Source organism: Anabrus simplex, chromosome 11 (assembly GCF_040414725.1).
Source record: "Anabrus simplex isolate iqAnaSimp1 chromosome 11, ASM4041472v1, whole genome shotgun sequence".
Classification (NCBI taxonomy): Eukaryota; Metazoa; Arthropoda; class Insecta; order Orthoptera; family Tettigoniidae; genus Anabrus; species Anabrus simplex.
The window spans coordinates 3989963-4062051 of record NC_090275.1 but is presented as its reverse complement, the minus strand read 5'-3'; the positions used below and the strand labels follow the sequence as shown (position 1 = coordinate 4062051).

The following is a 72089-nucleotide window of genomic DNA, read 5'->3' as shown; positions in this document are numbered from 1 at the left end:
GTCAGATTTCTTGTGAGCACCCGTTTCGATCCATCCGCTGTTTTGGTGACAACCACACAGCTTGATTGGCACCTAGGGAACCGCTGAAGTGCGGAAAGCCTACCGGCATCCTAACCCCATCAGAGTTGGCCCGTTTACGGGTCCATGGCGTGGGCAAAGAGGAACGAAGCTCACTGCCGTATGCCCACTACCACCATTAGGCCCCGCCTCGGTGAGTGTGGCCTCTTTTGTGTACGAGCAACCCCATGGAGACCAGGCTGTCACAGGCCTTAGGATTTGTGGCCAACAAATCCCGCGCTATTCACAGCTGTGCCGAGGACTGATCCCCTGAGACAACACAAGAATGGAACATGTACATGACTTGTGGCCCTTACTGGCATAACCTCTGCAACATCCTTGCCTGTATTATATACAAAATGCAAGGTTTCACATGTTCATGTGGCCATTTCTACCTGATTGAAACATCTTATCTAACTCGGGACAGGCCGATACTCACTTCTTCCAAGCCTCTCTCTCTCTTCTTAGAAATAAAAGCACACGTCGGAGGCAGTGTAGCTTGAGTTGATCGCCGCCCCACCCCAGAGGAAGAAAACACCTTCGAAGTTGATTTTAGCTGCCGGGGAAGATTCATTACCTCGGATCGAGAAGGGGTACATCAGTCGCTTTGACAAAGAATACTGCAATGTAACATTGGCAACCGTACATACGGTACATAAAACAACAAGGTCCAACCCGAACTTAGTAGTTATTTATTTACCTTTATATATCTATTTATGTATCCATGTAAGTATGTACCGTACCTTTGTTTGGGGGAATTCATTAGATCAGTGGCTTGCTGCTGGATTCCCACCCGTAAGGCTGAGGTTCGAATCCCGGTCAATCATGGGTTGAGATTTCATCTCAAGAATCCGGTGGCGTCAGGAACAGCATCCTGCCTTAAACCAAAGTGAGCGAGGGAGGCACCATTGGGATAAGCTGAAGAAAATTACATTCCCCTCTTTGTTTGTAAACTTTATCTACGAATGTAAATATTTATTTATGCATTTATTTTAAATGTCTATTTATTTATACATTACTGTAATTACTTATTTCTTTGTTGATAGTTATTTTATCTAACTATTTATTTATCAATCTATTTATTCGTGTAACTATGTGTTTATTGATCTATTTATTCATTTATTTATTGATCTATTTGTCCAAAAAGTACAATACAATATCAGCACGGTTCGTGTAGAACTCAGCAGCGGCTGGTGAAGAGGACTAGCGGAGGGGCACACACTTACGTTCTTACTAAACACACTCAATAAACAACTGCATACCCGGTTACACATCACACAATGTTAAATACTTGATCATTACGCACCTATTTCACTGTCATTTTCTTCATTTTAAGAGAAAATGTGGAATGAAATGTTGGTGTCCATTCAAAGAAGGCGACGATCTAGACTCTTACTTCACCCAAGTATCCTGAACTCTTTAAATGTAGGTACCTAATGTCACTGAAGTCTATCCGAAATACGTTCACAGCGCTATATACATTATCGAGCTACCGTTGGATGGCCCGTAATTCTTAAGTCCATTCAAATTACTGTACCGCCTACTACTGAATCTACAGTAGTCTACTCGCCCTGGCCATACAAATGAAGAATATGGTAGTGCCTTGTTCGACTATGGCAGTGTTATTCCTTTATTTAAACATGAATTCCATTCTTCTATGCCGTAAATCCACAGGAAATGACTTCATCGTCAAAATCAGGCATATCGTAAATGAAGTATTTCGCAAGAGAAATCATTGCCAGAACAGAGACTCGTTCTTCGGTCATTGTGTTGCATAGAAACGTCTTGATATCAGCCAGTGTCGAAAAACAGCGCTCTGCTTCGGCTGTGGGCATGGGTGTTGTCACAATTATCCCGAGAAGCTTTAGCGTTTCTTTGAACGTTGATTTGAGATTATTTCCTAAAATAAAAGCGAGTAGTGGAAGAGCTCCTTTGACTTGTCTGAAGTCTGTCCGTTTATGAATCACTTCTGATTCCGTCTTTAGCCTTTCTTTCTGCAACATTGGATAATGTAACACAGTAGAATTTAATACATTTTCTGGAAAGTTTTTAGAGAATGTGTCAAATGAATCGGAGTACAGTAGTGTTGCAGCTTCAGTATACCCAGTAAAATGCAAACCTGTCATGCATCTGGTTCATTACAACGTCACAGACTTCTTTCGCTGCAATGGTCCTGGTGTCACTTACTCCAAGTCTTTTATCGGAATATTATTGTAGTCCGTGCGATCACATGCAATTGTTTCTATTTCTTCATGTTGTTATGTTACACACTTTGCGAAGTCAGAAATAGCCTTTTCTATTTCGACTGAATCTGATTCGCGTTTTTGTAGCTGATTGTACAGTATGTCGACATGCAGCATCAATTTATGAACAGACAACCAGAACATGAATATGGTATCCTCAAAAGCACGGCGCAATCCACTGGCTTCATTTAGTCTAATATACGTTTTACCTTCTTCTATTCTATGAAAGCACTCAATCAGTTTCTCTCTATTCTCGTAAACTACATTCACCGTACGAATGTTGTACAGTAGTTCCAGAGGGAGTCTAGTCTTTAAACGAGGTTGAAAGTCAGGTCGTGGGTTTCACTAATAGGAAAAGTCTTCTCAGTATTAATTACTTCGTTGATGGGGTGAAAGTTCCTTTGGGGGATCATTGTAAGTATCTAGGTGTTAATATAAGGAAAGGTCTTCATTGGGGTAATCGCATAAATGGGATTGTAAATAAGGGGTACAGATCTCTGCACATGGTTATGAGAGTGTTTAGCGGTTGTAGTAAGGATGTGAAAGAGAGGGCATATAAGTCTCTGGTAAGACACCAACTAGAGTATGGTCCCAGTGTATGGGACCCTCACCAGGATTACTTGATTCAAGAATTGGAAAAAATCCAAAGAAAAACAGCTCAATTTGTTCTGGGTGATTTCCGACAAAAGAGTAGCGTTACAAAAATGTTGCAAAGTTTGGGCTGGGAAGAATTGGTAGAAAGAAGACGAGCTGCTCGACTAAGTGGTATGTTCCGAGCTGTCAGAGATGAGATGGCGTGGATTGACATTAGTAGATAAATAAATTTGAGTGGCGTCTTTGGAAAAGATCACAATATGAAGATAAAGTTGGAATTCAAGAGGACAAATTGGGGCAAATATTCATTTATGGGAAGGGGAGTTAAGGACTGGAATAACTTACCAAGGGAGATGTTCAATAAATTTCCAATTTCTTTGAAATCATTTAAGAAAGGCTAGGCAAACAACAGATAGGGAATCTGCCACCTGGGCGACTGCCCTAAATGCAGATCAATATTGACTGATATTGATATATTTCATTCAAGAGGTCACTTCTGTGAGACGAACTGGAAAAAAAAAGTTGGGATTGCGGACGGGTTGCAGAAAAATAATTTGACTTGGGCATTGTACGAACAAGCCTTCTGCATTGTCAAATTTAGTTGGTCTCCATACCAATTTGCCTGCACACCCCCTGCCCTTCCGCTCATTACGCCGGCTCCGTCATAACTCTGACAAATAAGTTTATGTTGTGTGTCCCTTAATATGGCATTAATTTGCTCTAACAGACACTGGCTCAATCCATCCGCTGTCCTGTCGGTTGGATTCATGAACCCCCGAAACCTTTCATGAACGTGACCCTCTAATGCATATCGAAAAACAAGTACCAATTGGCATTTGTTTGCAACATCCGTTGTTTCATCTGCATCTATTACAACGAATTGGGATTCCCCTATTTCTGAAGAAATTTGTTTGCTACACACATTCAACATACAGTCAAGAAGCTCGTTCTGAATGGTCTTTGACGTAGCTTTAAATACAGAAGCTTTGGCCAGGTGTTCTTTCATAGCAACGTCTATGTCAGCCGTAAAATTAATGAGACCTTTGAAAATTCGGGTATTTAGAGAATTTTCTCTCTCATCATGGCCACGAAGTGCCACTTTAAATATGTCACAGAATGTTATGTACTCTGCATAACATGTGCCTATTACTCCTAACTTGATCATTGTGTTTGTTAATGGATTGGCGATAAGCAGAATCCGGTTGAGTCACTATTTAACTGTCCCGCTAATTCCATGCATGAATTGATATGTTGGGAGGAACTTTCGTGCTTTTTAAATTTTTTCGTTCAAGTGTTTGAGATCTGTTACTCCGGTTTTCGTCCACGTCAGATCATGTCCGAATAACATGGACGGAAAACAGAAAAACGCATTCCTTGAATTACAGCCACACAACCACTCGTATTCTGTATACACCCCTGGCTGGAATCTACGTCGATATACGCGCCCTTTATATTGTCCGACTTGTTCTAGTTGAAAATGAGCTGTTGTTCGACGTCGACCGAGTGTATATCTTCGGTCTTTTCCGTTAGGAACAGTTGAAAAAAAGGTCTACTTAAAATATTACTCACAGAATACATGTGTGGTATACCTTATGCGACTTTTCATAGGGAATCTGTAGGCTATATCCGCACACAATACACGACAGATTTACTTTTAACGACACCACACTAACTATTACGAGATAGAATAATGACTAATTTCATTACCCAGTACAGTACGTTTATCACACCGCAGATGACAGACTCGGAACGCGAATTTGAAACGGATGTTCTGCTCGGCGCGATAAGCCTTCGCGTATTTTCGGAATTGCATGTTAAAAGATAGTTCTACGCAGGCGCGAACGAAAATTACCTAAGAAAGAGTCAACAGCTAGGGGCACCGACCAGTGAAGAGCCCGCTGGAGGAAGCAAAGTACGCCACGTGTCTGATGAAAACATTGACGCTCTAGCTGCATGCGGCGCCTACTATCGAAACTAAATGCATCAACATTCAGTTTGCTAGTGCTTGTAAATCCATGCATTAACAGTTACTTAGCTGGAGGGGCATGTGCCCTTTAGAGCGAGCCGCTACTGAGAACTATATTTATTGTAATCATCACAGATGGATAGATTGAACAATAATCATAGAGATTACAACTAAGCCATGTCACTGAAGAAAATTTAGTGTGACAGGTGGATTCAGCCTAACTCATACACAGTCTCAACACTAATATTATTTTATACAATTACAGTTATTTATCTGTATGTCAGGCACCGACTGGGTTTCCTGATACACTATCGAGCTGCATTTGCTGCAAAGTATTGTAATCTATTGCTTCGATGTTTTCAGCTGCGCTCTTACATCAGATCCCACTTCCATCTCCACTTTGATCTATCCATGTTATATGCTGCTTGCACTGTGTTCTGGTAATACCACCTATATTATAAGGTCCGTGCACTTAACGGTACTCCTACCAAGCGGTCATATAAGTGTTTCTACAAATGGATTACAAGAAATAAATACGATACTTTCTAGTGACCAACATCACTGTTTAAATAAAAAGATAAAAAATCTGTCTTCTATCACTTACTTATCACTGCAGCAATACACTATAATCTGTCTGCTTTTAACACTGAAAATCCAGAAAATTAGGAAGAATAAAAGGACACCTTAAATAATTACGCACATAACTATACCCAAATTAGCATAATAGTAATAATAATGCTTTATTTGTACCATGTTTAAGTTATGGCTTTGACAACATGTAAGGAAAACTGAGAGCAGTAATGAAATGTTATAGGTGTTTATTCCAAAACGCCAACCAAATACATTCAACACACTGTACACAATCATGTAATTTAAATTCAAACTTCACTTAGTTTCATGGAATGTCTGTCTCTTTGGCTGCAGGGTCAGCATACTGCCCTTTAGTTCAGAGGGCCTCGGGTTCAATTCCGAGTGACTGTCCCAACATACTCCCCTACATTCACACAACCACCACAGAAAAACACAATAGCAAATACACCCTTCCACACAGAAAGAGGATTCAGTCATAAAATAAGGCCAAGTACACATCCACAGCCCCACCGAGAACAGTGTAGAAGAAGACACGTTTTGAAGATTTTTTTTTTTAACTAGAAATTTGTTATCACCACACTCTCTTTCCCAGAGTATTTATTAAAACAACTCAAAGCTACATTTGAAGCCAATTCTCTTTGGTTTGGTTCTGTAAGAAACTTCAAACTTATCCCACAATTTCTGAACAATTAGATAAATAACAACACTGATGGCAATAGAGCAAGGAAAGCGAAGTTTATGTGGTGTGTCCCTTAATATGGCATTAATTTGCTCTAACAGACACTGACTCAATCTATCCGCTGTCCTGTCGGTTGGATTCATGAACCCCCAAAACCTTTCATGAACGTGACCCTCTAATGCATATCGAAAAACAAGTACCAATTGGCATTTGTTTGAAACATCCGTTGTTTCATCTGCTTCTATTGCAACGAATTGGGATTCCCCTATTTCTGAAGAATTTTCTATCGAGGAATACATTGCCTAATCATCTAAAACATCATGAAGAGTATCTTTACAAAACTTGCATTGAGTGTGCTTCAAATCTGAGTAGAAAGAATAGCTTACATATGCGATAACTGGCAAATCTATACTTGTACTTTCAATTTCTAAGAAACTTACTTCTATTTTATCATACAGAGAAGAAATCTCAATAACAGTGTTTGGTACTCTTGGAAAAATATCTTTCAAGGACTGAATACTTATTTCAACAAAAACATTTGATTTTAAACTTAGCCTAATTACAGACTGCAAGTGAAGCTTCTTTTCTGCCTCATACACCTGTCCGATACTAATTGTACTGATCTCCACATAACTGCCTACACTTTCCAAATGTCTCTTTTAACATCATCATCATCATCATCATCATCATCATCATCATCATCAATGTCCCACTCCAGTCACCCGGGTGAGGTTAATTAGCCTCCTCCACTCCTTTCTGTCCTTCCACTTTTCCTGCTCCATTACCTCCGCCACATCCAGTCCAGCTTCTCTAATGTCCTTCCAGATCCGATCCATCTACCTTCTTCTCGGGGTTCCAACTGGTCTCTTTCCCTTAACTTCTCTTTCCAATTCCCTTCTTGCTACCCGTTCCTTTCCTATTCTTTTTACATGTCTGAACCATCTCAGTCTTGCTTTCTGTATCTTCTGTGCTAACGGTTCTACATTCAGCTCTTCTCTGATTTTAATATTTTGAATTCTATCTCTTCTATGTTCTTAGAAATTTCATTTCTACTGCTTGGATCTTACTATCTTGTCTCTTATTAGTTACCAGCGTTTCTAGTCTGTATGTTACAACTGGTATGAAATACTGCTTATATAATGTTAATTTCGTTCTCTTGGGTACTTTGTCATCCCAGAAAAGCTCTCTACTTGATGATAAAATGTTATACCTTTACTTAGTCTGTTATTAATTTCTTCTAACATATCATTTCAAAATTTCCCAGCAAAAATTTGGAGAACTGAAATCTTTAATGCAGTGTTCAGAGAATTTATAAAAACGTGTGTTGTTTGCATAAAAGTTTTTGTCAGTGACCCCTTACAATGTCATTCTAGAATTCCCTTCTAAGATATGCAAACATGGTGTCAGCTTCTGTACATTATTTTGAAGAGCACATGAATTCCATCAATTAACCTGTTACCTTGAAGTTGGTGAATGGTGTTTTCATGTTTACTGTTTTCCACCATTATATAAAATAAACTTATGTAATTTGTTGTTTCTACATACCCGGGTAATGAGTGCTTTGATGCTGAAAATTTGCAACGCTAGTGTTGCATTTTGCTTTTCAAAGTTATTTGGTTGCAATGCCTTCAAAGTCACATCATAACAATATTTTGTTAAATCTTCATGTTCAAGATCATACAGTAAGGTGTCAAAACTAACATAATAAATGCAAAAATGACTGTTCTAAAGTGGTGAATAAATCATAAGATTTCTTTTACAAACCAGTTATACCAAGTGCAATTCATAATGAACACTGAGTCAATTACAGACAATGAAGGTCTCACTGAATATTTAGGACAATCATATACGTAGTAAGAGACGGCTGGGGGAATTTAAAATGATGACACAGCCTTTCTATTAATAGAACTACTATCTGAAAAATTACAGATATGCAGGGTCTTTCCTCAAAGTGGGACGCAGCAGGTAAATGTGCGAACTGATGGTCAGACAAGGACATGGTAACTCACTGAGCTTGGGGCCGGGAGAGCGCCCGTATGAATCGCGTGTAAATAACAAGCACACATAATAACACATAATCAAAGTAAAATAATTTCTCACCTTGTCACAGAAGATGTTAAAAATGTCGTCCACCTGCATCTATGCATTTCTGGCTTCATCTAAGGAAATTTTCATTCATACGCATTAGTTCATGTACCGAGATAGCCTCAATTTTTCTTGTGATATTTTGTTTCAGTGTTGGCAGCAGTAACTGCAGACAGGATAGTAGGGCCTGTAGTTTATGAAACCACAATCACTGAGGAATGACATTCTCGTTTAACAATTGACGAAAAATGGATGAAAATCTGAATATTTCCAGCAAGACTCAGCAACCGCGCATATGGCTAACGAGTCATTAAGTTTAATTCAGGAAATTTTTGACAACAGAGTAATTAGTAAACCATTGTGGCCTACTAGATCCCCAGATCTTATGGTTTGAGATTTTTATATACGGGAAAAATTGAAAAATAAGGTTTATGCAACAAACCCTCACACTGTAGATGAACTCAAACAAAATATCACGAGAGTAACTGAGGCTATCTCGGCAGATGAACTAATGCGTATAAATGAAAATTTCCTTAGATGAAGCCAGAAATGTGTAGATGCAGGTGGAGGACATTTTCAACATCTTATGTGACAAGGTTGGAAATTATTTTACTTTGTATGTTATCGTGCGTGCTTGTTATTTACATGCGATTCATACGGGCGCTCTCCCGGCCCCAAGCTCAGCGAGATGCCATGTATTTCACCTATTAAAAGGTTGACAATGCTCATAAGGTTTAAGAGATTTACATGTACCTCTAACGTATGACAATTTTTTTTTTACACTGCTCTTCTTTTTGGGACTTAAGATTAGAACACACTCTTTGAATTGTTGGAGGACAAGGGGTCATGGTCTACTGAACCTGTCAGTCTACGCAGACATATTATGACATAAACATGAAAATATAACAAATGTAGTGTAAGAAAGTTTCTCCGATAAAAGTAATGACAGAGTGGCATTCTCTGGGTTCAAACTCGGCAGATGTAGTGTATTTTCGAAGGGCGAAAAAAAGTCCATTGGACATTCTGTGGGCATGTAAAAGACCTCTGGTGACACTTTTGGTGTCTACCCGACAAAACTGATGAAAACTCAGCCATAGATGGCCAAGAGAGATTCGGTTTACACTGCCATCTAGCAGGTCTAGAGTATAGCAGCCAGGTCACAACGTCACATGGTGGCTGAGGCCACGATCAAGTGTACCTACTGTACATGCTTTTCCTTTGTCATACTTAGATAGTTCAAGTCTGTCTGGCTGGGTCCACCCTGCTATGGTAACACAGGAGACCGTACAGCCAGCAACTCTATGTCGAGAGTTCGCCGATGGAAAATAACCCAACTCATTTCATGGGCCAACAGCTTAGGGCAGATGAGCCCTTGAAGGTAGGTCAGGGCCCCTGGTAGAGGCAATACTACTGAAATCCCATTAGAGGCTGTGTCTGTACTACAGTGGAGTGGTTACCAAAGGCATCTGTTCTTAATTTTAAGAGCTGCATTACTTCCTGCTGGCAGTAGCTCCAAACTGCCTGATGTCCGGCTGTGGTGACAGGCCGGTCACTAAATCCTGTCACAACCAATGGATCTAGATATACCACTGACACTTTTAATGAATGCTAGGGCATCCCGCACCCCAAGCGACTCCCACTGGTACCGCCCGACCAACGTGACAAATGAACAAGGGCTACTGACTGTTCGATCCAGTCACCTACAGCAGTTAGGGAGAAGAAAACAGAAATCACTATGCATTGCCACACTCAACACTGATTCGGCAAAGTCCAAAACTCAGCGAAATTCTCAAATGGCGCAATGGGGACATCGCTTGCATACTGGAGACAAGATGGAAGGGCCAGAATTCCTGTGATATTGGTGAGGGCTATAAGCTCATTTACCATGGCACGATCAAGAACAGAGGTGTCACAATCATAATGAATTCTGAACTACAGTCGAGTCACTGCGGAAACAGAGCACTTGGAAACAAGTCCAGCTGACGGTTCCATCCTAGTTAATGGTGGAGATCTTCGGAAAGCTACCCTGTTCAGATATCCAGGGTCGTACATGCAGGGTGACAGTAGAATCGATCGTGATGTCAGAACGCAAGTCAGTGCAATGTGGTCAAAGTAGAGAGAAGTTACAAATACTTTGTGTGACCGTTGAATGCCAGTCCTCCTCAAGTCAAATATCTACAAAACTGCTGTACGTTCAGTGGCGTTATATGGCACGCAATGCTGCCCTGCAATCATAACTACCAAAAGTCAACTTCAGACAATGGAAAGAGCATGGTTTGCTGCATAACAGGTGTCTCTCTTAAGAATCGCATCCGAAACAATACTCTTAGGCACCAGTTTGGTACTGTCCCCCTTCAAGATTAAATGTGAGCAGGGCGCCTACGATAGTTTGGTCACATCTAATGAACAGCCAACAGGTGCCAATATATCTTATCACTTTGGTGTTGACAGCCAACAACCACGTGCCAAACTCAAGCAATGATGGCAGGACATGAGAATCTATGGTATTTGTCCAACTGATACCCACGACCGAGCGAAGAGATTCCTGCTCTAGCAGTAAATTGTTGATAATCAGATAATTCAAGTGACTAGGTAGAATTTCGAGAACAAAACTCAGAATTTGCTTAATATCCGAGTCAACTTGTTTCACACATTCTAACAAAACAACTAAATGACCCAAAGCCCTTTTAATACCTTATCTCCATTTACCTTGTTAATCCACAGGCTCAAGACAAGTACGTACTGATACTTCAAGAGACTTGCTAACAACAGAATACTTTATCACAGGCGCAAGAACTTTTTGAATGTTGAAAAATACAACGTACATAACTACGTAGAGTTTGTAGTGACATTCCAGAAATCAGATAGTTTTAAGATTAATAATTTTCCTTGTAACTTACTCAGGATGCCACTGATTGAGCTTACATAAACCTTTCCCTCTCCTTCCAAACAGTTGCCTGAAAATTTTCCTCTTCTAACTTCTGCCCTTTTTCCTCAGGGCAACCCTGCAGCTTACAGGTTTGTTTAAATAATGAGGGTAATTTGGAAAAATAGATGGCACTGTTTCTGGAAGCATACGGTACTTGATCTGGTGAGAGTGTGAGGTACCGGTACTCCTTTATTTCTTCTGTTATCCAAATGTAGATGAAAATGATGTTCACTCACCTGTAACAAATAATTGATGACATTATGCAAGATGGATTAACATTATTGGGGGGTGCTACTTAATGCTATTTAGAAATGTTCATATTTGGAAATTTTAACATTTGCCATTTCTATAACTATTTTTCAAATATAGGCCTAGGCCAATATTTAAGATTTATAAGTTGAGTTCTTTAAATTCTGGTTATATCCCACAAGTAATACAGTAAATACTTCTTCTGCATTGATGAAGATCAGCATCATTCCATTTGATAATTGCCAAAAAATATAATCGAAAATAAGTGAATTTTGGAACTGATATGTTAATTTTTATAATAATTATTAAGTTAATTGTGCACCAGTTGCAGTGTCTATATATGACAATTTACAATTATTGGATTATTTCCATGTTAATAGTATAAAGAAATCAACATGACCCCATTATAGCCTAGATTGGAAACTCCCAATTCCCACAAATAAATAATAATAATAATAATAATAATAATAAAAATAATACGCAATACAGTCAAACCAGTAACACAGTCATCATCTTCCGTTTATATATGTGCTGATTTAAAGTTACCGGTGCCAATGCTTTCCGTTCTTAACTTGAAATTACATCATTAATAAACTTCCTTACCGTACGGTACCTAACTTTTTTTCTTCTTTGTTTTGCTGGTTGTTACTATTTCCTTCGGGATAGCTAACTTCCATTGGTAATAATTGTTCATCCTTTGGAAATGAAAACACTCGCAATTTTGGTCCTGATGGATGCCATATTTCCTTAACACCAGGTCACACAAGTAGAGCATTTTGTTGAATAAGCTACAGCAGTAACACAAATTAAAACTTTGCAACAAGATAATAACAACATGAAAACAACTCGGTAATATTGCTTTTTCATTCTCAGTCTTCTACAGCAAGCACACTTTGCAACATTCGCGTTTTCCCAAGGTCAGCACTGCCCAGTGCTGTGAGCGTTGGCTGTGAGAATCTCACATTCATCGTGACGTCAAAGCTGTCAAAAACCGTTGCCTACGCTATAATACAAGGACTTGAAATCCACTCGTGGAAACGGGTAGCACCGCCCGGCGGTGACAGGTAGCATCCTAGTTCACCATTCAACGGCTAGGATCGCGTTCTTGCCCCCCCTTGTATTCGTATGGCCGTATATGTCAAGAAGTAAAGTATATCCTAAATAAAAAGAACTGAATGTTTTCGCGAGTATTGACAGTACTTTATTTATAGAGCGGTGCTGCAATGGCTTGGATATGTAATTGAAGTTTTAAAACTTTCCTTTTGAGGGGCTTCTTATCGAGTTTCAAAACTTTCCCTCTTCTACTTGAGTGGCTCGAAGCAACGTTGGTCTCAGAAATTTGCATTGTAGAAAAACAGCTGGTTTGTCGTGTTTACACTTTCTACACTTAATTTCACTGTTGAAAATGTTTTTCGAAAAAAAAACGCACACTTTTTAGTAACTCTCTTCGGGGCAAGTACTGTGTAGCGGACGTAACAAATTCCGTCGTTCACTGCAGAAGTGCCACAGACGATGATTTTCGGTATGGAGGCTCCTCGATCTTGAAAACGAATAAGACCCAATGATGGATTTTGAATAGCTGGAGAAGAGATATGTTCTAAACAGCCTTTACAGTCGGTTTGTTCTTTCGCCACACGAACCATAATGTCATTGTATTCCGCTTGGTGTCTTAGGTAGCTGAAGAAGAGCTCGATGTCATCGCTTGTTAGGTTCCTCGTCAATGCATAATGCAAATGTATACTTATAAGGTATTTTACGCAGGCCACAGTGGATTGGGTAGTCAAGTTCTATGCCTGGTATATTTCCCTCATGAATCTTTTTTACTATCTCTGAATGCATTTGAATTTTCTTAATATAATGCCAAACCAAAAACCAAACCCCATGGCACTACAGCCCTTGAAGGGCCTTGGCCTACCAAGCGACCGCTGCTCAGCCCGAAGGCCTGCAGATGACGAGGTGTCGCGTGATCAACACGACGAATCCTCTCTGCCGTTAGTCTGGGCTTTCTAGACAGATAGCTCCTCAATTCATACCACGTAGGATGAGTGGACCTCGAACCAGCCCTCAGGTCCAAGTAAAAATCCCTGACCTGGCCGGGAATCGAACCCGGGTCCTCCGGGTAAGAGGCAAGCACGCTACCCCTACACCACGGGGCCGGTTCCTTAATATAAGACAGGAAATCATTAATTAACCAACTGAGGCGTTCATCTTCAGTACTAAAAGATGCTCGTTTGTTCTCATTCCTGGAATACCGGTATGTCCCATGTGAGGTGTTGCAAACGTCGTGCGCATCGAACAATTTCACAAAATGCTCCATAAAACAAATGATTTATTTTAAACTGTATTTAATGCTCTCGGGACAAACCACCTCCATACTTTTCAAACCAGAGATTGTTCCGGGGGGAAATACAATACGGTATTTTTAGCTCTTCCTACATTCATTTTCTCCAAATTTGTTGGGCAAATTATTTTTCTGGTTGGTTTCCTAATTTAAAATTTCTGAGTTTGAAGAGGCCTCTCAAATGATCACCGGTCACGGTAGCAATGTTTACAAAGAAGTCCAGTGACAAATTTTGGGATCGCCCGATTCTTATGACGTAACTCCGATCAAAACTTAGGAACCTAATTTCATCAGGTGGAAGTCGTATCTCATGCGTAATACTTCCTCTGTATAATGTTTCAAACATTGAACATTCACTGGAAACTTGTGAAACGAAATTCCACTACCTTTAATTTCTCGTGAATAAACCATGACTGGAACTGCGAATGCTTTTCATCAGACGAATCCATAATACATTCACAACCAACTCAGTTAATAAACACGTTTAAAAACGCGCATCTGGTAGACAGGGGGCAAGAAAGCGATCCTAGCGGCCCAGCACTGAACTTCAGTGTGACCACTTCAATAGCGTTTTACGGGCTATATTTCCAGGCCTTGTATTATAACCTCTGATCTCTATACATGGATCGCTGATGGCAGGTCTCCGCTGCAGGAGAAAGTACGCCAAGTTGAGCGCGCGGTTCGCCATGTTGGCGTACCCATCCTAGAGCTCTCCTTATGGGGAAGCAATGATAATATAGTCAATTTTAAGTCGCAATTAATGGCGCATTGGAATAATTAAAAATATAGAGACAAAACATAAGGACATTGGGATCACTGACACGTCATTCCGAGGTCAGTAAATCTCCGGGATAGCAATAAACATGAGTGTATAATAACGGCCGACAAATATTAACTTAGGTGCTGAATACATGCAATTAGCGATCGGTAACACAATACGAGTGAAAACCAGTTTCTGGAAACATTGCTGTAAATTGTATACATGTATGCCACGAAATTATGCATTCTTAAAATGATGTATCTATAAACGTAGCTCACTATACAGGCCTATATTCGACATATCGTAATCGGTGCTTGATAATGAATTTCTGTTTCCTGTTTCCATGAAATAACGCGCATATTATCAAATTAAAATATCACTGAAGCAAATGTACACATTTATAAAACCAGCAAATATTCAAAACTTGTCAATATATCACATTACCTGCAGCTTAATTTACTATTACAGACCTCTTTAATTAAATTCAGCTAGCAAAGCGATATTGATAGTCATCATCAGAAATATGTAACACCAGTTAAAAGAGTCCCAAATACCACGAATAGTATAATGGGATAGCCCCAAACACCCACCACACTTTCCCTTCTCCCACCACTCCAGTGTCTGAAACCCATAATTATTACTGATGTAAATAAGGTCTAGAATTCCTCCAGACTTCATTTTCTAAGATTGTTATAAGGTCACGTCAATTATTTCATCGAAACCGTCAGTTTAATTATGAGAAAAAAAATAAGTAAATCTTTACTTGCAGTTAATGTTCAGTAAAATTGAAAACAGTTGGCTGTACATCACTTCTAAGGTGTACACTTTGTCCATTTCTATCAAAACAGTCTTCCTCTAAGTGATCCGAGCAGAGAACAGCTGTTTTAGAAGGCTCCCAATTCTCCCGCCTGATACTCCTAATCGATGATCTTAGATGTTCGGGTCTCGAGAAAGGAAACCTACAAAAATTAATTGCCATTTTGCTTCCGGAATATGCGAAATAAGATACAATAAACCTAAAACTCAAAACACTACCCTACGAAGACTCTTATGTACAGTATAAAACTCCCCGATGAAATGATTTCTCCTTCTGCTGATCGGTTCTGTTTGTACATCCATAAGCTGAACACTGCGGTAAGTTAATACCCCGTTGAATGTTTCTTCATTCATATTTCAGATAAACACATACATATTTAAATTGAATCTTGTAATCCACAAGTATACTACAATGCAACGAACCTAAATTCGTAAAATACACTACTTTGCAATAACACAGCACAGAACACTCGAGGAACTACAATCAAGAGGCCTGGCGTCACTGAACTAAGCATAAACAAAGCAAGCGCGCTCCTCGTGGTCTGTTGCACCGTGCGCTCGCTGCCATCTTACTACGCCGGTCATCTTCTATTCGGCTTACTGCTACCCAAGCTACCAGCCATCCAGGTATAGAGATCAGTGATTATAACGTAGGCAACGCAAAAACTTGCGCCCACCGCCATCCTACGCAGAATGGTGAACACATGCTTAATGCTTGAGTGTACATTTTCCTATTTGGAATGAAAGAAGGAAGGATAAGCGGCTTAGTTGTGCTCATATATACTTTCTGTTTAATTACGAATATAATTACATTAATTAACTTAAATGATTAAAGATGTCTAATAGTGTACGAGACAGAGACCACTACTTCCGAATTAATCGCTTGTGTGTGCAAATTTTACTGACAAGGTGACCTTCAGGTAAACGGGTCATGGATTTCTTCCATACCATACTTAAAACAGTTCATGAAGGTGACCCTTCGAATACGAATGACCCAAAGCCACTGGGTCAGTTATCCAAGCATTCTCGAGGAAATAGGTTTTGACAAATTTCAAGTGTCATAGGGCCTATATCAACTACCAGTAGGCCTAACTACACATTATAACGGCATATGGCCTCCGGAGAGGCCTAGTACAGGTCTTTTTTAGAGGAAAACCTATGGCAACCTGCACGTCTATGAGGATGGGCCCCTATAAAAGATGATTTCGAATAGGTACTAGAGCACTCCCTCGTATTCCTTCGAAAGTCCTGGACAAATACAGTCCTGCACTCGAGCGGAGAGCGGTTGAAACTACAGTACCGTATGTTGACGAGCGAACTACGCTCTTGAGGAGGACAATCCCAGGAAACACCAGGCAATCATCTGAATTTTTATTGGAAAGCGATAAAATAGTGCCAGAACATTTACGTTTGTCCTGATTTGTCTTTTTATTGCTTATAATTTATACTCGGGGCCATCTTCGTATTACAGACAATGAATCATTGAAAATTAAATAGGTAATTTTTATCTTGTAAACAACATGAAATATAATTATCATTTTAAATAATACATTCGGATAAAATATATATGAACTAGAACTCTGTACAACGAAATAAAATACTAAATTATGTTACTACTGTTTATTTAATTTAATTTCTTATATTTTGCTTGGTCCGCCTCTGTGGTGTAGTGGTTAGCGTGATTTGCTGCCACCCCCGGAGGTCCGGGTTCGATTCCCGGCTCAGCCACGAAATTTGAAAAGTGGTACGAGGGCTGGAACGGGGTCCACTCAGCCTCGGGAGGTCAACTGAGTAGAGGTGGGTTCGATTCCCACCTCAGCCATCCTGGAAGTGGTTTTCCGTGGTTTCCCACTTCTCCTCCAGGCAAATGCCGGGATGGTACCTAACTTAAGGCCACGGCCGCTTCCTTCCCTCTTCCTTGTCTGTCCCTTCCAATCTTCCCCATCCCCCGCAAGGCCCCTGTTCAGCATAGCAGGTGAGGTCGCCTGGGCGAGGTACTGGTCATTCTCCCCAGTTGTATCCCCCGACCAAGAGTCTGAAGCTCCAGGACACTGCCCTTGAGGCGGTAGAGGTGGTAGCCCTCGCTGAGTCCGAGGGAAGAACCGAACCTGGAGGGTAAACAGATGATGATGATGATGATATTTTGCTTGCCGTTACAATTGTTTAAATACATATACTATGTATTTTTATTCTTGTACACTAGACCGAACGTAAATTAAATTATGTCTTTGGGTAAAAAGTAACAATGATATAGACTAAATTCACTTTTAAAAATAATTTGACCGAACAAGTTGGCCATGCGGTTAGGGCCGTGCAGCTGTGAGCTTGTATTCGCGATAGTGGGTTCGAAGTTCGAACCCCACAGTCGGCAACCCTGAAGATGGCTTTCCGTGGTCTCTCTTTTTGACACCAGGAAAATGCTCGGACTGTACCTTAATTAAGGCCACGGCCGCTTCCTTCCCACTCTTACTCCTTTCCTCTCCCATCGTTGCCGTAGACATACCTGTGTCGGTGCGACGTAAAACCAATAGAAAAAAATCTTCGCACTTATTTCAGCGGTCTTTGTTTGTGTTATACCAGATGGTTTTAGAAGGGGGTAGAATATCATCCCCATTTACTCTTTCATCCTGTGCACCAATATTTTTACTAGTTCTTGGGACATCTCACCCGACACGACACTAAAAGGACGTACCGGTAAATCAGTAGTGCACGTTTTTACACATTTCTGCGTAAGCAATTTGTAACAGCTAGTGATACTGTTCCGTCGACACGTACTTTACAGACACATGACCTCGATGGTAACGTTTTTGAATTTACGTCCCTCTAAGGTGTGACTTCAGATGTTGTGGTGTAGCCTTATATGTTCATAATAAAGAACACTGTTTATAGGACACATAGTCAACCTGCTTACTATCGTGATTAATTGCAATAGAAAACTTTTCTCACACCACTTTTGAAGCCTAGTGGCTTTCTTTAGACTGTAATCGTGACATACAATTTATCCTTCATCACCTCTTCAGTTTCCGGTTCCGTGCGTATAGCAATGTGCTGCTGCGGGTGAAAATTACGAGAACTACTTAGGGGCACCTTCATCAACAGCTGACCATAAGAAGCTGGAATATGTGTGATGTTTACATATATATATATATATATATATATATATATATATATATATATATATATATATATATATATATATATATACTCATTCATTTCACAGTGGCCCTCTATTGCTGAATCCCTTTCTATGTTTTTGTCTAAAGCCATTATTAAAATCTAAGACCAGATTCCCTATGTGTTCATCTGGTCAAGTTTGTGATGTAGATAGCCGCCGTGATGGATCACACTGGCGTGAAGAGTAGAACATTTGTGTCCCTGCATTCTCTATTCCAAGTTTTGTTTTGTTTTGTTTCTGACACAGTATATGATACCTATGTATGTTTATTCAGTTAATTTCTTATCTCCTCCCCCCCCCCCTTTACAATGAATACATCATCCTTCATAGTTTTAGCTTTAGTCGATAAAACGACTAGCGGCTGGGTATAACGCGAAAGCGGAACCCAATAATAAAATACGGAAAATAAGCAGAAGGGGAATCATTTTACAAAATGATAACTAGAAGAAGAATCATTTTACAATGCTGTCTTCAGGTGATTATATTTTAATGTCATAGCGTTCGGGCAGAACTATATGCTTGTTGGCTGCATTAATAGATACTGCGATGCAAAGGTTTTGTTTACGACCTCATGAAATGCATTTGAAAAGACGGTGGAAAATAGCAGCAAATCGCAAGAAGTAATTCGGGATTTATACATTTTAATTAATACAAAATAACTCTTTACAACATATATTTTAACCATTTTACAAATAGGTTAACAATTAGAAACAAATTATTATAGCAATTACATATTTGCAAAGCAAGCTGCAGTAGGCCATATTTTTTAGAGCAAACACATCTTAAGAGATACACATTGTATTGTATTGCCATAATCTTAATTATAGCCAGTATAATAATAATAATAATAATAATAATAATAATAATAATAATAATAATAATAATATACCGTACTGTACTACAGACCAAACCGGGCGAGTTGGCCGTGCGGTTGGGGACACGCAGTTGTGAGCTTGCAACTGGGAGATAGTGGGTTCGAATCCCACTGTCGGCAGCCCTGAACATGATTTTCCGTGGTTTCCCATTTTCACACTACGCAAATGCTGGGGCTGTACCTTAATTAAGGCCACGGCCGGTTCCTTCCCATTCCTAAGCCTTTCCACTCCCATCGTCGCCGTAAGACCTATCTGTGTCGGTGCGACGTAAAGCAAATAGTAAAAATAAAAATAAAATACAGACCAAAGTGTGACATTTCATAGTATTCCATTACAATCTAACAAAATGAATTTGGAAAGGCAGTAGGCAAATATAATTACACAAATAGGCATCCGTTACACAATATCAATAGCTCATAGAAATATCGTTTTTTACATCCGTAAATTCATATCCTCGTCCCGAGGTGGCGTATTTGTTTTCAAGCTCGCTCCTAATGGAAATGAGCTGCATGCAGCGTTTAAACCACATACCTGTTTCTAGCAGTGTCAGGATTCAAGCCCTGGCCCCCGAGGAAGGCAGCTAGTAGCGCCAACCGTTAAGTTACAGAGATGGACTTGATCATATTATAAATACACACAATATAAATTGTACCGGGATGTACACCCGCCCCGTTCATTTAAAATCAAGCGCCTGGAAGAACGCTATCTGCCATCCTAAAGTTACAACTACTAATACAAGAAGTTTGGACTTTTCTCTACAGATGTCTCTACCATAAAACTTATGTTATACCTCCTGGTGTGAAGAGGGGCTATTAGGATTGCAAAGTAATTTATTATTTCAAGGTTTACTAAACTGAATCGTTTATTCCTTGTTTTTGGTATGTTAAAGTTTACAACACTTCTATCTCTGTCCGCCAACTTCAAATATTGACCAATAGAAAATATTGTATATGTATTTTTCCACCAATAACATATATCTTGTATCTGTTTAATTATCCAATGGAAATTGGGGATGTGTCGGGCCTCAGCCCAGAGTTTTTTTGTATCTTTTGTCTCGGGTATAAAATCTGACATTTTTCGACCAGGTGGTCTTATTCATCGCTCCAGTCTAGTGTGTGTGGTTATAAAGGAGGCGGGGAGTCTCGTCTATCATCGAGCAGACCAGCAGCTCAAGGTAAAGGCAGTCCCATAGAAATGATAGTCTTTGAAAGCTAGCTCGAGGGGAAGGTTTCCAAACTTTACTAATGTAACTTTCAAACTAGTCAAAAGCACTTAGCCGAAATTCGGGAATAGAAAGTGTGATATCCTCTCGCGTTCCCTATCAACTTGACTTTGAGGTGACTATGACCTTCTAACCGTTTTCTGTCTGTATCTTTTGTAACTTAAATTTTCTCCATCTGGTCACCTCAGTAATACAGGCTTAGCCTCTGTAACTTTGGGCCAGAAGCCCAAATAGGGTTTTAATCTTTTAATTGCAAATTTCAAGGAGTGCAAGTATCCACCTCCATATCATGTTGATTTTGGGCCAGTAACGTTAACCTGTTGTTTACCACAAAGGCCCGGTAGAATGGATTTTTAATACCCCTGTAAAATTCAATTTTATTTTCTTCTTATGTTAAGAGGTTAGACTGTTGAGTGTCTAAGACAGGCTTGAGCCTTTGATAGACCTGGAAATTTCTGGAAATAGATTCCTCAGTGTAAAATTTATACAGCATAGACGTTCTTTCTATTCACGTAAAGGTGTTGGTGTAAATATCGAATGGTGCCCGTGGAAGGCCGCAACGTAGATTAGTCTCCTAGATAATTTTGTGGAGCAAAAGGTGCTCTTGAAATATTGCATATTTTTAATACCCTGGCATCTTGTGAAGTAAAAGAAATTGGGAGGTTCGTCTCCTTAGCTGTTCTTTTTTTTAAAGGAGCCGCAGCACTCATGGGGAATGTATAATTAAGGTGCTTCAAGCTCAAGGTTAATAATCAATTGTTTAATTGTTATTTGGTGCTCTAAAATTGTTGGGGGTCGAAGGGTAGTATGTGGTCCTGTGGGTACACTTCTTGCTGATGGAAGTGCACTAGCAAAACACAGGAAATGCCATGTATTCCTACCAAGTCCGATACATGCTCGTCTATGCTGTGGCCTCTGGGCAACGGGTACACGGCTACGACATGTAAGGGCGGAAAGCGAGTTCCTGGCTAACAACCTCGCTCTGGAAAACAAAAAAGCTGTTGCGAAGCCCCAGAATATGCCTCAGAATGGTGGATTTAATAGACGAGTTAAGCTAAAGGAAATGGGAAGATGGTGTACATCAGGACGCAGCACACATCTTCAAGATCCAGAATTGGAGAGTTGCTGCGCGAGAGCGACAAGTTTGGCAGAGAGCAACTGGGGAGACCATGACCCGAAAACGGGTTGTTGTGTCATAGACACAGACACACTCTAAAACTGTTACCCCATCTTATGAACTTCTGTACCTGAACTGTAAAGTTGTTTTCGAAAAGAAACCAAAAGATAACTGAGAAAAGAAATATAACTCTAATTTTGAGGTTTTTGATTAATCTTTTGATTGTTTTAGATAAACCCATTCATGCTTGCACCTTCTTTCACCTCTGTCCATGTACCCCTGTACCATAAATAATCACTTATTGGCAACTTAAAGTGATTCTGAACTTTTCTTCTCATGCATAAATTTTTACAGTGTACATACGGTTTCAATATCAGCAATTTCAACAGGTCCAACAACAAGCCTCAGTCTTTTTATCAGAAAAAGGTCCTCTATTTTCTTCCCCCTGTTGTAGTTCTCTTTTCTTAAGTTTGGGATGCGAGGTCGAGACCATTCACACGGTCGATCAGTACGCAAGGTGACATGTTCTGTGCAAAATGCATAAACAACAGCTGAAATATGGTTACATTTCATGGAAATAATTATTGTTACCAAGGCCTTCCTTAGAAAACATGGTTATGTTTAAAATTAATTAAATTAAAATTTAAAATTAATCGCCTACCTAGCGGCATTAACCTACGTTAACATGATATCGTATTAGAAATAGACCAAGGATATTTTCTGAAGACAGCATTGTTGAATGTGTATATGAACTCGTTATCACCACTTCTATTACATTAATTACTACGTTGCCTTTATCATATATCTAGGAAACCAATGTTTCTTTATGATCACATTTGCAGTTATTGCTTTGTTGCTATTTCCTGCAAACTGTTTTTCTTGTGAATTTATTACATGACCACTTTCTGCAAGTTTGGAATAATGTGCCAATTGTTGTTGCATAAAACACTCTGAAACCGCACTGTCATGATTTAGTCGGCCATGGCAGCATGCAGTGAGACTACAGCGGATATGTGCATGGTGAAACGCATTAACTTACAATGTTCGCCACTCGCAGAGCAGCGGTGCATTTCTCCCATCAGCGCACGGAGTCTATAGGCAACTATCACCAGCAGGTTGCTTGCTCGTCACGAGCATCACTTGCTCCTACTTCTAGCTCACTGGCAGACGAAAAATCCTCGCACAGTCAATCCATCTAGCGGTGTACTAGCCAAAAAACTGATCCCTCACTCACGTTGAAGCGAAACGTGAGAATACAGGACTCTAATAGGTACTGAAGACATCGCAAACACGCTGGTCCTGAGTCAGTGGATAGAGCTTTTGTGACGTCTTTAGAAATAGTTTTTAGTCATGAACAGGGCAATATTCCCCTTGAAAAGTATTTCCTGCCAAGTAAAAGTCCTAAAATATGCCACAAGTCTTCTCTACAAAGATCAAGAATGATCTCCAGACTGAATCCTCATCGTTTCCCAAATCTGACTATTCCTCACACCGGGATAAGTCCTCACTGAAATATCCCAGTGCTTGTTTGTAGAGGCTTAAAATTCCACGAACGGAAAAACAGATCAGTTGACTCCACACAACAGACCTGTGTAACGTAGCCTATAGAAACTTCCACAGTAAACTTTTTTTTTGCTATTGGCTTTACGTCGCACCGACACAGATAGGTCTTATGGCGACGATGGGACAGGAAAGGGCTAGGAGAGGGAAGGAAGCGGCCGTGGCCTTAATTATGGTACAACCCCAGCATTTGCCTGGTGTGAAAATGGGAAACCATGGAAAACCATCTTCAGGACTGCCGACAGTGGGGTTCGAACCCACTATCTCCCGAATACTGGATCCTGGCCGTACTTAAGCGTTTGCAGCTATTGAGCTCGGTCACAGCAAACTAAATGCATCTCAATTTTATGAATAGTGGTAAGTAACGGTCTAAGAATTTAAATTGTGTGTGTCTATGTTATTCTGTTATTACATTCTTATGTTATTTTTAATCCAAATAAAAGACCTTACGGGGTCACATTAAATAATTCCACAACTAAGTGTATTACCGAACTTTGCAAAAATTTGCTTACGTAAGGGACATGCAGTACCATATGGTATCAAGCTATTATTGACAAGAAATAGAGTCAATTTACATCAAAATAGCTTTTATATTAGCTTCACATCGATGAATATCTTCAGATTCGATAAAATGAATAAAATAAAATCTTCGTCCTTCCTGAGTTAACATTGGCTACTGCTGGCTAAATTCTTCTGCCTTCTGTAAATCCTTGCATATACACACTCCCTTTGTTCATTAATGATCCCTAAAATGTCCTTCCTAGAACCTGTTTGTCTTAAAGGACCTATACGTATACTTTCATTTTTCACTGAAGTAGCCTACATATGACTGCCAATATGTTTGCCATCATGGGGTAACAGTATGTATGTATGTATGTATGTATGTATGTATGTATGTATGTATGTATGTATGTATGTATGTATGTATGTATGTATCTTTTCCCTGTAAAAATCACATATCTATAAAACTGACCCAGTTATGCATTAAATGTACTCTCAAGAAACCAACTCCAAGCTGACGCCAATATTTACAGCTTGTTTTGGAAATAAACTGCTTACATCATAAGTTCTATTGGAGGAGAGGAGGGAGTTGTGAGAAATAGGAAACTGTGGAGGTCCTTGATTCACAACCCGACCCAGAAGACTGGAAACAGGAAATGATGAAGATTACATCATAACTTCTACAGTTGTCAGTATAATTGCATAACTAATGCAGCCTATAACCTGGACCTCAATCTTTAATTTATGGAAACTTACACAATATTTTCTGATAAAAAATATCATAATCAAAAGATATATTGTTCTTCTGAAGATGCAAATATCTTAATGGCTGAGGTTTAGGTTGTTAATCTGACTTTAGAAGAAACAGAGAAAATGTACGTAAAAAATATGGAAGTAATTTTAAAAATTATGATTTGGTTATAAATTTACGAGAATTTTGAATACCTAGCAATAAAATACTTTTAAAAAATAAGACAATACGTAATTCTGAAGATGGAATAGCAAGTTACAAATATAAAGCAATTTGAATTTCATCGTGATAGGGCTCATAAGATTGGAGATTGGTGTAAGAACAACCTAAACCTCAAAGGTTGCTCCAGAAATCAGATCTTTCACATATGCTCTTTATTTTGATATCAACTAGGTACAAAATGTTTTAAAGTTCTCAAAGGAAGTATTTTGTACAATGTTAACAAAAATCATCTGTACAGAAGCAATCTAAATTTTACTTGTCCTGGTCTTTGGTATGCAGCAGCAATCTTCACACTCAGAGCAGTAACAGTACTGCCAGCATAACGGTAGAACACTTCGGCATGTATTGTGTATACTCGGCACACCCAAATGAGCCACAAGTTTCTTTATCTGGCTTGTCTTATGATGTACAAACTACAACAACCATAGTAACCTTTAGGTGCACAGAGTGTGAAGAATACAAATTACTGAGTAGTGAAAAGCTCTAGTACCATTCTATATCACATTGTTTGTCAAACATTGGAAGCTATAAAATCGGTACATGATATGTTAGAATGAGATACAAGTCAGAGGTGCCTCATTAATAAAAAAAAGAAATTCCCAGTACCCTGATATAAGATGCTACAATAGCGAAGGAATTCATATTAATCTGAATATACGTTGATCCTCAATGTAAGACAATCTGTTTTGAAGGAACTTTGCATACAATTTTAATTTTCATTTACTGAATGCAAAATGCCTGGAAGTCAACCACAAGCATCATGGCCGATGGGGATTCCGTGACACATCCCCAATATTTTGCCAAATGGGCTTCACTGACCTGAAAAGAAACACATTGTTCGAGAACAAATATTCACACGAGAGGGTACAGCTTAGGTCCCTGAAACAGCAATACCTTGTTTCTATTACAAACACACTACAACATACGAACCAGAAAAGGTCGTGGGTGACAGATATTGCGATGGGCAGCTGTAACAAAATCTGAAATGAAATGATTAACCCCGTTAGTGCCATGCCAGGCACCACAAAATTTACAATTTTGAATATTCTGTCTTTAAACTTGCAGGAAATATTGAGGATGGTATGTACTTACTCTTGACATGAATACAATACCATTAAATTACAAACTACTTAAAAAAATATATTATCTGAACACTTTGAAAAAATTATCAAAAATAGCAATAAAAATAATTCAAAATTAAAATTACAAATAAAGTGTGGTAATCCCTGTGCAATGCACCATCCAAGTGAATAAACACAGAAAATATGAAAAGTATCTGTCTGGTAGTTCAGTAGGTCATTTCCATTACATAACTGCCAATCATGACATGACCAGAGAAACACATGAAATTCAGAAATCCAACGTGCATAAATAAATGAACAAATGAGCTGCATAGTGTTGAAATTAGAAACTACGTTCTTTACTCTATAAAAACAAAACATAAGATATTACCATTTGCTGTTCGTAATCGTGCTAAATGCAGATAATAAAGCGCACTGTTCAAACGACGATATATCATTGCTGGCACTTTATGCTCAAGTACCAAATCATGAGGCCTCGTGCACAGTGTTGCCAACCCATAAATCGTTTCTCCGCTAAATTTTAGTTGAAAATTACACTAAATTTCGAAATGAAGCAAAGTAGCATATAACAGCTGTTTTAATAAAAGAGATTAACTCAACACTCACCGGTTTCAGAACAGGAGTTCATCATCTTCTCCTCCGCACACTATATGCTCTGAAGCAGATGTGCTGAGTTGAGGTCCTCTGGTTTCATATGAAGCCACATGGTACTATTCTTTTTCAAAGAATATGCTGGCAGTTCACAGCAGCAAAGGCCATTACGGAAATTTTCAAACCTATTTCGAAAGTTATTTTCACTTTCATTAGCGCTTTCATTGTTTTTGATAAGTGTGGAAAGAATTAATGTCAATTTCGCGTTTATATTGGGGTCAATGACCTAGATGTTAGGCCCCTTAAAACAACAAGCATCATCATCATCAGCATTTATATTGCACTGCCGTATTTGGGATCACTGGGAAGTTCAACCAAGTAGTCTTTTAAAGTTTAATTATTTAACCACTATTTACGAAATATCTGAATACTTTTTAACCTTTTCTTTCAACATATTGACGTACCAAAAAGAACATGATGTCAAAAGAAACATGTTATCAAACATGACACTACCCGGCTCATCAAGAGTACAGTAACGATTGTAACAATTACTGACTGAGGCTTTGGGCCAGAGCTGGTCTAGAAAACGACTGGTAGAATGCAGTAAGGTCAATACAACGGGAATATGTAGACTATTATGCCGTACTAAGTTCTATGTTATTTTTTTTCCTGGTGATGAAAGGTGATATTGTTACCGCTGAAAATCGCTAAAAGAACTTTGAAAATCCGTCAAAAAATCCACTGTCCGCTAAATGGAAAATTTATCTGCTGTTTCGTTTAAAAATCCGCCAAATTTGGCGGAAAATCCGCTGAGTTGACAACAGTGCTCGTACAGGGCTTAGAGGCAACCGGTGCATGTCAGGACGGGGCGCTATCCATGGGTGGGAATCGGACCCGGGACCTCTTGGAGCCGGACAACGAAATGGTAACGAACATTAGTTCAACAGAACTTTCCATAAATTTGTCTGTACACTTGAAATGTTTGCCTCATATTTCGTTTTTATCTTGGAACAGATGTACAAACATAAAAAAACTGTCCAGATTCTTGTGTGTGAACGTCATGGAAAATTGGCTAAATAGTATTTCTTGAAACTTGGCAAATAAGTTCAGGGATATATGGACAGTGGACTACGCTATATGAAGGGAAATGTAAAATTTCTGCGTTAATATTAGCTGTATCGAAAAATTGTGTTTTATAAAATGTGTGTAAAATCTAATTTTTGATTCTTTACGTTTAATGCACTCTTATCTTATAAATAATAATAATAATAATAATAATCATAATAATAATAATAAGATACCATATGCTGAGAGGTCGAACCTATGTATCTACATTTGTAGACTTCAGGAAAGCATACGACTCCATCGACCGTGATGTGTTGTTTAACATCCTTGCAGAAATGGGAGTTGATAAGAAACTGCTGGCGATAATAAGGGCAACACTAACCAATACCAAATCCAAAGTAAAATTCCAAGGATGTCTCTCTGAACCCGTTGAGATCAAGACAGGCGTTCGACAGGGAGATGGGCTGTCACCTCTTTTGTTCAACTGCGTACTTGAGAAGGTAATACAGGAGTGGCGAAAGACGTTAAAAGAAAGAAACCTTTACAAACCCGTAAGGATTGGGACAAAGAAAAATGGAGTGGAAATAGATTGCTTAGCGTTCGCTGATGATATAGCCCTTATGGCAGAAAATTTCGAAAGTGCAACAGAACAGATCAATGTGTTGAAGGAAGTAGCAGAACAAACAGGTTTACAAATTTCCTTTCAAAAGACAGAAGTAATGTCAAATATCAAAGATGATACGGCAAAACTAAACACCAAATATGGAACGATAAACCGTGTTAGTAAATTTAAATACCTTGGGGAATGGATTCAGCAAAATGGACTTGACAAAGAGGCCATAGCAGCAAGAATCAAGAAAATGGAAGTCACTTGCCAAACCACCCGCAACATTTACAATAAAAAGTGCTTTTCCCTGAACACAAAGATTCGTCACGACAACACTGTCATCAAACCAGTATCACTGAATGCATCTGAATGCCTTATCCTGTCCGAGAAATGTTTGCTTGCGGATTTAGAGAGGAAAGAAAGAAAGATCTTACACACCATACTTGGTCCAAACTACAAAAATGGCATCTACATTAGAAAATCCAGGCAAGAAGTATACTCTAAGATAGAGAAGATCACGGACACAATGCGTAAAGGCAGAGTTCGCTTCTACGGTCATATACGACGGATGATCGACTCTCGATGGACGAAACGTATCTTCAGTATATTTGACGCAAAACCAAAAACGGCAATGCCATGGTACGTTAATGTCAAGAAAGATCTTAAAGAACTGGGCCTACAAGCAGAAGATGCACAAGACCGAAATCTTTTCAGAGCAGCCATCAAGACTTTTGGGACTTTCCGGGACGAAAAACGGGCAACTGGTGCTAAATGGACAGAAGAACGTCGTGCTAAACACAGTGAGCTAATGAAGACGATGTGGATCAAGCGAAAGACGAACAAATGCCAGAATGTAAAGTGAGGCTTATCGTGGTCCCTAGTTGGCCGATTAGCGAAGTTGAATGAATGAATAATAATAATAATAATAATAATAATAATAATAATAATAATAATAATAATAATAATAATAATAATAACAACAACAACAACAACACATGTTTGTAGTAATTACATTTTTCACAAACTTCCACATATTTCCTGAAATACTTGTTCCATCTAAAACCTGTACATAATGAAAGTTATAGAAACTACAATTTCTGATCGTTTATGACTCGTACATTTTTACTGCACGGAGATATTCACAAATTTAGATTTTTAGTAGTCCATTAATCCCAAACATCTATGAGGATGAAACAATTGTCATGCTAATGAGTTAAACGGTGATGATGGTGGTGAACATCAGCCCACACTGATCACAAAGATAACCATCAAAATGAGAACAAGAATACAAGAAGAGTGAGGTGGAAACAAGCTGGTGCCCTACTACATCCCAAGCCCACAAAACTGATTACAGTGAGATGTGACTGCCACTCCTCTCTACTAGATGGCACTACAGATCAACTTCATAAAAACTATATTGTCAACAACAGCTTGTTAGTTAATAAAACCGGAATTTTTTTACCGGTCATCACTGTTGGTAAAGTGATATTCTAATAAGCAGAAAGATATACACTGCCAGTCAAAAGTTTCTGCACAAGCACTGAACTGTTCAAAAATGGACTGAGATTAAAAGAAAACAACATACCTATGCAAAGGAATTGACAAATATTTATTCTAAAACTAATATTTTATAAACAAAACTATGTGTTTACATTACATGTGAGCAAGAAATAGACAATATGTACTCTCACCAGAACACATCAAACTCTTTTCTTATCAAAGAAACCCCTCTTTGTTGCAAGTACACTACTATTCTCGATGTTGGGACAGTGACTTTCTACAATTGTTCTTATTGTATTTGTTGTGGTATTTGAATTACTGAAGTTGTTTCCGTGTGTCCCGCACAGATGCTCTGTCGGACGCCCTTAACAGTGGGCTGGGGAAACTGTTCGACTTGTCTAAGCAACAGTGATAGATTGTAGATTTGAACTTGGGCTACTATGTTTCGCTCAGGGCACCGCGCACTATTGTGTTTCTCAACTTCTGAATTATATGATGTAAATATATGGATAATAATTTAGTACTAACTGTCTTCCGTATATGTTTTACATCATGACCTATCAGAGAGATATTGTTTTACCAGCACACAAACACTCGGCATTCTCAGAACAAGTTTTTCTAACACTGATGCAGGTATATTTTGCCAGGCATTCTGCAAGATGTCCCACAGCTTTTCTGATGAAGGACACTCTTTTCGGACTTGCCGATCCAACTCTTCCCACAGCAGCTCAATTGGATTTAAGATCGGGGACTGCGGTGGGTCATTCCATTAAAAACATTTCCCCAGAGTTTTGTTTGTTTTGCAGATAATTCATGCAATAGGGAGACGTGTGTCTGGGATAATTGTCTTATTGGAGGATAAACCCACATTCCTGTCGAGACGGAAGCATAACAAGATAGGATGGAATGGTGGCCGTTTTTGTCCAGTGTTCCTCAATTCGGTGCAGTCTACCAACTGCTCTGAATGTGAAACAACCCCAAACCATCACAGAGCCCCCTCCATGTTTCACCGTAGGTGTTATACAGTAGGATGCATTTTTTCCGATGCTGAACATCAAACATAAATTTCCCACCGTTGCCCGAAAACCTTCAAAACTTGGTTAAAGTGATATATTCTGTCATTAAAAAACCGTTAAACATATTCGTGCGGATACATATGTTTTGTCCGGAAACTTTTGGCCAGCAGTGCATATTTGATCAGACTGTACAAAACTGGTGTGCGACTTGGTCTGCGTGTGTGTGTGTGTGTGTGTGTGTGTGTGTGTGTGTGTGTAGAGGGAGGGGAGGGGAGGGGAGGGGTAGAGGGGATCTTCAAGCTAACGTCATTGTCATAAACAATATGGGAAGAGGTTTCCCTCCCCTCCCCCCACCCAAATATTTAGAAAGTGGTGATGCAAGTGGTAACTGCCAACAGAATTTAGCAGCCCAGTTCATGCATTTAAAAATATAAAACATGAAGCAAATGAATAAAAATGTAGTCTGTGTTTTACATGGACGAGGTGCACCAGTTTCTCAGTGATGGTTCAGTGCAGGAAGGAAGGAAGGATTCATTCCCCTGCAAAAGATGGTAAGGGTTTCTTCAGTCCGTCACAAGCCAGTTCACAGCATCAGGTACTAACATTCTTTGATGTTAATAACACTGCTTTTACAGGTGGGAGCCATGAAGGGAAATATATTCAGGTGAATACAGTAAATGGCCTGCCTTACGGAACATTTTCATCGCGTAGCAGTCAGGGGCAAGATTCTCCGTCTGACTTCCATTTCCTGTGGTAGTCGTGGCTCAACAGGTTCTCATTATGTTACAGGCCCTGATTTCAGTCTATGATAACAACAAAAGATGAGAGGCTCTCTGAAGATCCAACAGATCATCAAATTGCATTATCTCATGTATTGTGAAATATCCCAGACAAGTAAAGACAGATCTAACAAACTTTTCCAGGTGCAATATTTATTAATAAGGCAACATGGAGTAAGTGGAGTCAGTAAATAACAAGTTCAACTCTGAACTGCAACATTTCATTGAAATTCATTAATAATTCCCCTTATCCCATGTATCTTTCTATGGCAAAATACAGGTATCATATAAGAAGGTGTCTCCTTTCCTAAGGGTTGATTCCGGGCTGGAAAAATACAAAAACGACTGCAATATCGAATTATAAATTAAAGAACCTATTTTAAGAAGAAAAATTACAATTCCAAGGTTCTATCTTATCATAAAAGAAGATGCAAGACTCTGTCACAATGCACAGGCAAAAAAAGTAATATAAGGTCAAGTAATAAATTCCTGGACTGATCTCTTAAATAGTTCAATGACCCCCATCGCCTTCAAAGTGGTCCCCGTTCGAGGATGAACATCAGAAGCATTCCATTTTCTCACATCTTTTTCAAAACAGACTGCTATTCAGTTAGAATTTCCTCCCTTTCATTTGCATTTTCAGTTTTGGTAATAGGAAGATGTTGCGTGGTCCATCAAATAGCGAGGACATTTCCGAACATTGCTGATAATCTGCCTCACTTTCACGATCATTCCTGGATATTAGGCGACCAGGGTGCACATCGTCATCGCCCTTAAAGCGGGAAAGCCACCGTGCGATAACCTACACCTCAAACGCTGTCTTCAGCACTTCGTAATGTTTTGAAGCTGAAGCAGAACTTGATGCAGAGCACGTAGCACACAGTTAGCGTCACTCACTGACCGAACATTAGAGCCAGGATTTTGATGATCTATCAATGTCCTTTAACTAAGGCACTTATTACCTAAAAATCCTTCTAAAACACACTTAAAACTACACAAAAGTGACATTAAAAAAAGTCATATCCTAAATCTACATTTTATAAAAGAGGTTTTGAACTTTTTGTTATTTAGTCTAGTAATTAATAACTGTCATAATCATGACCGGTATCTATGGAGAAGACTTTATTTCGTTTTTGATCAATTTTATCTAACTGATTATACAAAAAAATCTAAGTTATTTAGTCTCCAGCAAGTCTGTTCCACGGGAGCCATTTGCTTCATTTTCTTCCGGAATTACCTCTTTGACTAATCAAGTCATTAAATGAATCGCTTTTTGCAACTTTTCAGAAGAGGGAAAAGTTGTTATAGTTTCAAAATGATGGCCAGTACGCGTAAGATATGGATGCAGCGTTATATATCTGACAGTGTGCAGCTGAGTATCACATCATAATTATTCTTAAATAGATATTTTATAAAAATGACATAATTCCTTTCAGCTCCGAACTTCAATTTTTGTACGGAAAATAAACTAAAATTAGGCCAATTTCCTGATTTTAAGGTAAATTTATTTAGTTTTTGAATTCAAAACAATTTTCAAACTGATGTTCTAAAGAAACAAAAATGTAAAAAAAAAGAAGGAAAATGACTCAACAAACACGTCTTAAAAATCTATATTAATCATGAAATATGTAAATATTAAAGCAGCTATCTTTCTGTCTTACCAGAAAAAGTAATAATTTAATGAAATCCTAATGCTACTCATCACAGCACGGCAGTTCTGCTCAGTTTCTGCTTTTGGCAAGTAAGAATGTTAACACTAGTCAATATGAGGGCGGCGCTTTCAGTCCAGGAATTTCATGACTAAACCTCAAACATTCACACACACACACTACTGCTTTAGGCCTCTCTACACACAAAACAAAACATTAGTACGTATTTTTGTAGGCACTCATTCGTTCTAGAAGTTAGACAGTTATTGTCACATTTGGTCTCACTCGTGTCAATCCAGGTAAATTAAAACTGCTCCTTTAAATCCTTCAATGTTTACCTGGGGACTCATAGATGCCTGGCACATTGCCAGGAGACGTTTCCACCTTCTCACAATTTCTCTCCCATGACTCAGGATTTTGAGATAATAGAGTACCACTGTTTGACCCTCAGGTAATTCATGGTACACCACACTGCTGATGTCAAAAAAAAAAAAAAAAAAAAAAAAAAAAAAACCAACATCAACTTCGACCTATGGTAGGTTCTTCAGTCTCAGGAACTTCACGTCTTAGTAAACTTTTCCCAAGTTTGAAGCAGAAGTGAATGCTGATATGCTCCTAGTAATATTAATTCATCTCAACAATCACAATATATACTCATAACAGCTGCTGAGCAATAATGAATTGTTTGAGAAATGCGTGGCAAATGGTTAGTTACTTTGGAGTGACACCACTATACAGCGCCACTTGCATGTGCACGGCACTTTCAAAGTTTGGTTATTTTTTTGAACAGACCTTGCATAAAACAGTGCAAGCAAAATATGGGTAGGTTATGTGGCTCCAAAATATTGTGTGTTCCCGTCTAAAGAACTTCATTCAATATTCAGCACTCAAACATTATTTTACCACCTGGGTTCATGTTTATCATCTCTTCCCCTCTGCAGTATTCGGGAGATCGTGGGTTCGAACCCCACTGTCGGCAGCCCTGAAAATGGTTTCCCATTTTCACACCAAGCAAATGCTGGGGCTATACTTTAATTAGGACCACGGCCACTTCCTTCCCACTCCTAGGCCTGTCCTGTCCCACCGTCACCATAAGACCTATCTGTGTCGGTGCGACGTAAAACAACTTGTAAAAAAATCCTTCCTTTTGCTGTGTTTATCCAGCCTCCTCCTCATCCTACACTTCGCACATCAAGACTGAAGATCTGTCAAGGTGGCCCCTGCACGAGCTCATTTTCAGTTGAGAAGAATTTAATATGGAGCAACCTGTGTAAAGATGTCAAGACTCTTGTCATTGTGCTTATCCTATTATCTTGTTCATTCCTTTCCAATATTTATACATTGTTGTTGCTCTTGCAAAAACTACTGGATATGACGATGTTACCACACTTGGAACAAGAATTGATTGAGGAATCTCGCACAATTCAGATGAGTAACTTGTATGCTGAAATATTTCACGTTGCGGTTTTTGCAAGTGCACCAAAGTTAGGTATGTAACTCTTCTTTCCTACTGACATGATAAAATAAATACTTGGTACATCTTTTCCCAGTTTACATGACTTCTCTCTGTACAAACAAAAGATACAGGTAACTATTTGGTCTAGGTCATTCTCGAGGGTAGGCTACATATATTCCTCACGTGCCTCTTGTTCAAGGCTTTTCTTACAATATGCAGGGTGTAACGAAACCTCTGGGAAAATCTTCTTGAATGAATTCCTAGCAGAGAGGTTATAACAATATGGGCCCAGAAATATACTGACCTTAGGGCCAGAGTGACGTAACTAAAGTTTTTGCCATTTCTGACTTATGACCTTTGATCATTATTTTCTGCACCGGGCTGAGTGTCCTAGACAGTTGAGGCAGTGGCCTTCTGATCCCAACTTTTCAGGTTCGATCCTAGCTCAGTCCAGTGTAATTTGAAGGTGCTCAAATATGTCAGCCTCGTGTCTGTAGATTTACAGGCACATGAAAGAACTCCCGCAGGACTACATTCCGGCACCTCGGCGTCTCCGAAAACCGTAAAAAAAATAGTTAGTGGGATGTAAAGCAATTATTATTATTATTATTATTATTATTATTATTATTATTATTATTATTATTATTATTATTATTATTATTATTATTATTATTATTATTATTATTATTATTATTATTATTATTAATTATTATTATTTTGTGCTTTTAAACAGACGATATGTAATATTCTGGAGTTAGGTCAGTCTGACTCTAAGGTAGTAAGCTGCCTCGGTGGATCAGTGGTAGAGTGTCTGACTCACGACCCCAAGTTCACTGGTTCAATTCCAGCTTAAGTAACTGATGTCTGGAGGATGATCAAAAATCTTGGCACTCCATGTCACACTTGGTGCCACCCAAAACACATTAAATAAACTCGAGCACAGTATGCGTTCCAGAAAAATTCCACTTTAACTGCTAGATAGCAGCACAATCACAATGTCAAAACTGGTAGGCAGGGTGCCTTAGACCTCCTAACCCTCTTCCCATTCTCCCACGACGTGATGTAGGCACGCTAGCTTGTAGTTTTGAAATTAGCAATCTTAGCCCGTGTGCAAGAAGGACATAGAAGTGATGTACGATCGGCAAGCTTTTTGTGAGATTTTCTTCTTTCTAGCAATACAAACTCTCCAAAGTACAGGACGCTAAAGAACATAGTAACTGGCCAGCAGGTCCAAAATTTGCAATGTCTGAAATTAATGTACAATACTGGTGTAAGCAAAAGGATGAACTTGATGAAAAGAAAAAAAAATCAAGAAAAAGCTTTCCTCTACAAAGAATGAAAAATATCTGAAAGATGAAGAACTATTGGAACACATTCACGCTCTATGAAGTGATGGATATGTGTGCAATTCAAAGCACACATTATCAGTATCTCAGATTTCAAAGTGAGCAGGTGCTGGATGACTGGACACAACCTCTCACCGAGACACCAAACATCACTGCACCAAAGAATGCCTGAAGACCACAATGAACAAATGATGAACTTTCATCCATACGTTATTAGGAAGAAAAACATAGAAGGTGCACTTGTTTTTACAAATAGGCAACACCGACTAGATGCCAGTGAAATCTAACGTGCTTTAGAATCGAACCAATGAAGAGAAGGCAAGATCAGAAAGCGAGGCACAAAGATGCACAAAAATGCTTGCGGTAACTACCTCCGTATGTTATAAACTTCCAGGTGAGATGCATCATGGTCAAGAGATGGGCTCCATGAAAGTATTCGAACATTTTGGAGAAATCGACCTCGGTCATTTCTTTGATTTCTGGCTCTACTTGTAAGAACATTTAGCAGATAACATGAACCAGCTGTTGACCAACATGAAGACTGATCTGACAGTAATTTCTGGTGGTCTAACATCAATACTCCAGCCTTTGGATATATCCATAAATAAGTCATTCAAGAACAATATGTGTAAATTATATCTAAACTGGACGGCTGAAAAGACAAGAGACAAGATACATAGGCCATTAGTGGAAAATGTGTGTGACTGGATTTTGTATACATTGAACATGATTTTGTCAGACACTATTTGTAAAAGTTTCAAGAAAACAGGAATCTCAAATGCCTTTGATGGAAGTGAAAACGAGTTCTTATGGAAAGGCGTGGATTCAGGCAATGACAACAGTTCTGTAACAGTGATGATGAATAAGGCATGCAAGAGACTTTACATAATTTTAATTTGCCAGTACTGGGTACATGTTGAGTAATTTCACTTTCATCTATACCCCATCAATACTACGACAGGCCAGCAGTGGAGGTGTGCCACTATTACGTATCTTATGGGCTTTATGAATCAGTGTAACTCTAACAATGTGCAACAAAACCCAGCTTATTTGTTAAAAGTATCAAGTAATAAATGTAAAGCATCATCCAAGCTGCATGGAGATTAAGTTATCCTGTAAAAAGTGATAGAATTACTGAGGGTTTGGTCATAATATTCACAGCAAACAGTGTGAGAATTATCCCAGTAAATATGGTTTTCAGTGCCACATCACTCACGACACTGTTAACTAATGTAACTGTAAGCGTAAGATGTACTGGAGTGCGCTACGAATAAAGTCTCATTGCTTAGTACGGAATATTTACGCTTTTCCGGATGCATGTTGTAATAATCATATTTTCTTCTCTCTGGGAAACACATTCCTGAAGTTTTACACCCTGTATAACAATTCTTGTGCTGTATCAATAACATCTCCTGGACGACTCAGGATACTTGTCCCGGAGCTCAGTCTTAAACTGCCGGAAGAGCATGCGGTTCCTTTCCTGATCCATATCTTTGTTCACGTGAAAGGACGTTGCCGTCTTGAGACCATGATGTACCAGGAAACCATTGTTTAGCACCGAGAACTTGTAGCCCGCAACATGCAGCTCGCACACCTGACAACAGAATTGAATTTTCATGACAAATGTAATTAGGGATCAGCTTTGACTTAATTAACCTGGATCTATGAAAAGACATCATCTCCACAATTATTAAGAAAGTGTACAAAGAATTTTAACATAAATATTTTTACACTTATTCAAAATATTCAACAAATCTGTTTTTAAAATAAATAACAACAACAACTATATGGTTTGACAATCTGATGATGTCATTCTGATTTTAATTACATGTTATCCTTTTCAGATAGAATCTGTTTTCTTTTTCATGTATTTTCTACATTAATTCCAACAGACAGGAAAACTTCCCAGTTATTGATTGAGCAATGAATCAGAATATTAAGTGTTTTCACATTGAGAGACAAAACATAGCTAACACAATGATTAAGCTTTGGATTTTTTATACATACAGGGTTCATCAAAAGTAATGTATACACACTTGAACAAACACTAATTCTTTATTGTGTGTTAGGACTGAACGTGATTACATATCGCAGGTCTAATACAAGTTTCTTGCACCTGTTCAATTACCTTCGGTTCTCAAAATGGTTGCCATTAGCGGCTGGGCACAACACAATGGCTACTTTAACAACTTTGGTCAGTGTGTCTGCAGTGTTTTCTGCACACGCTGCTGTAATTTCTTGATGAAGAGCTTCTAGTATGGGTGGTTTCCTGTGATACGCAGCATCCTTCAAGATTTTAAATGTATTGAACGTGTTGGGAACTCAAATACACCAGTGACCCTGCATATTTTGAGAAACTCCATTCTATGATCAGGATCATCCTCGTTCAATGTGTGCAACCGATACACTTTCCACTTAGCGGCTTTCAGAATGTGTCATACACTTGCACTGTTAACGCGTCTCTCACAAGCTCATTGCGTAGCAGACTTCTGAGGCGATGGCCTAAGAAGAAGGACTTGTAGCTGTATGAGGTCTCCTGGACTACTACTACTACTACTACTACTAAAGGTCGGCCGCTCATTCTTGGCCGGTGCAATTCACGTGTGCAATGGTCTCCCCGTGCATAGTGAGCCTATAAGTTTCTTCCCAGTACGGTAACCAGTATATCTGATGTGCACAGTGATCTCCCTGCGCAGGGCTTGCGCATAATAATTATGGTCTCAGTTCTCTCCTCGAGTTGACAGCGTGTGGACAGCAGAATAACACGAGCGGTAAAAATAGTGACTAGTGGTTCGTTTTTACTTTCTTACAATGCCTCACGTTCATCCGAAACTAGCGTCAAAAACCTTGCATAGTCAATCACGTGAAATTATTTCGAATGTACACGAATTTTTGAAGAGACAAGCAGCCGCCGATGAAGTGATGATCCCTTTGAAGAAGGTTCATGAAAGGGTCATAAGGGTGACTCGTGTGTCTGAACGATCTGCGAGACGGATTATTAGGGAAAGGGAAGCCGCTGAAGAAATGGGAACATCGTTTGGAACGCCTGGGAAAAACCATGCAGCAAGGAAACATATCACTTGGACGTGTCTGAGATTTGCTGTACAGTGCATGACTTTTATCTTGTAGAGAAATGTGCGCCAACTCCTTCCTAATTATATTAATAAAAACTACCTTTCCAATACATGACAATGCAGGAGCGGCCGATCTATACTACTACTACTAAAATGTTTTCGTTCCGCCCCTGGCCTCTTAGTCAGGTGATTTGTTACAATGTGCGGAGAAAGTGAGAGGATCAGCAGCCATGGCCTATACTACAAACTGTCCTGGCATTCGCCTTCGTGCAGGAGAATGGAAAACCCTTCCCAGACAGCCGACGGTGGGGACCAGTCCCTCCCAGTCAGCCGAATACAGGCCACTGCTCCTCCGCTCGGCTGGTCGGTCAGAGTACAGAGCCGTTGGACCACGGATCAGCCGTGGCTACCTGTAGGCCAAAGCCCAGTCTGCACGCGTAATCAACTAACAATGAAACTTTTTGTGGTCCCTAGTTGGCCCAATAAATAAATAAATAAATAAATAAATAATGATACAAATTATAATAACTTCAAAAGTTTTTTTTATACTTCATAAATAATTATAAGCCTGCCTGGTGGCTATGATCTTTTTAAAGCATCAGGTCTGACACTGTGGCTAGCCAGTTTGGGTCCCATTGGCTAGCACGTTAACAGAGATGGTGGTGTACTATTTCTAATCACTAATCAGGCTAAAAGCTTGGATTCACTTCCAAACCTCTCTCTGCAGCGTTCATATGGAGAGAGGGCATTTGATGCTGTTGATGGCTATTCATCAGTCGGATGGAAGCATTAAGCCTTGAGCAGACTCCCTGGCATTAAACGACAGGGGTAGGCCACCTGCCAACACAGAGTTTCACCCTCTCCCTTCCTCATCATCCCACACCCACATGCTCAGGTCACCCATGGGCGTCAAATGAAAGGATCAGCTCTATAAGAATAAACTGACAAGAGGGCACCTTTTCAATACAATATATCAAGTAAATGATATTACCAAGACTTATAATTCTTATCATTGCACTTCAATACTGAACAAAAATTAAATTTATAGCTTATAAGGATCAGCTCTAGGCGAGGTGAACATGTCTTGGGACAATCCCAGCATTAAAAGGCACATGATAAATATATTTAAACAATAAAATTAATTAATTAATTAACTCTTTTAACTTGAGCATACTTTTATATTAGGGACTACTGTCTTATAAAATCAAGTGCAACTTTTATTGCTATTGAATTAACGTGTTCAACTTGTTTTATATTAGATCAGCTCATTCCTCTACTTCACTCTCTCTGTTAACACATTTAATGACAATATACTTAAATTAAATTAAAAACAGAAAATGGCACAATTTTGATGCTCTAATCAGCCATCTCTGCGGTAGTCTCATAGTAGTTAACTTTGAATTTCATCTCTGCCTCCTTCCTCACAAAACAAATCAAAAACTATAGTGATCTCTAAGTATAAATCAATTGCATTAAAGTGATTAAAAGTATTCTGCTAATCTTTTCAAACCAAGGTGGTTCTTCACGGGATATGCAATCCATTGAGGACAAAACGTTGTCACCACAAAAATCAAACCACTTATTTAAATAGTTTACACACACGCAGTCGTGTCATCATACAGTATGTACAATTGTTTTCAAAATCGGAACATCTGGCATAGGGTTTACGATCTGCAAATTATGAGTATATCTATATCTCAAAAACTTACCAGTTTACAGACGTGAAAACGTGAAAATTGGTATTTGGAATCTCCTTTAAAAATAAACCACCATGCATTCACAGCTACTGTATCCGCGTGTGTAGAACTAGTTCAAATATAATACAGTATTGTGTCTGGAATTCGCTCTCGTAATTTAGGTACGACTGGATGTCAAAGTGTCGACGAAATTTTTATTTTCGTTCTCATCTAATAAATAGGTGCAAGTGTCTTTTGTACAGTGAAGATTTTCTTGTAGATACCAGTGGTGTGTCGTCTGAATGCGTAAATAATGTTAATTCTCAACAAGTCGTCTTTTAGTCTGTTGTGAGCTGCTATGTTAAAGATATTTGACTTTAGCATTTTCTTCTAGTGCAATCTTACTTATTGTGCAGACTACTGTTTCTTTTACAATTTATAAATATTTAATTTAATTTATAATTTAGTGATTGTTACCAGCATTGTGGTCCATGAAGCCGTTGAGAGCCATTGTTGATATGAACATGGTAAACAATCGACAGTGACAGTTACAATTGGAAATCACGGCCCACCGGATAACAAAACTGCCTATTAATAATCAATGATGTTTTGTCACAGTGAATGGATTGCAAATGATTGAATGTGATTTCAATGTGTATAAGTGCTAGGTGTCGGTCTATAACAGTGCTCTTAACTGCGCTTAATCGTGTGTATCATCCAGTATAAGGGAATTCTTTAAAATGCGGAACAGGCAACTGCCATCACAAAATGCAAATCTCGAAGTGATATATTTTCTAAAATTACGGCGCCTTATTTGTATGTAAGTACACTAGCAATATTTAAGGCACAAGTGGATATATTGGTATTTACGAATTAAATTTATAGGCCACAAGAAACGATATCGTAAACCAATACAGGTTAGAACATAAGAGTCACTAAAAGTCAGTCACCATTCTCACGGAAGTCACGGCCAACTAGATTCACCGCACGCTGAAAAATGCCTGACGTAGAGGTACAGAGTGATCTAGTGGAGCCTTGCAGAATATGAAGGCGTAGTTTTGGAGACAATGAGGACTCGGTGGAATGTGAAGCATGTGAGAAATGGGACCACAGGAAGTGTGTGGGTTTGACTCAAGGCGAATTTGACACACTTAAAAGGGCTAATTGTAAACTCACATGGTTATGTAACAAGTGTAAGCCAAAAATGAGACAAACGGAGGATCAAGAAGTATTTATTCACAAACTTGTAAGATCCATGGAGTCTATGCAATCTGCTATAGAGCATATGCAACAATATATGGAGACTTTACTTACAGGAAAGGTTCAAGAAATAATAGCATTAGAAATGGACAAAATCTCTCGCCCTCAAGGACAAACAGACGTTGCAAATTACAAGAATTTGGACTCCCCGAGAATACAGGAAAATCATAAGCAGAAGCCAAGAAGAAAATTGACAGAGTCACCAGCTGCATCTACATGTAGGAATTCCTTAAACGATCAGCAATCCGGGATAACCTCAAATGCCGTCGCAATCGCACCACAAACTTCGGTGACAAAAACAGAAGATACAGGTGACCGATTCGTTGAAAGGGACGCCCAGCAGCCCACAGCTATGGGACTTAAGCGTAGACAAAACAGTCAATATCCAGAACAAGAATTGCAATCAAAAATAGGATATTCACCAGACTTCCAAAGAGCTACTGCGCCAGTCGGCGTAGAGAGAGAGGCGGATGTAGATGAGGTAGTCGTTCAACCCGGCGAAGAGGAAGCCCCATGGAACAAAGTTATAGGACGAACACGTGGACAACACAATCAATCTCCAGGCCACCAGGTGCAATCAAGACGCAGAAGAACACCAGACGCTCAAAGAGGTACTGCAACAGTTGGAGCACTGAAAGCAGCAGAAAGAAACGTATGGATATATGTGGGTCACCTTAGCAGCGATACAACTGCGTCTGACATCACCCAATATCTGAAGGAGAACGGTATTGATAATGTCACCGAATGTTCCATGTTGACCACCCAAGGATCAAACAAAGCCTTTAAGGTTGGAGTTCCCATTAAGTTTAAGGAGAGAATATTCAGCCCTGATTTTTGGCCAGAAGATGTGACTTTTCGCTCCTTTCGTATCCGACAGCAGTGAACTTACATGCCTCCTATGGAACGTCGAAGGCCTCAAGTCACTTACGCGCACTCCTGAGATATCCATATTAGTTCAAGATTTAATAATCCTAACTGAAACTTTCCTCCTGGAACCAATCAGCATCAAGGGATACTACTCGGTTCATTCACTGGCAACGATAGGACATCAAGGCAGAACGTCAGGAGGAGTATCCTGTTTCTACAAGCCGTCTATGGGTCAAATAGTTAGTGAATACACAGAATTAGACACCGTGATCGTCACTTTTAGACACTTTGCTGTAATCGGAATATACATAAGACCCAACGTTTCTGCAGAAGTTGTGATAGAAACCATTTTACATGCTTTAGAAAAAGTGAGTAATAACTTACCAATACTACTAACAGGGGACTTTAACTGCCGTCTGGACAAACCCGACCGTAAGGCTCTAACTGTTTTCGAAACCCTTGAAGAAGAAGGATTTTCTCTGGTCAACCAAGAACAACACCCAACGTACATAGGTCACACTGGCTCGAGTGTCATAGACTTAATATTCTTCAGAGGTAACGAATTTCACATACTACAACAGAAACACATTTGGTTACCGATCAGAAAGCACATTCCAATACATACTAGTTTCAAAATAGATGACCTGGAAATCATTAACATTAAGCAACAATGGGCCCCACGGCACATCAACATAGCACTACTGGAACAGTCACTAGATAAAAACGCAATAACCTCATGCCTATCTAGAGGGAATATCGATAAGGCCTTAGACATACTAGAAAATACCTTACTTAACTCAGCGGGAAAGATGCCCCGGAAAAGAATAAGCAAGCCCTGGTTTGACGAGGATTGTTACACCCAAAGGAAAGTAACCTTGGAGAAACTCCACAGATGGAGAGAACACAAAACAGAAATAACGCTGAAAGAATATTCAGAAGAAAGGAGAAAATACAAGGAATTAATCAGAAAGAAACGACAAGACTTCATTTTAAAGCAAGAGCTGGAGACAATAGCAGCAGCAGAATCAAAACCGTATAGAATACTAGAACCCCACAGAACGAAAGTGAATTCCACTATACCGATGAAAATATGGGAGGACCATTTTTCAAGTATATATCAAAGGACCCAAATGGCCGTCACACAAACTCGAACCACGCAGCAGGATCCAATCGTGCCAATCACAGTGGAAGAAGTATGGAATGCATTTCAAAGATGTAAACAAGGAAAAGCGCCAGGTCCGGACAACCTCACAAACGAGCTTCTAAAAGAATCAGTTCCTCTAACGGTAGTTATATGGACAGCAATATTCAATGAATGCATCGTACGCAGGAAAATCCCTAGGAGGTGGAGGGAATCTACTATCCAGGTGCTATATAAAGGAAAAGGGCCAAAGGACTCTCCAGATTCCTATCGTGGGATAGCCCTCGAATGTGCTCCTTTTAAAGTATTCACCAAGTTAATATTAGACCGCATCCTACCACAAGCCATGATGTACATACCAGAAGAACAGTATGGATTTACTGCCGGAAGATCAACAATCCAAGCAATTGAGAGGGTACTTAGCATTATATGGGATGCTACAAGCATAACTGGAGGCTTCGTCGACGCTATCTTTGTGGACTACACTAAAGCGTTCGATGGAGTTAACAGAACCATTCTACTTAGGAAACTATCTTTTATCTTTGGACCAGGGAATCCACTATTGCACTTATTGGAAGATATACTAAGTTCTAACTGGCTTACGGTTAGTGATAAAGTAGGCCGGTCTGGACTTATAGCCCAGACTAATGGCGTACTCCAAGGGGACCCTCTCAGCCCAATGCTTTTTAATCTGTTGACTCACGATGTCATCAGTGAGGTGGCCTCGGAAGATATTGCAATGGTCATGTACGCTGATGACATGATATTGTTATCAAAAAACAGAAAATCCCTGCAGCAAGGACTCAATAAGCTCTATCGGTGTGTGTGTGTGCGTGTGTGTGTGGTTTTTTTTTTTTTTGATGCCGTTTGCCCATTTTTGGGGATTTTTCTCACAGTTCTATTTATTTCATTTAAGACATGTTTATTTACCTTCGTAACCTAGTACGCCTCTTCAGCGATGCCTAGGCCATCTATGACAGCTGATGGTGGAGCTGTTGCGGATCCAACCAGCCTTCAGGCTGATGACTAAACATACATACATACAAACAACTATGGCAACTCCCTTAATCTCTTTGTGTTCCTTGTTTATTCCTTTTTCTGCCAAGTTTACTTTTCTGAATTTTTTTCCTGGGGGGGGATACAGTCTCCTTGGAGACTGTTGTAATCTTTTTTCAAAAGGAATGAATTGATTTCTAGCCTTGTCCATTCCGATGCTATGACTGTATTCTTTTGGTGTGAAACGTTTTGTTTCTTTCACGTATCATTAACGTTTAGTTCTGAGGAAAGAAATGCTTGGCATCAAATCTTAGTTATTTCTGTCAAGAAAAGAAAGAAATGAATATTATTATAATAACGTTTTGCTACGCTCCTGTGACACGTATACTGAAATTCATAAGATTGGATTTTATGATTCAAATGACTTGACTGTGTTCACAATACCCTAAAAGATTATGAATGTGAGTATTCTTTCTCCCTTTTTATTTCCCTAATTTTTTTTGTGTGTGTTCTCATTTTATTTATTTATTTATTTATTTATTTATTCACGAAGCACAAGATACAGCTACAATGAGCAAATTTCACTTGCACTGTCAACAGACTATTTAACAAACGTAAAATTTCATAATAAAACATAAGAAACATAACAAAATATAACAAGATCAGGTATACAGCCTACTAATAACAACTGTCCAAATCGGAAACCGTGAGAATGTCCATGTTCATAGCCAAGTCGTCGTGGGTCAAGATGGCAGTATAATCCCTTTGCATCAACTTATCTTTAAGATATTATTTACACACCTCTCAAATACACTTTTATTTGATGCTAGATCAAGCTCTTGTCTCTTATTAATATTGTTAAAGAGTGTTGGGAGGCAGATTAGGAAAGATCGTTGAAGTATTGAGTGCTGAGTGTGGGGAATGTGGAGAAGGTCTTTGGTTCTGGTGGAGCAGGAAGGAACACGGAGAGAGAAGAGTGAGACAAGATGTTCCGAGCGGTAATGTCCATTTAAGATCCCGTGAAGGAATCTCAGATCAGCTACCTGTCGCCTGATGTGCAGCGGTGACATATTAATTGCCATTAATACCTGCTGTGTAGACAAATTTCTGAGCTTGGGGTTTCTGTTCCTAACAATTGCAGCAAAGAAGGACACTGCTCTGTCTAACTGCTTAGTATTGGAGGGGGAGGCTGTTGTCCAAATCGGAGAGCAGTAGTTTAAGAGAGGTTGAATGATCATGAGGAAGAAGTGACGAAGAGCAATGGGGTCAGAAATTTCTGTGAAGCGATAGAGAATGCCTAGTAATTTCATAGCCTTGGTTGTATATGTTTCTATATGGGTCTTAAATTGTAATTTTGTATCGAATATTACAGCTAGGTCACGCTGTTGCGTAACCACGGTGATGGGCTTGTCGAGTAGGTAATTTGATGTCGGTAGAGGAGATTTACGTAGTGTTATGGTCATGTGGCTGCATTTTTGTGGATTGGGGATAAGTTTCCAAGTACGGCACCAGTTCGAGAGGGAGTTAAGTGAGGACTGTAGCAGAGCTGCATCTGCTGGATTCCTGATCTCCCTAAATATCTTGCAGTCATCAGCAAAGAGTAGGGTATTCGCTGTTTCGTTGAGTTCGGACGGCAGATCGTCCATAAACAAAGAAAACAGCAAGGGGCCAAGAATACTGCCTTGTGGAACACCGGAGGTGACTGGTAACCATGAGGATGAAGTGCCTGATATTACCACTCTCTGCCAACGGTTATGTAGGAAGCCAGCAAGAAGGGTCAGAAGACTGCCATGTATATTAAATCGTTCTGAGATTTTATGGAGCAACAGAGTATGGTCTACAGAATCGAAAGCCTTCGAAATGTCTACGTAGCAGATATCCAGCTGTGATTTAGCTGCAATGGCGTGTGAAGCAAAGCTATGCAGAGTGGCCAGGTTTGTTAGACAAGAGCCACCTGGTAGAAAACCATGCTGCTTGGTTGAGATATATGGCAAAGTGAATGCTAGAAGACGCTGGTGTATAATTTTTTCAAAGATAAAGGATAGTGTGGGGAGGATAGAAATTGGTCGGTCTTCTACTTACCAAGTTAAGTCAATAAATTTTATTTTATCCTCCTAATCGTTCTGTGTTGGGTGCATGCCTTTTTTTTTACTGCTATTCTTTAGTTTAAGAGGACTGAATTCAGTTCCTAGCAGTCTCTAGCCAGTTTTGACCGGTCCAAGAGGGTTTGTTAGTTAGGTTGGTGTGTTGATTGGTATGCAGAGTGCGGTTGTTGGCCGGAATGTTTCATCAAGAAACTGATTTTCGATGAAGAAGAGCTGAATTTGTTCATGACCCAAACCCCCCTCTTTACTTGCTGTTTGTACATTGTCGTCATTGTAACTCAATCTACATAGTCTAATCTACATTTTTGGAAATCCAGTACTATGTAAAAGTATATGTTTATTTTCATTCTGAAAAAAATTACAGTATCACACCAGAGGCCTCTGTGGCCAAACAGTTTTTTTCTTCAACAGCGTCACCTAACCTAACCGTACATGCATCATGAAAATATTTCAAGTGCATGTAGAGAAATTATGACCACCTTGCTACGAATTTACACGGGAATATTCCGAAATTTCACTAGACGCAAGAAAATATAAACTATCCTCTGAAAGCAGTGATATACTCAATCATATCTTGAGATGAATTACATTCTTACTTAAATTCAGCATATAACATTAAAATTAAGCGATCGTTTGCTTCAGCCTTTATTTCTAATGAGTTAACAACTGCTATCGGCCACGTCATTTACTCATTTATTATGAAAACGTGCTATCCTCTTCCATTTTGAATTTCGCTTTTAGAGAACAGCAGTCAACGGGTATTACTAATCGACTCCAACATCGCCTTCGAATGTCGACGAGAGAGTTTGTTAGTGGACATAGCGATATAATGGCTGGGTGCATAAATATTGGTAAAATCGCTCATAATCACGGATGCGGCAGTGATAAGGCTCTCGCTGTAACCAAAGGATAATGCACAGTTATATAGGGATTTTGAAGGGACATAAAAAAACTGACATTATAAAGGGGTTCTCGTTATATGCCGTACTCGTTATAGCGGACTTCTACTGTATGTTATTTCAACATGATTGCCAGAAGATGACGGAGGAGAAACAGTTGCAGATTATGGTGATGAAGACTGCAGATTCCACAGATTAAATCATGCCTAGCTTCTAGTTCGAGCAGAGTCAGCGATGTAGATACCGGTAAACGACAGCTTCATCCCAGATGACCCTCTCGAATTTAGTGACTGTCCACCTTTAGAGTGAGAATGTGGACAAGCTAATAGCAATCACTTGGACATAAATTGTAGTAATGAAAAAGTGGATTATACTCGTTCTGTTGGAAACTAGGCGATAAGAAATGCCTTGCCACCTCTTCATTTACATTTCGTGATAGATAAAAGTTATTGAATGACTTGTTCGCACCATGTAGATTACAGTGGAACCTCGATTCTCCGTTTTTGGAGGGACCACGGAAAAAATACGTACAACACGGGAAAACAGGAAATCCGGGTGTACTGGGAGGTACACCTCAACCCCGCACATTAAAAGAAGTGCCTTAAGGAACTCTATCTATCAAACAAAACGTGAAACAGCTACTGCATGAAGTTGGGGCATTAATCAGAAGATGTCACTCATAAATAACAGAGTATTGTGTTACTTTAAAGTTTCCTAAACTGACTGGATTTATTTGTTTTGTTTTGGTGTACAGCAAGTAGTCTGAATTTTTCTCCATACATGTCCTTACAAAAAAAAAAAAACTGAGGTCATTCACTCTGGTGCAAGGTGGAAGAATTTGTGATTTTAAAAAGTTTTGTGTTTGTAGGCTTTCATAACCAAATCAATGTTCATTTATTTTGTTATTTCAAGGTTTGCAACACTTCCTTCTCATCCTGCCAGCTTTTGAATTTGGCCAATTAGAAAATTTTGTATTTATTTTTCAGCCTATCACAGGCTTCTTGTAACCTTTAAACTATACAATAAAAATGACAGGGTGAGTCCAGATTTAGTTCAGAACCTTCTCGAAACCTCCCCTTGGGTATATAAGCTGCGGCTTTTTCAAGCTACCTTGTCTTATAGATCGACGCATTTCTGAGAGTGTGTATGTTAAGACAGGAGGTGGGGTGCCTCATTCTTCGGCAGGCAGTACATCAGCCCAGGTAACAGTCACCCGTTTTCTATCTCTGTAGCTCTCTCCTCCAACTTATCCGAGGGAAAGGTTCTAAGCTTTAGCTATGTAACCGTGTGATTTCTAAAATGTAAATTACTTCTTGCTAATGTTACACTTCATAAAGTCTTAAACTGTAAATCGGGGATAGAGAGTGTGTTACCCTCTCGAGTTCCCCTTCAATTTATCTTGAGGTGACTATGATTTTGTAACCATTTTCCTCCTGTAAATTACCAAGTAACTTGTTCTTCTAGTCACCTCAGTAGTGTGGGATTAGTCTCTGCATCATCAGGCCACAAGCCCAAGTAGGGTTTTAAAACCGAGTTTTCAAGGAGCGCTAGTGTACGCCTCCATCTATTTTGAGTTTGGGCCAGTAAATCAACCTGTTCTTCCTTTTCACGAAGGCCCAGTAGTATGGGTACTAGATACCCCTGTGTACAAAAAGTGTAAATTGTAGGTTGGGCCTAGAGAGGCCAGAAATCGTAAGATTTTTGGTGTAATGTTGCCTTGAGTAGGCTGTAAGAAATTGGGAGCACAGCCTACTTGGTTATAGTTGGAGAGCATGTAAGCTCTTTTCTGAGATTGCTAATATTACTGCAATATTGAGTGGTGCCTTTGGAAGGCCGTAAATTTGTAAGGGTTGGAGCAATGTGCTCTGAAAAATTGTGTTTAATTAAACGCTACATCGGCGTCATTGTAAACTTGTACATTTGGAGCTTGAAGCCTAAAACCGTTAAATTCCCTATTCTGGGGTTTTCTGTTTTTATATCAAAATTGTCATTGTACCTGATACACTGTTGTTAAGTTTGATTTTCTGAAAAGAAATATAACCTTTATTTCAAAGTTTTAAAAGAATCTTTGATAATGTAGATAGACCCATTCAAGCCCACACCTTCGTTCACCCCTCTGTGATCAATGAAACCCTGGTAACACCGGGAAGGAATGATCCATCAACAATTTGACTAAACATCACAAAAATGAAATTTGTATACTTATAATCTTACAAACACCCCTAAACCAAACCAAACTGCCACCCCAATGGGCTTTCCACCTACCAAGCAACCGCTGCTCGGTCCAAATGCCTACAGATTACGAGGCGACGTATGGTCAGTGTGACAAATCCTCTCTGCCGTTATTACTGACTCTCTAGACCGGAGTCGACATCTCACCATTAAATAGCTCCTCAATTGAAGGTAATTGTAGAATGAGTGAACCTGGAACCAGCTCTCATATCCACATAAAAATGCCTGACCTGGCTGGGAATCGAACCTGGGCCCCCCGGGTGAGAAGCAGGCAAGTTGGAGCATGGGGCCAGCTTCAAACATAAATTAAAAGTACGCGACTTAAAAATCTCAAAACTTTACATTCAGTTTACCAGGGAAACTTCGTCAGTTTCCTCTCAAAACTTCAGTTCAGCAACTATGATCAGCCAAACTCTCAGAAAAATCCAATACCCGTAATGCCAAGCAAAACAACAATTTTTTTTTTTCTCCTACTTGCTTTACGTCGCACCGACACAGATAGGTCTTATGGCGACGATGGGACAGGAAAGGCCTAGGAGTGGGAAGGAAGCGGCCGTGGCCTTAATTAAGGTACAGCCCCAGCGTTTGCCTGGTGTGAAAATGGGAAACCATGGAAAACCATTTTCAGGGCTGCCGACAGTGGGGTTCGAACCTACTATCTCCCAAATACTGGATACTTGCTGCACTTAAGCGACTGCAACTATCGAGCTCGGTCAAACAACAATCGACCACAAGTAGTTTTTAATTCTTTAATCTAATAAAACAAAGCACAATATATGCAAAAGTGCCCAACATGATGGCAAAATCCCTTTTTTTTTTTTTATTTTGTCTTTCATTGTAATAAAACAAAGCACAATATATGCAAAAGTGCCCAACATGATGGCAAAATCCCTTTTTTTTTTTTTATTTTGTCTTTCATTGTAATTTGGTCACCAGTATACTGTTCGTAGTCAGTTTATGGAAATCTTGTACCGTGTAAATTAGGCCTACATACACTTTTAAAGGTTATGTTGGACTCAAGAATATGGTTTTGAATGTAAGTATCGATTCTCAAGTTCTCGAATACGTTATATTCATTTCTGCCCGTCACTAAACACATTCAAATTGGAAAGAGAGAAAATATCCTTAACACTTCCGAAATTATGGTTATTCGCGACCTTCAACTCAGCTGGAAAGCGTGCTCGCTGTACAAGTGAGTACGAGTGCGAAATGATCCTAAGTTTTTAAGTGTAACGTGCAGAAATAAAACAACTGCAGTTTTTATAACATTTTAACACAAAAACATGAAATTCCCACTCTTATATTAGGATCAAAACATTAATAGGCAATCTCAAAACCTTCCATGACTTTATGTATGTAAGGTGTAACATCTGTTCTGGTCTCTGTAACATAATCTTATACGATAATATTAAAATGCTAAATTTGTGTTACTTAAGAAGCAGTTTCGATTCCTGCCTGAAAGCCCAGTAACTATACAGTGCCCTCAGGGAAGTGCCGAAAATCTGTTCGGCGATACACTTGAAAGTAAAATAAAAAATAAACATCTAACCCTGGACTTAATGTAGACATTTTGCAAGTACGAACATTTGACCAAACTCGTTCCATCTTCAAGCAGAGCTGTTGAAATGTGCTCTATCACCTTCCAATTGTTGTGGACACACTGCTTTATGATTTCCGAGGATTCTCTACCACCTGAATGCGATGCTAAGATGGTCCCTTTTGCAAGTTCACCACCGATTGCTTTTCCAGTACAGTACTTCCTTAAATTACCGCAGTGACGGGACGTTACCACCAAGATCCGTAAGTATGCCGTAGGCATCCTTTCGTGAAATACAGTTTCTGGAAAAACGCATGATCGAGGATTTAGCATTGATGGGACTGAAATGTCTGGATGGTTGATCCGGGAAATTGTTTCTTCGAGGAATGGATAAGGCAGGATTTTTACAATGTGATTTAATTAGGATGCTCGCAGGACCACATAATTTGAACTAATAATATGGGAAAATGTAGCTTCCGGGAACGTACAATCGAGGTTCTACTGTACTTGCATGATTTTCTCCCTGTTATTTGGTTTATGTAAATTGCCTGGATTCTCTGGCACAAGTACAGAATTTCTCTAGAAGACGTGCAAATCTACGAAAAGGGTAAGAAGGCAATTGTGTACAAACAAGGAACGAGGCCAACTTTTAGTACTTGAAGTTATGAACGAGTGCCAGAGGAAAGAAAAGCGTAGTTATTTCCTTATAAATAAACAATCCAGGCATTATTTCAGAATTTCTGGTAATAAAACAATGAAAGTATGTGCTAGCTTAACTTTCCTCTTTTTGATACTTGTTTTGAAACTTCGTTAGTACATCGCGTGTCAAAAATGACTCCCTGGGCATTTCACCAAGAACTATAATTCACTTCTATTCTTGCTGAACGGTGATAACAAACATAAGCTAATTAATGAATGTAGGTTTTCGTGTATTAAAATAAAGAAATAAATAGGCCAATGTAATTTGGCGGAAAGCTCAGCTTTGTTAAATAAGCTTACTTTCAAATGTTAATTATTGTGTAATATTGTAATGATAGTTCTAGTAACTAGAGTAACTGCTAAACACACTTGTTAATAGCACGACTACGTTGCTTTCTCAACATCAGTAACTGAAGTGAAATTATCCCAATAACGCTTCAGTTAGCTTGTGAATGGCACACTAGATCTACTTGTTGTTCCAGAACTGCTGGTCTGGAAGCATGCGCCACAAATGCATCTACAAGAGCTTGCTTTACCACAAAATCCAGTTCAATCGAGTTACATGTTCCGTGAACAAAATACTCTTCTTGGAACTTAACCATTATTGAAAGTGTTCACTTTATAACTATATATATAATGCATGTTCTTAAAAATTAAATTGCTGCTGGGTAACGTTTTTGCCAAATTTCACAACCTCATTTCTGAGCAAGTGCTTTGTAGGTCATTAACGACCTATGCGCTTGTACAGGACCTAAACAATAAACAATTTTAACTCATATTTACATTGAATATATCTATATGCAAATATTCACTCTGTGAACTAGGGTATAAATGGTTTAAATAGCAAAAGAAAATAACCAAATACTGTAAATGTGCCACAAAGAGAACTTGTAGGAAATTTAGCAACATTAGGACTAAATCCCCATCAAGAGTTTGGTTTTAATTCAACCACCACCAGAATGTAGACTGTAACTGATGTGAAAGATCAACGTCCAAACGGAGCAATGTAATAATAAATCAAGCTACCTGGCTGATGCGGTTAAAGCCGTACTGTTTGAAGCGTTCGTCGTAGAAGGGCACGGAGTTGCGAGCGATGTAGAAGGGCTCCCAGGGATCCTTCCACAGCACCTCAAACAAAGGAGCTACTCCCGAAGAGGGCGGCTCCTTCTGCCAAGCTTCGTAGTCGGTGTGCACCTGCGTCACATAAAACAGCGTTCCGTGTTGATATTATCAGGTCATATATCAACAGCACCACACCAGTTTCTGCTTCTGAACATCATCAACACTCATCTTGGAAAATCTTTAGTGGATAAGAAGAAAGCCAGACACAGGGACAAACGATAAATATGAATAGGAACACAAGACTAATAAAGAAGGAGAAATGGATGTACGTGAACTGAGAGCAAATCCATTTGAAAACATGAAGATGGTCCTTATACTTCTGCTTTTTCATGTTTGATCCTGGTCTCGTTTTCGCACTATGACCTATCTACATATTCATACACTGCCATACACAGTTCCTGCATTTGTTTATTTAAATTTAGGTCTCTTCCATTATGTGGCATGCTAAAATCTCCTAGAATTATTATTATTATTTTTTTTTTTTGCGCTAGTGGCTTTACGTTGCACTAATACAGATAGGTCTTATGGCGACAAAGGGATAGGAAAGGTCTAGGAGTTGGAAGGAAGCGGCCGTGGCCTTAATTAAGGTACAGCCCCAGCATTTGCCTGGTGTGAAAATGGGAAACCACGGAAAACCATCTTCAGGGCTGCCGACAGTGGGATTCGAACCCACTATCTCCCGGATGCAAGCTCAAAGCCCCACGCCTCTAACCGCACGGCCAACTCGCCCGGTTGAAACTATTATAATACTATATATGATATATTATTATATTGGACTCAAAATTGCAGATGCAGAGAACAAGATTAAAATTACCATCCTTCTAACGAAACACGAATTTTCAACTGAAATGATGCACAGAAGGCCTGTAGAGATTTCAGACGAATTAAGAACACTGCGATCAGAACAAATGAAGAAGTACTGGGCAGACAAACAGTACAACCTTCAAAGAAAAAGTGTACATGGAAGACTCAAGTGGTCCAATGTGGTCAATAAAGTTAATAATAATAATAATAATAACTGTCATGGATGTCATAGTGAGATTCCAGCCATCCAAATAGATCTCTAACTTTGCATAAAGTGGTGTGAAAATACTGCAAACATATCAAACCTTTCCTTGAACTAGTAATTTTAGAAACAAACCTTCAAAACCATTCGTTACTTGCTCAACTTCTGATGGGTAATGTTAACCACTGTCCCTTCATACCCTGAGCAAATAAATAAGATTATGTTTTATTTCAAACACTCAGTGACACTGGTTAACCCTTTGCGGTCCGGTTCATGTTGCAAGTTCTAGCAGTCTTAGCCACATTCATTTTGTGTTTTTGTCATAGCTAAAACAAGGGATAAAAACCGACCTTTTCTCTGGGTTCTTTATGCAGCTTTTAACACAAGTGTGATAAACTGATATAAGTTAAAAAACAATATTATTTAACCCATGAATAAATAATGCAAGTATCGAGCTCGAATTATTATAATTATCATTTTATGATTATTATTATTTATATAGTCGAATGATCGCAGTGTTTGTGAGGTTATGTCATGAAACATGTACTGTATATAAACATTTATATGAGTCTAATTAATGTAAGAACCTGTATATAATTTATTATTACCAGTATATCTGATTGTAATCCACTACAGAATTTTGTAACACACTGTAACATCCAGAATCAGGCGAGATGATGGTAGAATATTCTGTACATTATAACCATGTTGTTAGGCACTCGAGAATTCATGAGAAGGTATTTTTGTAACGTATCTGGCCAGGCACCTATATAAGGAAGCGATCTTGATGGTAGAGAGGAGTTATTGTTTAGTAAGAGTCATGCTTTAACAGTTGTTCTGACCAGGCGTGCATCGTGCTAATGAGAGTTTGAAGTATGTGAATTGGGTTAGTAAAGTTGGTAGTTGACATGCAGTGGTTGCAGTCTCCATGTGTTCATGATAGGCAGTTGTTAAAATGGTGGCTTGTTGACGTTCTCAGAGTGAAGTGTTTTGTTTGTGATACAGTGATTAAGGTTATGTGTGTTTAATTTGTAAATAATTGTAAATAAATCCGTGTACACAAGTTGACAGCATTTTGTGTGCGTCACTGTGGTTACATTAGCATCGGGCCTGTTTTATGGTCAGATGTCAACGCTACACGGACGAATACGAGCACTATTGTGCGTTTCTATCCTGGTTGGCAGCGTCAATATGAAGGTGTACATTAAGCCAATTGCAAACACCCATCCTCGAGCCAGAGGAATTAATCCTATGTGGGAATCGGACCCAGCGTCTTCAGAACTAAAGGCAAATATCCTGATCATTGAGCCATGGAGACGGACATGGACCGCACTACTATTTCATCTGAGATTTTACAGTTTACCCTTCCAGTCACCTTCATCTGACACATGACATTCATAATCAAAATAGTATCTGTATATTTAAAACACTAGGCTGATATTTGTCACACAGTCTGACGAAAGCTCTAGCCTGCTGAGTGTCTTTAAAAACACCAACATTTCTCTTTTACAACTTGCTTTTTTACGTCGCACCGATACAGATAGGTCTTGCGGCGACGATGGGATAGGGCAGGTCTAGGAGTTGGATGGAAGTAGCCGTGGCCTTAATTAAGGTACAACCCCAGCATTTGCCTGGTGTGGAAATGGGAAACCATGGAAAACTATCTTCAGGTTGCCGACAGTAGGATTCGAACCCACTATCTCCTGGATGCAAGCTCACCTGCACGTAAACATTTCTTGCTGCATATTTATAAATTATTAAAGAGGAATGTAGCATTCTGATTGGGTAATGTTTTCACCAGTTCTTCAAGCCCGTAGTGAGAGCGCTGAGCAGCAGGCCAGTCAGGCTCTTACTGTACTTCGTGGACAGGAACAGCCGCTGGTCAGCTGCTGAACAGTGCACATTACACTCAAAATTCCTTTAAATTTAAATGAGAATTTGGCTCAACATGGGATACATCCCCAATGGCAAATAATAATTCATTATGTCTTCTAAATTATATCACAGGCAGAGGAGCCAAGAAGTGGGTTATCAGTAATCCCACTTTTAACTCCCCACCTCAAATCCCAAAGCTCCCTGTTTGCTCTTTCCAACAGCAATGTATTCTAAAGTATACATATTACACAATAAAATTTGCTCATTACCTGTTAGTTGTGTGATAAAAAATTATTTGTAGCATGTTTGGCACCTAGCAGCTGCTTTTCAGTGTAGGTTTTCTTGAAACATACTTCCACCTGAGAAGACATTTTCATTTTCAGAACCATAAGCAATTCCAGTGTAGATGTACTTAATGTAGGCCTAACAACACTGAAAACTCTTTCTGTGGGAGAGTTACTGTGAAGTACACTTAGTACTGCAAATACATTACTTAAGGTTTTATACTTCTGTCCACTTTCATTCTTAAGCTCTGCAATGTTGCCCCAGTTCACATCTATGTTAGGTCCACGTACAATATATCAGGGAAGGTATCAGACTGGTAAACTGCAAATTCTTCTTCGAGTTTGTCATGTTCACTTTCCTTGACCAAACTTGGGAATCTTTGAACAAAATATTCAAGAGATGAATAGGAAACCTTCATTCTGAGAGAGATGTCTACAACTTCAGCAAGAAATTCATCATCAAGGGGAAATTTTCTGATTGTAACTGCAAGCTGCCATATAAAACTCTCTTACAGAATTATAAAATATCTCTTCATCACAGTCATTATCTTGCAAGTATTACCAAGTCCTCATTGGCTTTCTGGTATTTCCTCCTCTTTAATTCAACACTCAAAAGGGAGGTAGATTCTGACTGAATAGAACATGGCTGAACAAGTCTGACCAAATAGGTCAGTTAAAAGACCAGTAAGTTTCCTCCTAAGTAGATGTATGGCTGGAGCATCTTGTTGCAGAAATATATTCACTCAGTTAAAGACAGGAAGTGTACTCTGAAGAAAGTAGCAAAATAGTTTTGTGTGTGGGTCTTGTATGAAAGATTTAAAGAAAGATTTTACAGTTTCAAACTGCTTGGTGGTCTCAATTTTATGGCAGGGATCACTACAAAACATGAGTGTGAAAGCTTCCTACTGCTCAAGAACTCTATTAATAGACTGAAGAAGCGAGAGCCAATGGATACTGACATATTTCAAAATTTTCTGCAACTGTGCCACAAACAGACTGATATACTTTCAACGTGATGTAGATGTTGATTCCCTCACGTGCGAAGTTAGGCTCGTCAGTTGGGACTTAGCACACCACCCAAGACGCAAGGCTAGTGCATACCGTGGAGGCCACTGTATAGGCTACTTGAAGCCACCAGCAGTGCCAATGCACTATGTCTCATTTCCAAAAATTGATGCCTGCCTGGCCTTGCATCTTGGGTGGTGTGCTAAGTCCCAACTGACGAGCCTAACTTAGCACACGAGGGCGAAACGCAGGCAACCAAGAATGAGTTAGCTGGAAAATTTATAATTTCCAATAACGGACCATTATATTGATACTTTCAACGTGTTTTGTCTTTTAGAACTCTTATCAAGTTAGTAATATAACTGAACCAAAAAGTTCACTCATTGATTGGTGATTGGGCTGAGTTGATATTTGGCGACATGAGACAAGACTGTTTCTCACATGTACATTTCTATGTCGCACGGTCGTCTGAACCCCAAAAAGCAATACCTCAAACGTGGTTTACAAACTGTTTCTGGGGTAAATAAAACTCTATTTTTCGGTGAGTTTTTATACTTTAGGGACTTTCAGATAATGTCTAGTACAGTGCCGAGGAAGAATTACTTTTATCATAGTATGAAACTGACGCGAACGAAGCCGCGAGGAACTGCTAGTATCCCATAAAACACTTGCATTTCCTTTCAAGAGGCATCAATTTGCAATTCGCTTGGCATTTTGTAACACCATCTGTAAAGCTCGAGGGACATGAAGGTCTCAGCCAGTTAAATGTTGCAATATCAAGAGAGCGATAGTGCCGAAAGGTACAAGGAAGGCACCAAGCAAGAGGCTGCATGGTTTGGGTTACGTAGCTATCAGCGTGCATTCGGGAGATAGTGGATCCACAGCCGGGAAGATGGTTTTCCGTGGTTTCCCATTTTCATACGAGACAAATCCTGGGGCTGTACCTTAATTAAGGCCATGGTCACTTCCTTCCCACTCCTAGCCCTTTCCTGTCCCATTGTTGCTGTAAGACTTATATCTGTCAGTGTGACGTAAATAAATAAAGTACAAGGAAAGTATGATATAAGGAAATCCTTCAATAAATATTTACCCCATTGACCATCATGTCTTGACGGGTTTCAGCTAGTTATAGTTACTCCGATCCAAGTACATTTGCATTCTTATATCATCTTCACTTATTTCTTTCAAACACTGCTACAGATCTGTTTATGCTCACATTAGAACAGAAGAGGCTGAAGGAAGTCGGCATGTCCTCACAATCAATATGTAGCGAGTGACTTGGCTGCCAGTCACAGCTACTACTTGCTGGATTTTCAAAATAGTCACAGCCTTGGAATTTACAATGCTAAGTACAGAAAACAGTGTAGATCGATTATAAAAAAAGTAAAGTTTTAATGTTTAACCAAACCAAATGTGGGAGGGAAAGAGAAGATTTCAGTATAAGAATCTTAACGAAACAGATAGACAGCAGCGTCTTACCATGTAAGACTGCGTAGATAGAGTACGCATTAATTTTTTTAAGTGGCTTTAAAAGTTTTCAGCTGCAGTCTTCAACAGTGGAGGATATAATAATAATAATAGTCACTACTGGCAAGCAGATGCTGTGTCAGGTGAGGGGAGTAGGGGGACAGACAGAGCAGTTATCTAATGTTAAAGCCGGGTGCTTTCCTGGACCTGAACGCCCACTTCGGAATCCCTAAGGGCGAGAGGATGAAACGAGTAGAGGAAGATCTATTTTGGATATTAAAAATGTCTCTAATTACATATTTCAAGAAGACAAGGATTCATATACCTGACATTTCCAACACAGTTCAATGTAGAACGGTCGAAGATGACCCTGGTCAGCCAGCTGTAACAGTTCTGCTTTGTGCCGTGGAACTGGAACGGTCTCTCTCACCTCAAACGCTGGCACCACATACACAGTCTTGTCCTCTCGATGAGACTCGGTAAATAGACGATTCTTCACTGCAAAGTCATAGAAATCCTGTAAAGAAGAACATTCTTATTGTACAGGACATCGAATGCACGTTCACTTCTCAATAAATGCTCTGGTAGCACCCACTTTTCTCTATAGACTTTACAGATAAATCTGGACATTCGTTTGTGATGATGATAATGATAATATAACAATCTCCTTTAAAAAAAAGGTACTGTATGTATACCTTAATTAGAAGACTGAAACTGCATATGGAATGTTTGGAGGACATACATACATACATACATACATACATACATACATACATACATACATACATACATACATACATACATACACACACACACACACATACATACATATCCCATGTCGTTCCATCTAAAGCAATGGGCTGGCGAACGAGGCTTCTCCACCAATTCCGGTCTCTGAACTTCTCTCCTTCTTCGATGCTTTCCAAAGTATGTCCTCACTGTTCAATATCAATCTTCACTATGTCCTTGTAGCCCTCTTGGTCTTTTGTCTTCAAGATTTAGATCATACATTTGTTTCGGTAATCTGTTATCTCCCATGCATTGCATATGTCCATACCATCTCAGTCTCTGCGAAGTTATTCTGTCCAGCAGTCTTACAACTTCAGCCTACTTGCGGATTTCCTCATTACGGACTCTGTCCCTCCATGTTTTATTGAATGCTACGGACAAATCTCATTTCTGCTGCCTGGATTCTACTGACATCTTTATTTCTCAGGGTCGATGTTCTGCAACCATAGGTCAGGATTGGTACTTAATAGGTTTCATATATGATTCCTTTACATTTTGTTGGTATTTTCTTGTTCCATATTATCTTTAACTATTTTATTAAAGTATGAAGGCTTTCACGGCCGGTGTCAATATAATAAAAATCTTCCGGGCTGTTATGCCGTGGTCCACTTCTCTCGCTTCTCCCAGACGTTTCGACTACTGCTGCGGTAGTCATCTTCTGTGGCGTCGTGTAGATACGCTCTCCTGTATCCCGCTGTCGCCAGTTTACCAACTTGAGATGTTAAAGTGGACCACGGCATAACAGCCCGGAAGATTTTTATTATATTTTTAACTATTTTGTAGAAGTTGCTACCTATCTGAATTCTGTTGGAAATTTCCTTGTCTATAAAACCAGTATCAGAGATAACACTTCAAAGATATTTGAATTGATGGTCCATCTGTAGCTGTTTCCCCTCCATTTCAATGTGTCCCACTGGTTGTCCGTATCTTTTCATTACCATAACCTCACTTTTCTCTTGGCTGAAGATGAGTCCATATTCTTTAGCAGCTTCTGTCCAGGAGTTTATTTGCTCTTGAAGGTCTTCTTTAGAGTCTCCCCACAAGCATATATTGTCAGCAAACAAGATAACTTTCATTTTCTTACCTCCAATGGTTTGGTGTACTTTTCTCTGAATCTTGCTCATCACAGTGATGAAGAGAAGAGGAGACAAACCACCACCCTGTCTTAACCCAGATTTTATATCAAAGGTTTCAGTCATTCCTACAGGTGTTTTGACTTTACTGCAGGTATCTTCATACAAATTCTTGATCTTGTGTATCGTGTCGTCCTGTATTACAATTTTCTTCAGTGTTTCCCACACCTTCTCTCTGTTCACTGCATCAAAGCTTTTTTGATATCCAGAAAGGCTAACCACAAATCTCTGTTGTGTTCATAGTATTCTTCCATTAACTGACGGACTGTAAAGATTAAATCAGTTGTTGACCTCCCCTTCCTGAATCCATACTGTTCTCTTCAATAAGGGGTCTAATTTTGCGCTCTATAATTCTTTCATAAAGTTTACCAACTTGAGATGTTAAAATGATGCCTCTATAGTTGAAATATTTCTATCTCCTTTCTTGAAAATTGGAATTATGAGGCCTGTTTTCCAATCACCTGGTACGTCCCCTTCTTTCCAATCTCACAAAAGAGTCTGTAGATCCAATGTTTTCTAAAAACGCCCATAGCCTTGATCATTTCTCTATTAATTTCAACAGCACCAGCTGATTTTCCGGTTTTGATGTATTTCCAGGCATATTCCACATCATTCCATGTTAAGTCTAACCCGTTGTCAGAGGCAGATTTGTATGAGATAGTAGTTTTTTTTTTTTTGGGTAGGCTGCCTACAATTCACATTTAGACATCCATTTTTAAATACCTGGGTGAGAGTGATACTCTCAATGGTAATGAAACAAAGCACTGGGAGAAAGAGCAAAAAAGATGGAAATAGACTTTAAACTGTGCCATGGTACTTACAAATCCAGAGGCTTTTCCTTGTAGGCAAAACAGAGATACTACTGCACAGTAGAATCTCTCTCTGCTGTCCAGGTTGGCAGGTAATATAGCAATATAGAACTAGAACACCTTCCTTTCATTGAAAGAATAATGTGGAGAAGTATCACTCACTAGAATTGGCAATGTTAAATCTTGTGGTGGTGGCAGCTTTTACTTGTCTAAATAAAATATCCTCCCCTGTGAACCACGTGACCTTGCCGCGGTGAGGAGGCTTAGCCGAGCTGCAGCTGCAACCAGATCAGATGGGTATCTGTAGAGAGACCAGACTAATGAATGATTCATCGAAAGGTGGGGTAGCAGCCTTTCAGAAGTTGCAAGGATGGCAGTCTACATGACTGACTGATATGGTCTTGTAATAATCTTGCTTAGCTGTGCCGATACTGCTACACGGCTGAAAGCAACAGGAAACTACAGTCATAACTAATTCCTGAGGACAGGGAGCTCTCTCTCCATGAATGATGTACTGATGATGGCGGGGACTACATGAGAGGGGATGATCATCAGGAAGATGGATTCTGACATTCTGCAAGTCGGAGCGTGGAATGTTAGAACCAGGGGGCTCATTCCCAGCTCCCGCACTTTTCTTCCCGTGTAACATCCCCTCATGCTGAAGTCACGTGGAGGGCTCCTGTCGGCAGCTGCTGCAGTGAACAATAAGGAACTCTCGGTATAGGTCTATTCACAGAGTCTTATAATATTTTCCTTATTTTGTCGATTGTTGTGTTACATGAATAAGGATTCTAAATATGGACTGTGAAAATGGCTGCACAGTTATTTTTGACACAGCTTTGGCAGTGTGGTATACTTTAAATCAGGACGTTGAAAACAACTTCATCGAGCTAGTCAACTTAGCAACAATAATAGATTTTAACATCATCCCCTGAGAGAATGATAGCACAATTAAAATTGTAACTGTATTTATGATGTTTGTATAGGTGAAAAGTTACTTGGAGCCATCAAAATGAGACAAGTGCAGAAAGCCTAGGGCGAAGTACTTGTCTAGGTTCAAAGCACATCACACCGACACATCTGACTGCAATGTTGGTATAGATACAACACAGTGTTACAGTTTAAATAAGAAAAGTGCAAGTTACCTGTCTGAGGTTCACGCTGGGTAACATATCGATGTCGACGACCAGGACAAACTCTGTGGCGGCTCCCCGACGTGCCACATTCCGAAGGAGGTTGTTGGGGAATCTTCTAGAACCTGCATAGTTGCGCTGTTGTTCGCTACGAGAAGGAGTAGGGAGTTGACAGGGATGAGCAGGATCTTGAGGGACAGACAAAGGCGGTCTTCCTCCAGCTGGAAGTGGAGACACCAGCTGGAAGGACACGTTGTGTCTGATGGCAGAGTAACAGAGCCGGAGGCCGACGATGGTCCACAGGGCTTCCGACAGGTCGTGGTCCTCGGCGAACACGGCAACGGATATGGGACCCTGGGAAATACGACAAAGCCATACTGAAGTTATTAAAACATATGACAACTACATTGCACTATTTCACTCATATCAGCATTTAAAGGCTCGATACTTGAAATTTTCAAATTTTTTCATCGGATTTCCACTAACTTTTGGAAGCACCGTGCCAATCGGCACATATGTCTTGCTACTCTTCAAGAACTTGTTCCGTACTACATTTACGTATTTGATCTACAACTTCTTCATGATTTTCAGAACTATCAACACGCTGTGCTGATCCCTAAAATTATACAGTGCCTCATGAACTGCAACTGAAAAATAATTTGATCCTAGACTTCTTCATAACATTGAAATTTCAACACACAGTGCTCCCTAAAGTGTTGTAGTACTTCACAAACAGCAACAGATGGCATTATTTAAACTTCACATTTCATTTACCTGTGCACTCATTGTCTTTTATACTTATTTGTGATCGGCTGATGATGACCAAGAATAATGGTCGAAACCGGTACCAATGATAATTAAGTAGGAATGTAAAACTTATTGAAAGGTTGAACCATCATATATCCTCTTTCAATTTAATAGCCTTCAGTGTTATCTTCTTTTTTCTGTTTATTTCTCTCTTTTCAGAGATCTAGTATTTGCTGAGTGATCCATGGTTTCCTTTCTCCAACTACATTGTGAGCAGCTCTTTTAATTCCACCCTGAGTTTTCTTCAGTCCTGACCACTTCTCCATTAGATAAAGTTTTTAACACATTCTCTTGTAGCCATCTTTTTTCAAATCTTATAGACACCATTTCATTTTAGTGGAACGTTTCACTATTTGCTTAATGTCGCACTAACACATCAAAGATATTCGGCAAGGGAAAGATAGGAAAGAGCTAGGATCGGTAGGTATCGGCCGTGGCCTTAATCACGGACAGTGGATTTGAACCCACTCAAGCCGACAGCTACGAGCCCCAAAGCACGTGGCCACTTGCTCCGTGACGCGGGAACATTGTTCGGTCATCACGCTAAGGAGTTAACTGGCGATGATGGTCATATTCATCGCGAATCATTTTACAATGTACAAAACTGCGTGATCATAAAGATGATTAAGACAACCACCGAAATTAGAAGGAAAACAAAGAAATATAATACAAGAAAAGGGGGTCTTGCACGGAGATGCGAACGGAGGCCTGCAATGTCAACAAAGACATTACACTAACTGTTGTTAACTCTCCCTTCCTCTGCTAGATGGTGCTACCACTAGTCATTTTCTTAAGCAGGCACAACTCCAAACAAAAGTCTGAATGGGGAGAAACAGTTCACTGAATTAGCAAGTACATGTATGTCAATTCTACTGACCTGCCATCGCTGTATCAAGGTGACAACTCTGTGGAGGTGGTTGAAAGAACACTGGGTGACTAGAGCAATGTCTGGAAGCGAACTCGATACTCGAAGCTGAGGTAGCCGAGTTGCTGGCGCCAGGTTAGGGACCAGCTGGTACTCGCCGCTAGAGTCCAGCACGCGACCTTGGTGAAGGGAACGCACCAGAACAGCGAATGCTGCTTCTACCTGCAATGACACTCCCTCATTTTCAGTAATCACACCCTCATAGCTACAATTAAAGAAGTTAGTTTTCATGTGACAAGGCCCTATGTTGCACGCAATACAAGACATCTACACCAGACGTAGACTAATTAAGAAAGCAGCCGTATACGAAATAAAGTCCTCAGCAGGTGAGGAGCTGTGGCATTTGAGCTCCCTCAAATATCCCCGACCTCTGTTGGGATGAAATCTGAAGGACAATGACTGACAGTGCAGTAAATAGGCTGTCACACACTATGCTTAGAGGAGGGGCATACGGACAGTGATCTGGCTGAATATTACAGTTACTTGAGAAAATATTACAACTACACATTACAATATTACTTTTCAGAACGCCAGTCTTAACCCTCCTGGAGCCAGGCAGTAGTGAGAGCACCCGCCCTTTAAACTGCCAAAGCTGATCAGGTCGGCCTTTATAAATCCAGTCCGAAGTTGCCAAAGCCGATTACATCAGCCGGGTTAAAATTCTGTGATACACATAATTTTGTGGCAATCTATAGTGACTTGCATATTTTTGAGACAACTTATATTAAAGGGGCTACAAGTTATTGTGTGCCTGACCTTGCTGTGGAGTTCTAAGAGGGTGTTCTAGCTTTCACAAGAGTCGTTTCCTGTGTTTAGAAATAGCGCTAACCGGTCAGTAAGTGATTGCTCCTTTCAGTGAGTGGATTTGTCACAGCAAAGTGGCAAGTGGTTTACGTTATATTTTTTCAACAGGTATTGATGACGATAAATTAAAGGAGTATTTGGAATAATGCGAAGTTAATGCAGATTATTTATCTGATAGTGAGAGTGAATTTCGTTCAGAGAATAGTGGCGAAATTATACTGGACATGCCCTCAGGATCACCGCAGCTAAAGAAGAGGCATTTATTTGTTTCTGACGACACTAAAGCTACTCTGAATATGGTGGTAGATGAAACTACGGATAACGATGATGATGATAATGTCTCTGGAAATCATTTTGCGGATATTTCTCCCAATGAACCCAACAACATTCCTCAACCTCCTATCTCCTTCAAGGAACTTCCTGGACCTAAACATGCCCCTCTGAATGATTCTCTGCTTATATCATACTTTTATTTTTCACATTCTCTCTCCTAAACCTTACAGTCGCAGATAGTCCTCCATAATTACGTAAATGCCAGTCCCCACGGGCCAAGTGTAGCGTGCTTGCCTCTCACCCGGAGGTCATGGGTTCCATTCTTGCCCAGGCCATGGATTTTTACCTCAGCCTGAGGGTTGGTTCAAGGTCCACTCAATCTAAGTGACCCTAAGTGATTACAACTGACGAGATATCTCAGGGTAGGAGGGCAACCCCAGTCTATAAAACCAAGAATAATGACGGAGAGGATTCATCTCTCTAACCTTGCGTCACCTCGTAAACTGCAGGTCTTCGAAGTAAGCAGCGGTCGTTTGGTAGGCCAAAGCCCATCAGGGCTTTAGAGTCATCGATTTTTTAATTACATATATTCTGCTGTATTGTAAAATGTTCTTTTTTCAAATAGATTCTGGAACCCAAAACGAGAAAAGGATTTCCCTGAAAACAAAAAAACTATAATATCAACTATTATTTTATATTTTTTAATAATTCAGAATTATTTTTATACGATGTAGTCCACATGTAGAAAATTTCTTGTCAGTATTTGCCATACATTGAGACATATACGCCAATTTTATTGGTGAGTAAAATTGTCTTCTATTTACTAGTGACATATGTTTGAACTTTTATTTTTTATGTTTTTATTTTTCTCATTCAAAGTAATTATTTTACAGAATTGCATCCAGAAATACATTATACATCATTACGTATATTCTTTTGTATCGTAAATGACATTTTCAAAGTGGATATTGAATATGTGAAAGTATTTTTCTCTTCCTAAAAATAAATGTTATCGACAACTACTGTATAATATCAACAATAAAATGTTTTTGATTCTCTACATCATTCTGAATCAGCTGTTTATTCTATGTAATCAATATGATGAAGAAAATTTCTTGCCGGAACTTGTCATAGACCGGTAGATATACACAAATTTCAAAATACCTGTATTTCCACTAAAAACGGCCTGGCACTTTATAGTAGTAGAGTGGAGGTGGAGCTCTGGCCTCTTCCAGCTGACCAATCAATCAATACTGATCTGCATTTAGGGCAGTCGTCCATGTGGCAGATTCCCTATCTGTTGTTTTCCTAGCCTTTTCTTAAATGATTGCAAAGAAATTGGATATTTATTGAACATCTCTCTGGGTAAGTTACTCCAATCCCTAATTCCCCTTTCTATAAACAAATATTTGCCCCAACTTGTCCTCTTGAATTCCAAGTTTCTCTTCATATTGTGATCTTTCCTACTTTTAAAGACACCACCCAAACTTATTCGTCTACTGATGTCCTCCCACGCCATCTCTCCACTGACAGCTCGGAACATACCACTTAGTCTAGCAGCTCGTCTCCTTTCTCCCAAGTCTTGCTAACCCAAACTTTGCAACATTTTTGTAATGCTACTCTTTTGTCGGAAATCACCCAGAACTTTTTTTTTTTTTGCTAGTTGCTTTACTATTTTACAAGTAATAACTCTCATTATTGTTCCGAATTGAACATGACGTTAGGCATAGATATCAAGGATAATTTAATTAAAAAAAACACCTATTCAATACTTTCCACGTTTAATGTGGTTATTATCTACATGATTTTATGTAGACTTATTTAGGTCAGGTACATGTTTCACCCATTATTTTGGGCATCTTCAGCCTGTATACAACCTTTAGGTCAAGGTTTGGGACCTTTTTAACCAATATAAACATACCAATATATACACTATATACAATATATACATTATATACAATATATACAAACATTAATGAACCCTTAAGATGGGTAACATAAGTTAATACAGTTAAGTTTTTGGTCCTAATCTATCTAATATGAAAAATGTCCAAAACTAAAATGGATCTTCTTTTTGGTAAAGAGGATTACATATCGGGGTTTATGTGACCCCTATATCATATCATGTTCTTGACGTACCGTGTCTGTTGACAGGATGTGTCGTCAAGAATCAGTAGGCCTATTATGTCTATAAGTACAGACCGTTTACATCAGGGCCTCTCAAACGCCCAAAATCTCACGCGTGCAGATAGAGGCGCAAGAGCTCCGTGCACTGTGCATCGCTGCCGCTCGGCATGGCTCGGATCAACGCTTCGTCTCTGGGCTACTCATGCTCGGCTCAAGTCAGCTTGGATTTGGAGCGCTACGGCGCAAGTGGGGCAGAGGGAGACAGGCGGAGCGAGCGAGACAGGCGTGAGGAAAGAGACAGTAAGCGCTATTGCTCCAAATCGAGGAGTGGGGGGTCTGCACTCTGGTCAACCAAGCCAAGTCGTCTCTTGCACCGTGCACAGTGCATGCACCACGCGCATGCACCCTGAGAGGCCCTGGTTTACATTGAACCCAAGCGTGGTATCGCTGAATGGCAGCACTTCAGATTGTGACCTGAACTATCTGCGATGACCTTACTTTTACCAACAGCTCACATAAATGCAGATTGCAAGGCGAAAATTACTTTTCACCATTGCTTTCTTAACATAGCATTCGCAGGACACCTGGCCATAAAAAGGGGCTTAATCCATAAGTGCCAATGACAGATAACTGAGATCGACGTCAGGAAAATGAAGGATGTTACCTTTTGTTTAGGTGTATTAGGCTCATTTATTACTAAGTGAGGGATAAGAGGTTAGGAAACTTATCACCAATGATTTATTTTCAGCATTGGAGGGCATAACAAATTAGACTTCATTTAGGTGTGTGTATTAATTTATCACTGTTAGGTTTGAACTTTTTAATTGTACTGTTGTTGGCAATGATACCTTTCTAGGTGATTATCTGTAGGCCTACTAAGTGTCTTGAAATGTAAAAATACTTCTTAGGATAGCTTGGTGGGTCCCCAGCGATCGCAATGAAAACTTCTACCTCTCCTAGGATAAGAGTGATAACATTTAACATTCCTTTTAGCTAAGGGAATCTTCTTAAATTTTAGCACAGATAAAGATAAAACTGACTGTAGGGAAATTCTGGATGTCTCTGTTTTAATACTGGCATGTTTCATGAAAAACAGACTAGTAGATTTTGCATTTAATCAGTGTAAACAGATAGACAGAACATTCAAAATTGATGGCAATCATCTCCACATTGTGTATACTATCAATCCTCTAGGTTACACTTTCCTAGCTAGTTCACATTTTAAGGATGGTGAAAATCATGCAAGAATGAAGCAAAACAATACCTGAAAGTACATGAGAGGGAAGATCCTTCCTTTATGCTTGCCAGGGACCTAGCAACCTGACCTTACAAGTAGGCCTATTCTTACTATTATAGAACAATGTAATCCGACACTATGACAATATGTGATGTGCAGCCCTTTCCTGTGATGTTATTGGCTGCAGGACAGCTCCTAGTGCCTGTGACAGAGCTCACATTATGTCACTATCGATAGCCAATACTGTCACAGGGGATACAAGAAGCCTGTTAACTCTAACCTGGGGGCTAATGCCCCCAGATCCCCTTTGCTTGCTCCCAAGCCCAATGGTTTTGTCACTAGCTGGACCTAACCAATCCATTCCAATGGTCATGTCACTAGCCAGACATACCTCATAGCAAGATGTTTCTCCTGTCCTAAGTTTATAAGTTGGCAGCTGTGTGAGCTGTGCCATTCTACATTCTTAACCTCTCTTGTGCAAACTAGTTAGTCAAGATTTATCACCCTCTGAATATGATTGTGTGGACAGACACGACATTCTTACTATACCGGTACAGGCAAGATTAATGCAATGACTAACAATATCGTGATCATAACCACACGCTCTCCAGTCCAGCTAGTTTAAGGAAATTCACCTAACCTCAAATATAACCATGAAAGATCTGTTTCTATGAACATATACCCGTAGTTATTTTTAGCGCAATAGTACTGTCATGGGATTGAACAGATTCCATATTAAATTTCAAGATATACTTATTATACCTGCATTCCAAAATTTAACTTCACACAACAATAAAGTACAGCATGAAGTCCACAGCTGTCAACACACACAAACCTCATTTCCTGCCGAAGCCAACTGATCACTCTGATCATCGTGATGATGATGTCTAGCTTCTAATCGACTAAGGAGTATAAGATGAACCACTTGCAATACAGCCACTACAGCCACTAAAACCAGCACTACCTTCCCCCATAGGAAGTGCTGCATTGTGATGTCACCTCATGCTGAAAACTGAAACACAGCAACACAGTCATAGACATTGCAAAGTATTCCATTAGAGGCCTGTAGTATTTTTAGTACCGGTAGTGAATTAATTATTTAAGGCAAACACCAACGTCAGATTCAGTGAAATCATTACATGTTTGCTATATGATTCAATAGATTAGCTTAATAGATGCAAATCCGTTAAACTTCATTGTTTACCTCAAGAGCATGTATTTGACACATTAATAACAACATCACCGTAGCCATCTTGACCAAAGTTCTTATTATAAAGATGTATACAGCGATTTGTCAATAACCATTTGTGAATTCTTTCGTTAAGACTGGAGCGATAATACTCAGAAACACACAGTATGAGTTCACTTAATTAGTCAACTTCTCCACAAACTTCAAACAGAGTTAATGATCGCACAAAACATAATATTTAAAATGATAGCCAAGAAGTGAAGTTGCATATATTTCTTAAGAAATGTTTAGGCTTTCACAGCCTTCGAAGTCTGCAAAAAAGCATCGTTAAATGTAAACGTTGCCCAAATTTAAGACATTTACAATGCATAATATGGTGATTGACGGTGGTGATCATTGTTTTAAGATGAAGTACAACTGGCCAACCATCCTCTAAAATAATATGGTGACTAATAGGAATAACAAGTGTGTATAATACGTTTAGGCAAATACAGTAGAGACAATACGCGACACTGCCAGATATCGAGGAACAAGGTCTGTCTAGGGAGGTCAAGTCACGAATGCTACTTATGGAGCCGCCATATTGGGTCTTTGAGCGAGCATAACCAAAGGCAAGTGCATTCGAATTTAGAGGATTTCGGTACCGTACATTGAAATAAAAACAAAATACCACCTGTTTTTCATAAAGAATTTAAGTGGGCATCTACTTTTCATGTATATATAACTGTATAACACTTAAATGATATGAATACATTCACAGCTATTTGAGTAGGAAGATAATTAACAGAGCCTGAATTTTTTTTGAGAAACAAGAATCAACAGCAAACTCATGTCCTACTCTTTTACTTCCTTACAACTTGGTCTTACTGTGCTTCTTATTAATATCATCTATTAAATTCGTAATCTTATTGACAGATACATAGAAATCTCTACAGTACCTGTGTCATATTATGATTATCAGTACATGAAATACTGAACTTGAAGTACTGTAATAGTACCGAAAGACAGTTGTAATAAATTACCTTCAGCGTTTTCTTTATTAAGAAAGTAATTACCGATACTGCATTTCTAAAAGGTTACCCCAGTATGCTGACAAACACTGAATGCCTCTTAAGTTGGGTGCATTAAATTATGTATGGTAACTGTTGTTATCCATTCATGTGGTATTTCTTTGGGTTCTAAGGCATAAATACTCCGCACATATGCAACAAGAGTGATGTTTTTAGTTGCTCTTAATTAGTTTATTGATAACCCATGCAGCTAGTCGTGGTGATTACTGTTTTAAGAAGAAGTATTTCAACTGGACAATCATCCTCTATAAACACTAATCAGAAGAAAACAAATGGAAGGGGTCCAACACTTCAAAAATGTAGGTATCAGCAAAAGAAAGGTGAAGGACACAAAGTGCGTGGAAATGAAAAACTTCCTAGGCCTCGAATGCGCTAATGCCGTCGCGGTCGGAAAAGAACAAGTGTTGACCAGGGGAGGTCGGATGGGCTAGAATAGGTGAGGGCCTGACACAAGTAAGTGAAAGCAATGTCAAGACTCAGCTAAGGGCCTTGAAGTCACAACCCAAAATAGATTTCCCCTTGTGGTGGGGGCAATAGAACAACACCCACGGTATCCCCTGCCTGTCATAAGAGGCGACTGAAAGGGGCGTCAGGAGCTCCTAACTAGGGGAGCGTCGGTTGGCGACCACGGGATTCTTAGCTGAGTCCTAACATTCATGCAAATAATAATAATAATAATAATAATAATAATAATAATAATAATAATAAAGAAAAGTAAAGTCAT

At 39.3% G+C, this 72089-nt stretch overlaps 1 protein-coding gene across 3 annotated transcripts; it reads right to left on the bottom strand.

The window, feature by feature from the left end:
• Positions 1-35998: 35998 nt before the first annotated feature.
• LOC136883578 (beta-1,4-glucuronyltransferase 1) lies at positions 35999-70425 on the bottom strand. 3 transcript variants are annotated; one of them, XM_067155972.2, is made up of 7 exons: positions 70311-70425; positions 69942-70118; positions 64618-64827; positions 62946-63287; positions 59395-59586; positions 53337-53504; positions 35999-37418 (listed from the first exon to the last, which is right to left on the bottom strand). In XM_067155972.2, exons 2-7 carry the CDS (start codon positions 70092-70094, stop codon positions 37224-37226), a joined length of 1260 nt encoding a protein of 419 aa, XP_067012073.2. In that variant the 5' UTR covers positions 70095-70118; positions 70311-70425; the 3' UTR covers positions 35999-37223. The 3 variants fall into 3 exon arrangements, with proteins under 3 accessions (XP_067012073.2, XP_067012074.2, XP_067012075.2); XM_067155973.2 differs by lacking the exon at positions 53337-53504; XM_067155974.2 differs by lacking the exon at positions 64618-64827.
• Between the last annotated feature and the right edge of the window lie 1664 nt (positions 70426-72089).

Coding starts and splice junctions, on each gene's coding strand:
- LOC136883578 (XM_067155972.2), bottom strand. CDS start 70,094: ATGCAGCACTTCCTATGGGGGAAGGTAGTGCTGGTTTTAGTGGCTGTA. Junction 63,288..64,617: donor CCTTGATACAGCGATGGCAG/GTCAGTAGAATT, acceptor CGTATTTCCCAG/GGTCCCATATCCGTTGCCGT. Junction 59,587..62,945: donor CCAGCGTGAACCTCAGACAG/GTAACTTGCACT, acceptor TCTTCTTTACAG/GATTTCTATGACTTTGCAGT.